Here is a 72089-nt window from a genome sequence, read left to right on the forward strand (position 1 = left end):
CTTGATGGACGTGAGTCTGAGTGAACTCTGGGAGTTGGTGATGGACAGGGAGGCCTGGCATGCTGCGATTCATGGGGTTGCAAAGAGTCAGACACGACTGAGCGACTGAACTGAACTGAACTGAACTGATACTTTTAAATATTCTTGAAAGAGTGCTCATTTTGCACAATGGAAACCATTTTGCTGTATTTGAAAACAGGTTTTATGAATTAACCAGTTCCCAGTCTGCATTTTCCTACTGTGCTAGATGTGGTCTTTACACAGCTGGCTCCCCTTTAAGTTAGAAGAGGGGGAGTTAAACATTTTTTTAAAGAGGAAATCAAAACTTTTCCTTTTCTAGAGGCAAATCTTTTAAAGAAAGTGCCATGTAAAATTTCTAACCAAAAACGAAAGGAGAGAACAAACCAGAACAAACCCCTGCGTATCTATTACCAGCTTTATGAGTTACCAGTCTTGTACCTAGTGTTGGTCTTTTAGTCGTGTCTGACTCTTTTCGACCCCATGGACTGTAGCTCACCAGGCTCCTCTGTCAGTGGAATTCTCCAGGCAAGAATACTGGAGTGGGTTGTCATTCCTTTCTCTAGGGGATCTTCCTAACCTGGGGATTGAACCCAGGTCTCCTGCATTGCAGGCGGATTCTTTACCAACTGAGCCACCAGGGAAGCCCTTAGGAAACACAAGCATTCCTATAAAGAGGCATATACATTGGGTACTGCAAAGATATTGGGGAATCATCTCATACAAATCATTAAGGAGAATCCATTTGTTAAAGTGAATAATCACCCTCTTATTCCTCTGTTTTATAAATAGAATAAATATCTTCTATCTTCTCTTTCTCCTTCCCTCCTTTCATTTTTTTTAAAGTTATTTATTTTTTTAAGTCATGCTATATGGCATGTGGGATCTTTGTTTCCCAACCAGGGATTGAACCCGTGGCCCCTGTTTCGGAAGCACAGAGTCTTAACCATTGGACCACCAAAGAAGTCCACTCCTTTTCTTTTTGATTCAGTAGGAAGTACTTTTTGTAATATATTGAACCAGGAAGTTGTTCTTTTCCACAGGACTATATAATTTGATGGACTTTCCAGGTGGCTCAGTGGTAAAGAATCCACCTGCCAAGTGGGAGACTCAGGTTCGATCCCTAAGTTGGGAAGATCCTCTGGAGAAGGAAATGGCAACCCACTCCAGTATTCTTTCTAGGGAAACTCCACTGACAGAGGAGATTGGCAGGCTACAGTCATGGAGTCGCAGAGAGTCAGACATGACTTAATGACTAAACTGTCACTACTAGGTAATCTGATAGTTTCAATGAGAAAGTGAAGAGTTTTAGAAAATCGATTAAAAAAAAAATAATGATGTCTTCGGTTTCTGTTTTATGTCAATCCTGTATGAGAAAATCCTGAAGCTACTTGCTTCCAGAATTACTAGTGATTATATTGATATCATAGAGATCATATCCATACTTTGGCCACCTGACGCAAAGAGCCAACTCATTGGAAAACACCCTGATGCTAGGAAAGATAGAAGGCAGGAGGAGAAGGGGACGACAGAGGACGAGATGGTTGGATGGCATCACTGACTCAATGGACATGAGTTTGAGCAAGCTCCGGAAGATGGTGAAGGACAGGGAAACCTGGCATGTTGCAGCCCATGGGGTCGCAGAGTCAGATATGACTGAGAGGCTGAACAGCAATAAATATTGATTCCATAATTGCCCACTTTGTGTGAGTTGTGATATAGCTCAGGATTTCACCCCCTAGAAACTGAGTTCAAAATCCTCTCTCTCAGGAGGTGAATGTCTCTGGTGCTCCTGGAGTCTTGGAAAAGATAGCCTGTCTTGATGAAGTCTGAGTATGGCCTTCCCCTCTGGGTAGAGGTATGTAACTAAGGATGCGCTGTTGTGGGCTCTGCTAGAAACCTTTCCAATAGCTAGTCTTCCCCTTCTACCTTGCTGATAATGTACCAACCCCTAAGGTCCCTGTTTCCACTATGAGATATTAGTAGCAATTCACTGGGGATTTGAGGCAAAGATTTTGCTTTTCTGGTATAGGCAGATGTCACCTTCTTCTCCGCTTTTCTTTCTGCTGGGATGAAGGGCTGGAGGTAGACTGCCATCTCGTGACCTGAGGTAAGAAGCATAAGGATGAACCCAGTAAGACTGGGGCCTGGCTCTTGTTGAAGCTTCTACACTGGCTTAGAGCATCCTCTTGAGAAACTTGTAAAGTTTGAGAAATAAATCATGTTTGATCAAGCGCCTGAAGTCAGTTCTCTGGCCTGCACAGAAATGCGATTTCAAATAGACACATGCACGGTATAAAAGAAAGAGTGTTGTTTTTTAACCCAATTTCAGATAGCAGCTCTTGAATTAGGGAAACTTTCTCAGAGAAATGTGAGACCAGGACTCAGACCTCCAAGTAGTGAACGTCTTTCTTGAAAATAGCCTGTATTTCCTTTGGAAGGCACGGTTGAAACATTCCCCGCAGAAGAAAAAAATAAATAAATAAAGATTCCCATTTCCAGTCTATGCTCACCAAGTGGAGCAGAGAACTAAGGAAATTGCCTGCCTTCCTGAATCCTTCACAGGAACTCCTCATATAACTGAGTCACAGATGATTTTTCAGTACATGAGGGGATCACTTTCCTGGGCTGGTGTAGATTTGCCTTGACTGTTTACGTGTGCTGCGCTAAGTAACGTCAAGAAAGTCAGATGTCCGTAGGTCTATATTTAAAAGGGCTTTTGTTGTTTAGCTGAGAAGGTGCCAAATGATGGTGGCTTATTTTGAGATGAATAAGTTGGACCTGGGCTCCTGCCACCAAAATGCCTTCAAATGTTCAAAGAGCAGTATATGTGGAAAGGACATTAAAGCTGGGTGTTTTTGAGAAGTGACAGATTACCTAACACAATAATCCATGCTATCAGACAAATTGGTTTGAAAAGGAAGACAGCTGGCTTTGTTCCAACACCAATAATGCTATTAACGGCAGCTACAGAATGATGCCAGGAGGGCAGCGAGGCTCCCTGGCAGATCTGGCTCTGGGCCAACTGAGGGGAACATCTCAAAGAATTTTTTTTTCTTGTCTTTCTGTTTATATTTGGCATTCAGCAACCACATGAGAGTTGTAACATTGGCTGTTGTGTAAACCTAAGCAGGTAAAGAACAGGACTGACTTTTAAGATGGAGAATTTTCCAGCAATTCATCTTGAACACAGAACTCCAGCATTCCTCATTCTCTGAGAGGCCTCCTGTTCCACCAAATAATTTATGACTCCCAGATCTTGGCATTTCGTTAAAACCCAACACATTTGACGAACTATATTTTAGAAAAGTTTTTCCGTAAGTGGGTTTCTCACAGAAGGAATTTATGATGAGTTGACTTAATCCATGCCTTTTGGAGATGTTGAAAAAAAGTTCTTTCTACAAACAATGGGATTGTGTGTAGGGCATCATGCACCAAGCAACGGGTAAGGTGCCAGTGCTGCCTTGTGAGAGAAATCTCACCAAATGACCTCTTAAAGGCCCCTGTGTGCAGCCCAGCACTGGCATCTGCTCCTGGAGCTAACTGCGCTGTCTGGGAATTGGTGGGTTTCCAGTTTTACCTGGACCAGCTTTGCTCCTGGGCCCAGGGTGCCTGTGTATTCACTTATTGCAACTAACCACCGTGAAATCATTCACAGACCTTGGAAATAACATATGTAAGGTGATTTATTTACATATTTTGACTAATAATCTTAACTTGTCATTTAGTTTTTAAAATTTGATAAACGGACTGGGAATTTAAAGAGGGAGCTGTTTGTGTTAAATTTATAACCCTGCTTCCTGGCATTTTGGGATTGGTTACTGCTTTTGGATTCCTTTTTTTTTTTTTTTTTTTTGGTTAGAGGTGTGTGTGCGTGTGCGTGTGTGTGTGTGTGTGTGTGTGTAAGAGGTCTCTTGCTCACTCCCTTCTGGTTTTTCCCACTATGTCAGTGTGATGTTACACAGAAAATTTTTGAGAGGTATAGCCTTCACAGGATGCATGGTGTTTTCCAAATTTTGATGCACCAACAAAGAAGAAAACTGAAAAATGTGGGTAGAGTGTCTTATTACTGCCATTTTCTCTTTTTATTGCTATATTACCCAATTAAAAAATCAAGTGACATTTCAGTAATGATTTGGTTATTCAACAAAATAGGAAATTTTACCCCCAACTAGATTTCCTTTTGTGTGTGTGTGTGTGTTGGATATAACCATCTATGAGGAACTCAGTGATGTTCACAGTTTCACTTCACCTTGGCCGGAATAGAGATGGAATCTTCTTAAAAACTTTCTTATCTATTGACAAGAAATAAATGAGTGGAGAGATGCGAGATGGAGTTTGAACATTTCATATTACAGCTACAATTGCTGGAGAGAAAACATGAGTCATAGTAGGCTACTTATTTTGACTAAAGGCAATTGATAAATTCCCTGCTAGTCTCCGCCTCTGTAGATATAGGTCCATGTAGCTTGGGTAAACAGCAATAGTACTAGCCAAGAAACTAGGGTTGTGGCAAAAAACTACTTACTTGGAAGTATTTCGAGGGAAAAATGGATTTGTGAGGACTTAGAGCATCAGGGTCTGAAACTACTGTAAAGGGTCAGACAGTGAATACTTCAGATGTTATAGACCGCATAGACTCTTGTAACCACTCAGCTTTGCTTTGAAGATGGAAGCAGACATAGAAAATACCTAACAGGGTAGGCATTGCTGTGTGCCAATAAAACTTTATTTTTCTATTTAAAAAGTTTTAATTCAGTTTTTATTTTATATTATAGCTTTAAAATAATTTATGTATTTATTTATTTTTGGCTGTGCTGGGGTTTCGTTACTACGTGGACTTTTTCTCTAGTTTCAGTGAGTGGGGGCTTCCCTCCAGTTACGGTACGCAGGCTTCTCATTCCAGTGTTTTTTTTTAATCTCATCATAAGTCAGTTCAGTCAGTCAGTTCAGTCCCTCAGTCGTGTCTGACTCTTGGCAACCCCATGAATCACAGCACACTAGGCCTCCCTGTCCATCACCAACTCCTGGAGTCCACCCAAACCCATGTCCATTGAGTCAGTGATGCCATCCAACCATCTCATCCTCTGTCGTCCCCTTCTCCTCCTGCCTTCAATCTTTCCCAGCATCAGGGTCTTTTCAAATGAGTCAGCTCTTTGCATCAGGTGGCCAAAGTCTTGGAGTTGCAGTCCTTCCAATGAACACCCAGGACTGATCTCCTTTAGGATGGACTGGTTGGATCTCCTTGCAGTCCATGGGACTCTCAAGAGTCTTCTTCAATAGCACAGTTCAAAAGCATCAATTCTTCGATGTTCAGCTTTCTTTATAGTCCAACTCTCACATCCACACATGACCACTGGAAAAACCATAGCCTTGGCTAGACTGACCTTTGTTGACAAAGTAATGTCTCTGGTTTTTAATATGCTGTCTAGGTTGGTCATAACTTTCCTTCCAAGGAGTAAGTGTCTTTTAATTTCATGGCTGTATTCACCATCTGCAGTGATTTTGAAGCCCCCCCAAAATAAAGTCAGCCACTGTTTCCACTGTTTCCCATCTATTTCCCATGAAGTGATGGGACCAGATGCCATGATCTTTGTTTTCCGAATGTTGAGCTTTAAGCCAAATTTTTCACTCTCCTCTTTCACTTTCACTAAGAAGTTCTTTAGTTCTTCTTCACTTTCTGCCATAAGGGTGGTGTCATCTGCATATCTGAGGTTACTGATATTTCTCCCAGCAATCTTGATTCCAGCTTGTGCTTTCTCCAGCCCAGCGTTTCTCATGATGTACTCTGCATATCGGTAAAAGTGTCTGTCTTCAAATGTCAAGTTGCATATACAATTACATTTTCCTAGAAAATCTGTTTCTTTTAGACAAAACTGATGCTGCTATAGTCCTCTTACATTCATTATGTTCCTAAGAGAAGTAAAAGATACCTTTCAACGTCTTTTTAGGAAGAAATGTATACATATATACAGAACTTTATGAATTTATATATACACACTCATGGGGCACACATATACAATTACACCTACACCTCTCTCTTTCTCTGCAGGAAAGGTTTCTATTTTGTGTGTGTGTGTGTGTGTGTGTGTGTGTGTGTGTGTAAAAGCTACCTTTCACAAAAAGAACAAACAATAAAATTTCACAGAGGTTTAAGCCATTCTAGAAAAATCCAGCCATTTTTTAAAAGATTGTTTTCATTGTTTCAAGTAATTCCTTAAACTTTGAATTCAGAAATTTAGTTGCCACAGAAAGCCTGCTGAGGTTTTGATATGGTTTGCATCAATTTTACAAGTTAATTAGGGAGAATAACCATTCTAACAATATTGAGCCTTCTAATCCATGAAAACTGTCTATCTCTTAATCTAAGTCTTTCAAAATTTTCCCTTTGCAGTGTTTTGTCATTTTGGTGTACAGAAATACTGCAAATTTTTTGTTATACTTATTCCTAGGTATTTTATGATTTTTGGTGCTATTGTACTTGACATTAAAATTTTTTCAATATTACATAACTATATAATCATTTTTTATATCCAACAATCTTGCTAAATTAATAAACTGGTTTCATTTGATTCTTTTTGTACACTTAATCATGTCCTCCATGAACACTGATATTTTACTTTTTTCTTTCTAGTCTTCACTTTTCTTTCTCTCACCTTATTGTGTTTTTACATTCTTGTTTAGTAGCTCAACTGTGTCCGACTCTTTTGTAACCCCATGGACTGTAGCCCACCAGGCTCCTCTGTCCATGGAATTCTCCAGGCAAGAATACTGGAGTGGGTTGCCATGCCTTCCTCCAGGGGATCTTCCCAACCCAGAGATTGAACTCATGTCTCCTGCATTGGCAGGTGGATTCTTTATCACTTTTATGTGCTCTAGCATAAAAATGAATAGAAAATGAATAGAAAGGCTAGTCTTACATGTAGAGTTTTGTTTATATCCTTTATCAGATTAAGGACTTTCTCTGCTATTCCTTGTTTGCTGATAGTTTTCTTCTTAAGGATCATGAACAATTGAACTTGTCAAGGTCCTTTTTTGTGTGTGTGTTTTTTTTGTGTGTGTGTGTGAAATGCTTTGTTTGTGAGCATACTTGAGATATAGAGTGTATTTGAGATGCACATATTTCTTTCTCCTTTATTCTGTTAATATGATGAATTGCTTGATTTTAGAATAAGCCAATTTTACATTCCTGAAGAAAATCCCACTTGGTCATGATATATTTTCTTTTTGCTCTATTATTAGATTTGATTCATTAATATCTTGCTTAGGAGTTTTGCATCTGTAATACTCTTACACCAGGTTCTGATGTCAATGTTAAGGTCTTCATAGAAAATTTGAAAAAAGAATTTCTTCTTTTTCTACTCTCTGAAAATGTTTGTGTAAGAAATCATGATTGAAATCATGTATGTGATTTTCATTGTGGGAAGTTTTTAAATTTTAGATTGAATGGACATAAGAGTACTCAGATTTTCTATTCTTTGTCAGTTTTGGTAAATCTTTTTTCCCTCTGGAGTTTATTTCACTAAATTTTCAAATTTATTGTCACGCAATAAATATAGTCATTATTTTGTTAATATCTGTAGAATTTGTAGTGATGTTCTCTTTTTAATGCTTGGAATGGGTTACTTGTGTTTCATCTCTTTTTTTTATAAATCAGTTTTGTTAAGTGCTTATGAATCTTATTAATCCTTTCAAATTGCCACCTTTTGGATTTGTTGATTTTTCTCCATTGTACATCTATTTTTTATGTCACTGTTTTCTGTGTTGATCATTAATATAGCTTTCTTTTTATTTTTCTTGGGCTTGTTTTTTTCTCAAGCTTCTTGAGATGGAAACATATCATTGATTTTCAACCTTTCTGTTCTTGAAATATGTGTCATTACTTTCATATTCATTTATATTTTAATATGTGCATTTAGTTCCACAGCTATCCCTTTTAGCATTGCTGTAGCTGCATTCTACAAAGTTTGATGCATTGTATTTTCATTTGGTTCAAAATATTTAGTTTCCATTTTGATTTTTTCTATGATCTGTGGGTTATTTAAACATGTGCTACTTAATTTCCAAACATTTGATGGTTTCTATTTATGTTCCTGGCATTTGTTTCTCATTTAATACCTCTGATCAAAGAAACTATTTTGATTTTGGTCTTTTAAAAGTTGTTGAGAGCTTCCATGATGGCTCAGTGATAAAGAATTTGACTGCCAATGTGGGAGAAAAAGGTTCAATCCCTGCTCTGGGAAGATCCCACATGCCGTGGAGTAACTAAGCCCATATGCCCCAACTATTGAGCCTGTGCTCTGGAGCCCAGGGGCCACAATCACTGAGCCCACGTATGGCAACTCCTAAAGCCCTCGTGCCCTAGAGCCAGTGCTCCACAACGAGAGAAGTGAAACATCCATCACAGTCAGAAGTCTGTGCACCCAACTAGAGTAGCCTCTTCTTGCCGCAAGTAGAGAAAAGCCCAAGCAGCAATGAAGACCCAGCACAGCCAAAAACAAAACAACACAAAAAGTTGAGACTTAGTTCATGGTTGAGTTTATAGTTTATTTCGGTAAATGCTTCGCATTCACTTAGAAAGAATGTATATTCTACAGATATGGGGTAAAGCATTGTAAATATGAGAATTAAGTCAGGTTGGTCACTCATGTTGTTTCAGATTTTTTTTTTTTTATTGATCTTTCTATCTGCATGCTCTGTCAGTTCCTGGGAGAGGTTTGTCACAGCTGGTACTAGTCTGGCTGGAGAATATGGGCAGGGCTTCCCTGTACAGCTGCAGAGGCCAGTCCTGTTATTTCAGAATGTGTGAATGGCACTCTCTGGAGTAGGAACTTATGCTGAAAGTGAATGACAACCCTAGGTGTATTCGTGCTCAGTGGCGTCCAACTCTTCGTGACCCTTTCGACGGTAGCCTACCAGGTTCCTCTGTGTGTGGTATTTTTTAGGCAAGAATGTTGGAGAGGGTTGCTATCTTCTCTTCCAGGGGATCTTCCTGACCCAGAGATTGAACCCATGTCTCCTGCATTGCAGGCAGGTTCTTTACCGCCGAGCCATCAGGGAAGCCAGTCAACCCTAAGACTTGGGCCTAAATAGACTAGGCAATGGTAAGATGAGCCCGAGGGCTGTGTTGAAAACTTAGCACCATATTTGATTGAAAAAATCAGGCTGTCAGTTGTATAATTGATTTCTGGTACAAATTTACATTTCTCTGATCTGCTAGTTCTTCTTCTTTAAGTGAGATCATAAAAATGCTCTCTTTTCCCAGACTATACAGCATACCCTAAGGTCTCAGCCAAGCCCTCTGTGAAAACTCTGAGGAATTTGGATGTGAAAAAGGATAACACAAGAGCTGGGGGTGGGGGGTGGTGCATGGTAAGTACCCTTTATCTCTAAGATTTGCCTTCTCAGCAATTTCTGAGGAGTCCTTTTGACACCGCCAGATATATAGGTTCAAACATCCCCTCAAACCCATATCTAAGTAGCAAACTTTTTCCAGATGGCAATATGCACTGACTCTAAATTATCTATGGATCTGGGCTTGGCACTAGTGAGGGGTTTATAGATGAGCATCAACTTCTTACGAGCATTGGATTGGGGAACAAATGTTTTTGAATTCAGAAACCTAGAATAGAATCCTATTCTTGCACTTTGAAGCTATGTGGCAAGGGCAAAATCACAACCTGTCTGAGCCTCAGAGTTTTTATTTGTAAAACCTGATTCACAGAATTTGTGGTTTGGATGAAATAGGTAGGAAGCTCCTGGCACTGTGCCTGGCTCTAGAGACAATCAACACATGCTAATCCCTCCTTTTTCTTTCCCAGTCTCTCAAGTGAAAGAATCAAACTCTCCTTTTGGGTTTAGTGTCAGAGACTGAGAGCGGGGTTGGCTGAGGAGCTCAGCACTGGGATAAGACTGGGAATAGGGAGAACTGGGGTCTGCAGTCCCAGGGTCTACTGAACAACAGCCAAGTTTTCTCGCACAAGGAATGAGGACCAGTTCATAGCTGTATTCTGACACAGTTACGCATCCCAGGAGAATTGCAAACCAGTCAGGAAAGCCATGACAGGCATTTCAACTTCTGTCCAAACGTGGGAAAGCCTATCACACATCCGAAGCTGACCCAAATACAATGCTAACATGTTCATTTTGCATAGGACTGGGATCTGTTAGTAGTCACCGTTTTCTGAGATTTGAGTTAAAGCACATCATAGGAAAATATTACTGCCAGCCACTGAAGGAGGGTTGTTAGTCTGGGTTCAGCAGGGAATCCACCAGAAGGGGAAGCATCGGCCAGGCTGGCAGAGGGCGGGTCAGGAGAGATGACCTAACTCCTAGGCCCCCGTGGGAGGTTCTGGGAGGGTATTCAGGTTGACCTGGAATAATGGAAGACCTGCATCTGGGCAGAGCCTGTCTAAACTGTGAGAACAAGTCAGAGATTTTCTCCCAGGATGGGCTTCATCTCCGGCAGGCTGTCTTGAGGATCCAGAGGCTCCTTCTGGATCAGTGGGAGATCACACTGAAGCTGATTAGTAATGCCTGCCATGGAGCTGAGAAGGATTGGTTGACCAATAGGCTCTTTCTTTTCTGACTTCTTTTAAAATTTAATTTTAATTTTTCCTCAAAGAAATATATTTACATAATGGGAAAAAGCAGTGATACTACAGCGCTTTCATGAAAATAGCAACTCTTGGTCTCACCTCTCCCAATACCCAAAAGGCAAGCTCTCTCCATTTTTAAAAGCTATAGACTCCTATGTTCATAGTTCTCTTTTTCTTTTATGAATGATGATGTCAAACCTACACAGAAGTTTGGAGAACAGTGTGAGAAACACCATACTCCGTCACCTGCCTTCACTCACAACCCTCACCCAGCCAGTCTTGTGTCATTTCTCTCACCACTCTCAGACTGCGGTGTACTGACCTGCTCCAGTCATGGCTGACTCTCTGCGACCCCGTGGACTGTAGCCTGCAAGGCTCCTCTGTCCATGGGATTCTCCAGGCAAGAATACTGGAGTGGATTGCCATGTCCTCCTCCAGGGCATGTTCCTGACCCAGGGATCAACCCCTCATCTCCTGCATCTCCTGCATTCCAGTCAGATTATTTATCCACTGACCCACCTGGGAAGGTCCTATTCTCAGATTATTTCAAAGCAAATTCAAGTCCCTGAAACACTTTACCTGTAAATAATGTAGTGTGACTCTCCAAATATATAAGGAATCTTGTTTTTAACATAACCACATACCATGGTCTCCTTAGTATCATCATATATCCATGTTCCAAATTATCAATTATCTTGTCATTAAAAAATATTTTACCTTAATATTTCTTAGATCTGAGTGCTTAGATCTGAGTTATTTATGTTCAGATCCAATAGAACAATCACTTTATTCCAGGCATCCCCATTTATTTTATAGCAAGTCTGTAAGTCACCTGGAGGCAGAGAGGATCCTGTAGGTGAGATGTGATGGTCTTCCAACTGGGGTCCCTTTGCAGATGCTGACCTTCTAAGCGGCTGCATCTTCTGATTTGGTGATGTGGGACCTTTTGTGGATGTGAGCACAGTGTTGGAGATACTTGTTCCATACAAATGTACCTGGAATGCACTTATTCAATCACTCTTGGATTCATTCCTGACACTGGGAAAACGGATGACAGTGCCAATTGTTTCTAAGGTAGCCAGTGTGGCATAATGGAAAGACATGGCAGCTGTTGAAACGAGAGAGCTCAGATTTTAATCCAGGCTCTGCCACTGGCAGCTGTGTGACCTTGGGAATATTACATAACCTCTTTGGGTCTGTTTTCATGCAGTGCAGAAATAACCATGCTTACCTGGAAGGGAAGTTTGCTGTAAAGACTCAATGCAATAACATGCAAGCAGAACACACTGGAACACCTGGCACATAGCAGGGACACAGTAAATTCACACGATCTTTCTCAGTTATGCATATATACACACTGTATTTGTATATGTATGTGTGTGCATGTGTGATAAGTTGCTTCAGTCATGTCTGACTCTTTGCCACCCCATGGACTGTAGCCTGTCAGGATCCTCCGTCCATGGGATTCTGGAGTGAGTTGGCAAGCCGTCCTCCAGGGGATCTGCCTGACCCAGGGGTCGAACCTGGGTCTCTTCTGTCTCCTGCATTGGGAGGCAGGTTCTTCACCGCTGAGCCACCAGGGAAGCCCATGTATTTGTGTACATATGTCCAAATAAAATATTTTACATTTTATTGATAAATGGACAATAAATTGACTTCCATTTGGCATATTCACTACTGTGTTTATCTAAAAATTATTTAGCCTTTCTACTTAAACTGCTACTCATAACTACCTAAAATTAAAATTCAAAACAGTAAAAACAATTCCTTTTAGTAAAATTTCCTTCCAAATTAAAAACCCAAATTATAGAATTTTCTTAAAAAAAAAAAGCCCTTTTCTTAGTTTCATATAATGCTAATTGAAAGTAAATTCTTCTCTCGTGGTTGGATTTGCCTTAAGAGACACATGACTGACACAATAAGAAGTGTTTCGCTCTGGGCTTCTCTAGTCGCAAGGGATGGAAAGATAGCACAAACTAGCAGCGAGGAATTTTTAGGCATAGAGGGATTTTACTGGCTCACAGAAGTTGAGTTGTCTCCACAAAGTTATGATCCAGGACCTTATAAAATATTGTTAGATTTTTCTCTTTCTCTTGCCATCACTCAGCTCTGCGTGGACTTCAGTCTGTAGTTTCTTCCAATTTTCAAAGGTGTTCAAAATAGCCACCTAGCATCTCTAGCTTGTGTTGTCCTTACAGCTCTCGATCCCCAGGGAAGAGGAGCTTTTCTTTCCCAGGATCCATAAATCACATCTCAGGGAAGGCTCTGATTGAGTCACTTTGGTCATATACTCACACATACGGTGAGAACACAGCACAGGGATGAGGTGGTTGCTGAGACAGGCAGTCTTACCATGGCCATAAGGAAGGAAAGGGGTGATTCTCTAGAAAGTCAAGAGTTGATATCAAAAAAGAGTACTGTTTAGGAAAAAACAATTGTATCATTTACATAACTTATTTGATAAATGATTATTGGCTATATTTTTATCAATTTTTTCAGTTAAGAGTGAACATTCTTCTCTGAAAATGTCTTTATTCTAATTAATTTCATACCAAGATAGTTCAGTTACAGATAACAATAAATAAAAATGTTCTTAAGCAATTATCTAAGCACTAGTCTAAGCACACAACATACCTTAACCCATTTAATCTTCACCCAAAGCATATGAGATAGAAACTCTTACTATCTCCATTTTACAGAGGTATAACCTGAGGCTGGGAAAGGTAAGTAACTTTCTCCAACCACATAGCTAGTAATTAGAAGAACTCAGATCAAACCTGGACAGACTGGCTTCAGAGCTTACACCCTGAGTATCTAATGACAAAAGGAAATTTCAACTCCGTTTGTGTCACAGTGCCACAGATGACCGCTCAGTGAAGTCCATGTTACCTGTAACACATGTGACACTCTTTATTCTGAAATAAAGTTGATTCATCAAAGATTAAGATGTCTCTGTGTAGTCAGTGTTGTGGTAGGTGTCTTAAGGTTGGCTGGGTTGTCGGCAACATAGGAAGACCTGGTTCTTTCTTGAGAGGAATTTATAATTCTATTTGAGGAGATAAAACATGCAAACGGGAAGCAAAAAACAGTAAAATCAAAGCCCCCTGAAAGCCTTATTCATACTTGCTGGGAAACAGGGCTGAAGTCATGCCTGGGGCTGTCTGGGTTTAGCTAGGGAAGCCTTGTGACTAGGTGAGTTAAGCTGAGCTGTCAGGGAGGAAACATTCATGGATTAGCAAAAACTCAAGGGAAACCCTTAATAATGATAAACAATAGGCATGATGGCTGATATGTCTGTGTGTGACCCCATACCAGGACATTGGCTAACCCTGTCATGTGACCTCTCCTATAGCATTTGTGCATGACAGCTCTGTGACCTAGGTATTATCATTCTCCTCATTTTTAAAATATGAGGAAATTGAGTTACAGAGGTTAAGAAATGCATTCAAGTTCACACAGCTACTAAGTAGAACTAGATTCCTGCTGAAGTTGACTGACTCCAGAGTCCATATATATATAATTCCAACCACTATACACTTAGACATAATCCCATTAAAAAAAGATTCCATTTAAAAAATGTTGAACGATATTATGTCTCCAGTACACTGGTAGGGCCGACAAAACGTTCATTGGATTTTAGATTGTGATACCCTCAGGGATCCCAGTGCACGCGTGGATATACTGTCCATCACCTTACACTAGGGCCTTGCAGTTGACCTCTCGAGTTGCATTTACAGACATAAGGAGCAAGTATGAAACCAGGAAATGCCCGGGCTCCATTTCACCCAAGGTGGTCATTACAAAATTTTCACAGGTGTCCTTCCTAAAGCCATCAATTATCAAGGCTCTGCTAAGATAGTGAAGGTTTGACTATAAAGCATCAGTCTAACCTTAAACCAGTGAAACTGCAAGGCAAAATTATTCACCGGGTTTGCTCACATCAGCATAATCTGAGTGAACCATCCCCAAGGACAAGCCATAACGAGCAGGAGAGGCATGTGGATGAAATATAATCAGAGGCAGGGGAAAAGATGAGAGAAATAGCAAAGCTTATTGAAGGACAGTGTCTTACTGACTTTTCAGCATCCTTTTGGATACAAGGTCAACAGGCACACCCACATCTCAAAGTCCTTGAAGCTGATAAGGAAGAAACTGGCTGTGTGTGTCCATTTTGTGTACACGCAGGAGTGTGTGTGTGTCTTTAAATTCATGGCCAGAAACTCTGTTGTAAATGGCTGAAAAATTAGGAGAGTGCCAGGCTTTGCTTTAATTGGATTTTCTAAAGTATAAATAAAAAGAGGGAAGGGAAATGCACTCTTTGATGGATGCCTTCCTTCAGAGTGTGATAGCTGGTCGAGAGTCTCTTTGCTAAATAAGGGGCCTTATTCCGCTCTCATTCAGAGCTGCTGCCTGTGTGCTGGTCTGCAAGCTGACATCAAACCCATGTGGCCGGAAATCCCTTGAGAGGTGGAGTGGGCACAGAAGGCTCAACCCCTGGGGTGTCACAGAATCTATATAGAAACAGATGGTGATATAATGGACAACAGAGGAGCATGATGCCCAGCTCTGGTCTGGAGAAATGATCCCTAGAAACATGGCTTCAACTGAGACTTGAAAGTACACCCAAGGGGTTACCTTAGGAAGTTTAATGGAAGTAAACTCCCTATAGTTTTTGAAGACCAGCCTTTGTTGGGTTGGGAGGTAGGGTAGAAGTGGGTTAGCCCAGGCTGAGAGAAGAGAGAGATAGGCCCACAGTCTTACCTCTGTTGTCCATTTTCCTCACTGGGATCAGGACTACAGGGAGGCAGATGAAGAACTTAGGGGGCAAAATTTAAGGAGATTCACTGTTTGATACTTGCAGTTCTACAGCGAACGGAATCTGCTAGTTATGCGCATGTAAGTGGCCTAAAGATGGAATCCAAAGGTCTTCATAAGACTTCCAGCAGTGCTTCCCCTACTTCCATGTGCCTGCAAACCACCCGGGGAGCTCTCGAGCATTGGATGTGGACTCTAGGTATAGTACCTCATAGATGGGTCCCGAAATTCTGCATTTCTAACAAACTCCCCAGTGATGCAGGGACTACTGATCTGGGAGCCATACTTAGAACAGTGAGGGTTCAGGTTCCAGGAAAGCAAGGCTGTGAGCCATATCTGACCTGCCACCTGTCCTTCTGTTCTTGTAAATGGAGTCGGGTTTTTAAAAACCATTTTCATATATATTTTTGGCTGCTCTGGGTCTTCATTGCTGCAGGTTTTCTCTGGTTGCGGCAAGCAGGGACTTCTTTTCATCATGGTGCACAGGCTTCTCACTGTGGTGGCTTCTCTTGTTGTGGAACACCGGCTGTAGGGCACATGGGCTTCAGCAGCTGTGGCTGTCAGACTCTAGAACGTGGGCTCAATAATTGAGGCACATGAGCTTAGCTGTCCTGCAGCATGTGGGATCTTCTCAGACCAGGGATCGAACTCACGTGCCCTGCATTGGCAGGCGGATTCCTAACCACTGGACCACCAGGGAAGCCCCATAAACAGAGTTTTATTACAACACATTCATTTATATATTGTCTGCAGGCACTTTCCTGGATGCAGTGGAAGAGTTGAACAGCTTTGACAAAGATTGTATGGACCGCAAAGCCTAAGATATTTACTATCTGTCCTTTATAGAAAAGTTTGGTGAGACCTGGTTTATAGAATCCTGTTTCTGTTTCTCATCACTCACATTTCAGCCAAATGCCACAGACTTAAATTTCTAGGGCTTTGCAAATGATGTGAGCTCCCCTTTGATGCTCTATCCCTTCTCTTCATTATCTCTTACCTTGTCATCTCATCTCAGCTCAGATGTCATTTCTTCTGTTAGGCCTTGCTTGACCTTCCCAAACTGAGCTAGGTGACTCTCATTTCACCCAGAGAGTCTGAAACTTCCCATTGGAACACTAATTACTCTGAAGTGTAATTGCCTATTTTTTTCATCTGGATCTCCCATTCCATCATAGATTTCTAAAAAAAATTATGTTATTGAAATGTAGTTGATGTACAGTTGTGCGATAATTTCTCCTATATGGCAAAGTCATCCAGTTATACATACATATATTCTTTTTCATCTTCTTCTCCATGATGGTTTATCATAGAATAGTGAATATAGTTCCCTGCGCTATACAGTAGGACCTTGTTGCTTATTCCTTTGTATATAATCATTTGCATCTGCTAATCCCAAGTCCCAATCTTTCCCTTCCCCACCTCCTTTCTGCCTTGGCAACCACAAGTCTGTTCTGACTTCTTAGGGTAGGGATTATATATGTTGACTATTGAATTCCAAGCACTAGGCATATAACATTCAATTTTAAATGTGATAATTTCATGACAACTTTAGACATTTTATTTTTAAGCACCCAGGATAGAAAGAGGTTTTGCCATTCCAGAGAAATTCAGCCTAATCTGTTTCCCTGCACTGATCCCCTTGAAGAGGGTGAGATCCTCGGTGGTTGTCCACCCCAGTGAGACAGTGCCACCTCACCTACGCAACACCACCCATGCATACATGTATACACAGCAGTTCTCAGGTCTGATTCTTGGGTTGGGCAGAGGACCTACATTTCTTTTGAGATTAAAATATTTGAGAATTTAAGGATCGCCTAGTTTTCCTGGAATCTTCTGTACTCAGACTCTTAAGAGTGGTGGTAAAGGTTTTGGCAGGAGAGAGAGTGAAACTCCTGTATGACAATTCTTGGATTGTATTTATCCTTGTTCTCCTTGAACAGGGAGAATGGGAATCCAGTTCAACAGGTCATTTCAAGAAAGTAATCAACCATTAGGTCAATTGCCTCTTTCAAGAGGCCAAGCGGTGGTTTTCAAAGCTCACTTCACTCAACAGGGCTGGTAGAACCTTGGGTAAAGAGCCAGAGTCTGCCCAGCATGGGGTCTGGTCAATGGAGACAAGCCCTTGGGTTCCCTTGGATTCTTCCTTGAAGGCATGGTGTATGCTTCCAAGGTGGCCCTTGTGTGGTAGGACTGAGGTGTCAAAGCAAGACTTAAACACTTTAAGCCAACAATTGATAAAAGGTTGGTAAAATTATCTGGGCGAAATGTGCCGAGTTAACTAGATACACCTCAAGCCACCAATTCTCAAATTCTTTCCGGAGGTGTTCAAATCATCACTCCAGTGCTCACACACCACGAGGCATTTGCCCCTTTTCCTCACATTCTTTATTTCGACTCGTTTCTGGTCAGTTCCCCCAGGACCTGTTCCCTCAAGTTCTTAGTTAACACTCAGAATCTATGGATGCCCAGTGCCACTGCCTTTTCGTTATCACAGATGAGTACTTATGACTTTTTAATATCACAGGCATTTCCTTTGCAATCTTTCTAATTCCTTTTTTGAAGCCAAAAAAAAAAAAAAACCACAACACTCCTTAGGAGAAATTATGTAACTCTAGAAAGAACAGCCAACATTTGAGATATCCTGTGACAGTGAAAAGGCAAATTCCAGATGTTGGGTTTTGAGTCTCCAAAGCAGTGTGTGCAAGGCAGGGAGGCTGGCAGCAGGATCGGGAATCCATCAGAGATTTGCTGACTTCCCTCCCAGGGCAATTAAGAGTTCAAGGCAGGCAGCTGAGGAGGGCTTTGGGGAACTGGTGGGCACCTTCAGCACTATCTACTGAGCAAGCAACCATTCTCCATCCTTCTGATGCCTGGACTATTTTTTCTCCTAATGCTGTCAATAGATGACCACCAATAACCAGCCGTCTGAGGAAGGACAAACAGGAGCCTGCCTTTAAAGAAGGCCATTTATTTACCTGTTTATTTGCTGTCTGAATATGCTGAATGAGGAACATCAGGATTTTTTGAAGTTTGACTTTCTTTTCCCCCTCCTCTTAAAAATATGAAGTAGTTGCTCATTTCTCTGTTTTGGTTTTATCATAGTTTGGATTTTTTAGGCCACACACAGGCATACTTTTTAGTTTTGGCAAGAAGTAAACATTCAAGGCTCATAAATTACATTCATAAATATTTAGCGTACTTCGATGTATTAAGAGGTTTTAAAGGAAAGGAAAGAAAATCAAGACTGGGTAAAAACTAGCATTTATCCAGAGGAAAATGAAATCCTTTATTTCATTGTTTGAAGACTTGAAAGCAGTCACCAAGAAACAAAAATGAACTGCTGAAGTTTTCAAAGGAATCATATTCTGCTTCCAACACAAGAGCAAGGAAAATATCTCTTGATTTTAATAAAATTTTGGATTAAGTGTCCCACGATGACAGGGCGAAGAAATAGTTGCATTTAAGAGTTGATGAATCATGGAAAGAAAGAAACTGAGGACCTGGAACCAATCAGTGATCTAATATGGAGTTGCTTTGGGGTCAGACAGTGGGCAAGAGTCAGGGACCTGGCTTCTCATCTTTGACTTCTCATCTTCCATTTCTTGGGATGGGGAGCCTACATTGCCCTCCTGTATCTGGAAGAGAAAATCAGATTAAGAAACTTGAAAGCACTACTATTTGTATATATCAGAATGGATGCTGGGTAAGAATGATGCTTGCATTAGGAAAGAAATTCTTCACTTTAGAAGAGTATTCATCTCTGGATTTAATTTACTAAGTTGCTTCAGTACATTTACAATAGGATTTAATTTCTGAAACATTGATTGCTGCAAAGTTGTTTTTAGGAATCTCTCTCTTGCACAAAGTGAGATATCCTTGTGCTGGTTGACTTCCTCTCAGGTGTATGAAGCATCTGCACCAACATTAGTTTGTCACGTCCCTGCTCAAAAATCCCCAGTGTCTCCTGCAAGGTTTCTCAACCTCGTATTCTGATACAAGGATAATCCTTTGTTGTGGAATGCTATCCTGGGCATTAGAGGATGTTTAACAGCATCTGTGGCCTCTACCCACTAGCAGCCACTCTCAGCATGACCATCAAAAATGTGTCCAGACTTTGCCAAAAGTTGTTTCCTGGGGTGCACGGGTCTATCAAATAAAGGGTGTAGGTCTTAGCTTCTCCAGCACCAAAGGTTCGGTCCCTGCCCCTCTTACCCTCATCTTGAAGCACTCGATTTCCTACTTCCCATGCTACACACTCTGCTCATTATTACCCTCTGTCCGTGTCTTCCCCCCCTTGCAATGCCTTTCTCCTTGCTTGTTCTCCTTGGAATCCTTCCCTGTCTTCAGCTCAGCCCCACCTCCTTTAGAGCTCCCAACCCATGTAACTTTCTGCTTCCTAATACAAGCGGTATCTATTGTCCTCCTTGCTCTTTGGGGGACAACAGGAAGTCCAGACCAGGTTAGGGTGACCTGAGAGCAGGGGGACCTTGCTTCTGGGGCAAGCCTTGGCGAGGAATCAAGAACTCAGTAGAAATGACTGCCTGGGGGTGGCCCCCGAGCTCCTGTTACTCAGAGGGGACCAGATGTTGCTGGGAGAGGACCAGCTTTATTGGCCACGAGAAAACTGATACAAGAGCCTTTAGGCTAACAGGTTAAAAAAGGTGATTTATTAGTTTCCTAGCATTGCTGTAACAGAGTACCGTAAGTTAGTGGCTCTGAACAACAGAAATTTGTTTTCTGCCTTTTCTGTAAGTCTGAAATCAAGGTTTTGGCAGCGCCGTGCTCCCTCTGAAGGTGCAAGGGAGGTGTTCCCTGCCTCTCCCTAGGCTTTTGGTGGGTAGCCTTAGGCATTTGTAAGCTTGTAGCTGCCCCGCTTCACTGCCTTGTCCTAACATGGTGTTCTCCTGGTGTCTTCACATCGTCTTCCTTCTGTGTGTGTCTCTATCTATGTCCCAATTTGCCCTTTTTATAAGGGCACCGGTCGTATTGGATTAGGGCCCCATCCTAATGGCTTCATTTCAACTTTATTATATCCCTAAAGACCTTGTTTCCAAATAAGGTCACATTCTGACATACTGAGGGTTAGGATTTCAACGTATCTTTTTTGGGGGATGGGAGGGGCACACAATTCAGCCAGAACAGGTGGGAAAATCATCTCAAGTTACCACTGAAAGGCATGAGAGTCATTTATCTGGTGTGACTTATTGGCAGCCTTTTAATACATCTCCTTCCCAAATCTCTCCTCCTAACCCACTTGTATTATTCCTATGGTCTGTCATTTTCCCACAGGGGAAAACAATCCCCTTATAAATGTCCCCTTGGGATGTTGAGGCCAGGATATAAATTATTATTAGCTAATATCTTTGTTAAAAGCTAAAGTAAAGAAAAAGATGACTGAGCCATAAGAGGGGGGAAGAAGAGAGGGAAATCTGCAGGGAGGGAGGGGTCAAAGACCACCTCTGCCCACTCAGCTGTTGTCCCTGAGCCTGGACTTAGTGGCAGCACTGGCATTCCTGGGGGCCAGTTGGAAGGGGTGTGGTCCCAAGAAGGAAGGCTCAGATTCCTGGGAGGCACTCCTGTACTTCCCAGGGGTCCTGTCCCTAAGTTCCATCCTCTGTCCAATGATTTTTTTTTGGCCTGAACTACAAAGATAAACACTCATCTAATTCTGTTTGTTAATTAAACATGTATAAAACGGGTCTAAATGTTTTCAAGTCAATACACCACAAAAACACCAAAGTTTTGATACTTAAAGCAAACAAACACAGGCATACTGCCTCTTGCTGCTTCAGCTTCAGATTTCTTTGTGTTTTCAGATTTTCTCAGCCAACACGCAGAGAAATTTTGCAAATATATTATCAGCTAGTACTATCAGCTTTCCTGAATTACCTGCTATAGAAAATGCTCTGCCCTGCTCTGGCTACAAATTTTCCTGCCATCTTGGTGAGATTTATTGGCTCTCAACACAAGCCTCCAGTATCTCATGTCAAACCATAGGTCATGTGCAAATGAACCATTTCATTCCGGATTTTCCCAAGTTTTAAAAATTAAACCTTCTCTCTAAGAGAATTCCAATTTGAGAGGGCTTGGGAAGAAAATGAATAGAATAAATAGAAAAAACATTGGCTATTCACTGAAAATGATTTGGAACCTACAGTCAGAAAGATTTATGCAGAATGTGATTGCCTTACATACATTCTATAAAATCTATAAATGCACCTTTTGGCTCCACCTATTTCTGTACCTACAGAAACTTTCTTTTCCTGAAAGAAGCAGTACTTGGTTTAGACAAACACCTTATCTGTCTGTATCCTGGACAATTTGTTAATAGCTAGGCAGTTTTTGGTTTTGAAGCGGTTGTAGGCAGTTGTGAGTATGTGAAATGACAGACTAGTGGTTCTCCACCCTGGCTACACAGTGGAATTAACTGTGGGGCTTTAAAATGACCTGTGATGGTTAATTTTATGTGTCAGCTTGACTGGGCCATTATGCCCAGCCATTTGGTTAAATTTTATTCTGAATGTTTCTGTGAAGGCCTTTCTGGATGAGTTTGATATTTAAATCGGTAGATTTTAAGAGTAAAGCAGACTGCCCTCCATAATGTGTGTGGACCTCATCAAATCAGCTGAAGGCCCCTAGAGAACACAAGACTGACCTTCCCACTAGCAAGAGGAAACTCTGCCAGCAGATGGCCTTTGAACATCAAATGCAACACTGGCTGTTCCTGGGTCTCCTGTCTGATGGCTGTAGATATTGCAATTGCCAGTCTCCATAATGACATGAACTGTTTCCTTAAACTTAATTTTTTCTCTTTATATGTACACATCCTGATGGCTCAACTGCTCTGAAGGACCCTCACTAGTACAACTCCCACTTCTGAGTCCTTTTCCCCAGTCGTCCTGATGCAGTAGGTCTGCATTTTAGAAGGATCTCCAGGTGATTCTCAGGTGATCAGCACTGAGGGCTACTGCCAAAACCACTCTCTTCCCCTCCTAGATAACACAGGCTCTGGTCCAATCACATCAGTGTCATTGGAGTCCTAACTTTGCCATTAATTGGTGAATAACCTTAGTCACATAACTCAAACTTTAGGCTCAGGATTCTTCGCTATAAAGAAGAGAAAATAACACCAGGGCCATCAGGTTGTTGTGAAGATGGTGAGATATCAAGTGAAATGAGACATGAAAAGGTACAATATTTTCCTTTTCATTAGCTAGGAGTGAATGAGGGTATTGTATGCCTGTGACTTTTGTAATTACTATATTGAACCAAATACGTGCCTCTGTAAGTTGGGTGGGTTTTTTTTTTTTTTTTTCTTTTACATTCTCAGACACTAACCTTTGGCCCATTTCCTTGACAGTTTGCTCAGCCTTTGCAGTTTGCCTAGTGTGGCTGAGAGCCCTGTATCTGGCCTGTATCTGGCCATACAGCAGGGGCTAAGTCAGGATGGGTAGGAACCTGGATGTTCAAGGTTCAGCAGTCCTCATTGACTTGGGCTCTCTGTGTGGGGGCTGCACACACGGAGACGATCTGGGACTTTGGATGAAGTCATAGGTCACTTTGCAAGTGTTGGTGAAACAAATTAGAAATACTGTGGTCAAATCAGACCCTGTGGAAGAGTCTAGGAAACATATGTGAGCGATTTTCATGGTTAGCTGAGAGGCCCACTGTTAACCTGGAGTGAGAGGCTTCAGCTCATGCACTGGTGAAAATGATCCCCCTCCACCTCTGGCGCAGCGGGCAGCTAGCAGTCAACAGCTCGCGATGAAGGTGCTGTTTCCGGTGGCCATGCACCCCTTCGGATGGGAAGCATGCCCTCCTGTCTGCATGTGTTTCATACCGCGACATTCGAGAGGGTTATGGGAAACCACTTTTCTCTTACTCCATCATCCTGAGTGAAATGGATTCAGAACATGTAAAAAGCGTGTCCTTTAATTTATGGCAACATAAACAAACCTGAGCTGCTTGGACCAAAACTACAAAGAGGAGGGTGATGGGAGAGAAGCATGGGCGTGGATAATGTGGTTAACATCCCTTCCCTTCAGGTGGAGTGAGCCTGGGCAGCATGACTTCACTGTTTGCTTCATTAGCGACATGCTTTGCTGACATTAAAATTGTGAAAAAAGCGTTGGCTTTGTTTATAGCATGCATTGTAAGAGGGCATTTTTAATAGCTTAAGGAAAGTGCTTCATTGGACAAGGTAAGAACAGGAAACAAGCCTTCAGGAAGGCTTATACCAGAAATGCAAGTAGTGTTTCATCCAGGAAAATAAAACTTCAATGGCTGCCAGTGGAAACCACCTGCAAGATCATGAAACTCTTGATGGTTTCAGATGGAATCATTCATTTTCATTGTATACTTATTGCTGATCTCTGGGTTAGGACTCTGCTAAACTCCAACCAGGTTTAAAGATGTGTTTATCTAATGTCAACCTTAAAAGGGTTTGTTTTAAAGTGCTGTACACGGCAGTGATTAATTCAGTAAACAAGTTCCACGTGTTACTAGTTTACTATGCACAAATTACTTTAAGCCTCTGTTTCCTCATCTGTAAAATGGGTCTGATGAAGATGATCATAATGGTGATGATGTTGTGATGACAGACATGTATTGAGCACTTGCCACATGCCCAGCTCCCAGTGAGCTCATTGGTTAGCGCTTTTCGTGTGTTCCTTACCCAGTGTTCACAATAACATGATAATAAGGTAGGTAGCTATTATCTCTGTGATCTGCACTTCTACTTCCTTCATAGGATATGTTGTGTTGAGTCGTGTCCAGCTCCTTTGTGATCCAATGGACTGTAGCCCGCCATGGAATTTCCCAGGCAAGAACACTGGAGTGGGCTGCCATTTCCTTGAGGAGTAAATGAATATAAAGCCCTTAACACAATGTCTGACAATTGGAGACCTCAGTAAATGTTAGCAGCAATTGTAATAAATATTACATTTTAATTGGTTGCTAGAAGCCAGTTCCCCAAGTGAGTTTAATAGCTGCTCTAAGAGAGATATAAGCAAAAGATATGAGGGTTCAGAAAGGGGAGAGAGTACATTTAGAAGCTGGGCCTTCCAGAGAGGACATGTGGCTTAAATGTATGCAGCAAGGATGGGACCAGGACAGGGGCCAGGACGTGGGAGCAGGAGAGTGTGAGGCATGCTGGGGACAACTGTGATGAGGTCAGTTGGCTAAGGGTGGAGGAAACATCTCAGTCAAGACTGAGAATGAAGTGGGTCATATTGGGTAGCACCTCAAATGTCTTCAAAGAGTTCAGGCTGCATCCGGTAGGCAAGGAAACCACCAGAGGAGTGTAAGTGGTGAACGCCATGGTTAATGCTGTTTGTTTCTTGAATGTAGTGGTGCTCCAAGAGTTACCCGGGGAACACATAAAATATTGGCAAGGCCCTCGGTCCTGGGATTTAAAATGAACTCAGAGCCAGGACACAGTCCAAAGTGGATGTGAATTTGGCGTAAAGAATGAGGATTAGATCAGACCTAAAAACTCACAGGGGCCAGATTTAGCTGGTCTGGTCCCTGCATCAAGGGCAGTGCCAATATTTTATCTGTTTTTAAAGTGATCCCACCTGTCCTGCTCTTGTCTTTTTGTCTGTGTGATGGAGACAAAGGAGCTCCTGCACACAGCACACAGCTGAGACAGAACCATGCTGGGTGACGTCTGTATAAAACTCACCACTAAATGTTGCGGCATTTCCCACCACCCCACCCCCCAACTCCCACTCCACCCAGTAACTTCTAAGTGGGACAAAAAGTGATTCAAGGACAATCAATGCCTTTGTGTATTTCTTATGTGCTTTCTGTGCAAGACACAGAGCTGGAAAACCATGTCACATGGCCCCATCCTCTAAGAGCTTAGAATCTAGCAGAGAACCTAGGAGGAGTGTAAATAACTCATGATGACTCATAAATAACCAAGATACAGTGAAAAGAGGATAAGAGTACTTGTGCTTGGGTGGGGGAAGGGGTGTCGTGCTAGTGAAGGCTTTTCATTAGAGGACAGCAGGACAGCATAAACGGCCCCCGCTCCTCTTTGCCCTTTATCATTTAAGACATCATCTACTGTGGGCTCTTCGGTATAGAGAAGAAGTCAGAGAGACCTCAGTCTGAATCTTGGCTTCACCTTTTACTGGCTAGGATTCCTCTGGCAAATTTTCTGAGCTTGTTGATCTACAAATGGCGATTATATTGCTTCCCTCACTTAATTGTTATTGGGTACAAAAGGGCAGCAGCCAGGATATGCAGATACTTTTGCGTACAAGTAACAGAAAACCCAAACCAAACTGGCCAAACAGGGAACTTGCTAGCTTGTGAAAGGGCACTTAAGAGTGGAGTGGCTTCAGGGTAGAACCATCCTGTGGAGGAGCTGCTCTACCCTTCTCTATTCTACTGTCCACAGTGGGAGCTTTCCCAGACCTATTCCACTCAGGTTTGTAGCATCATGTCAGGGTCCATATGTCCTCATTCATTTCCACTTTAGTTGGGCTAACATAGGCCAGTGCCTGCTGCTGAGTCAGGGACAATTATCCTGGGTTCCTGTATGAGCAGCTAAAAAGCTGTGTGATCTTTTATAAGTAGCTTAACTGCTCTGTGTCTAAGTTTCCTTATCTGTCATGGACTTCATGGTGGTACCTACTTAATAGAGATGGTGTTGGGATTTAATAAATGATGATTACTTGAGATCAGTATATATATTTTCAGACCATCCATAGCAACCTATTGGTAAATTATGAAATAAATTTAGTGAACTGTGGCTACCTTGAAAACACAAAGGAAAGAAACAAGATAGAACCTTAGTGAATCAAGAATCCCAGAGCACGTTGCTATGGTAGAGGTGAATAATGTTTCGTGAAACTTTTGTTTAAATTTTGTATGTATTTGTGAATGTACTTGGTTGTGATAAAAAGAAACTTATTTCATGAACTTGGTTCATGAACATAAAAAAGTTGGGGAATATTAGCTTGGGCTAATCAGGGTAAATATTGGAGATGGGCCACTCCTTTAACTAGGGCTTTGGGAGAGAGGAGGCATCAATGTTGAGGAGAAATACAGATTGCAAGCCCTTCTATAGGGTTTACCAGGGGCCAAGCATTGGTTTATAAACTTTACATATATTAACACCTGGTGACTTTCACAGTAACTGTATGAGTTAGACATCTTTACTATTAACCCCATTGTCTAGAAGAGAAAACTGTGGTAGAGAAGTTAAGTAACTTAGACAAGGTCACACAGCAGAGGTGGAGTTCACACAGTTCACACAGTTCAAGCTCATGGAGCCTGGTTCTGGATGGAACCCATGTTTTTACTATGTGACATAGGGAGTCAGTGATCAACATTCACTCCCTGGATATAAGTGCTTAGCACAGTGCCAGGCACACAGAGCAAGCACTCCATAAACTGTAGCTGTCAGAGAGAATATTACCTCGGAAAGATTGATTTGCAATCATAAAAAGCCCCTCCTTGATGTTCTCTGCAGCCTGAGGACTTGTAGCAAGTCTGAGGAAGGGAAGGAAGCTTTGTGACTTTATTCTAAGTCACATGCTTAAGAAATGGGGTACCATAGTGTCCTGAGAAGAACTTTTAGAGCACAGCCCTGTTTTTCAAAGTTTGTGTGTATATCTGGGGTGGCATTGGTCAGGGGCAAAGGCAATTTCCTCTAAAACAGGTCACTTCTGTCATCCTGAGGTGTGTTAAGTAGCGCTTTCATGACACGTTTGAAAGTACACAGAGCTAGCCACTGAGAGCTTGTAGTAGATGGAGGATCAGTTTGAATCTGGTGTTTAGAAGATGTGCTGAGCTCTTCCTGGTGTGTTTGGAAGGGAAACTAAAGACAACAAAGTGACCTTCATGTGCCCTGGTGTAGGTAGGAGTGACAAGGAAATACCCCCAAAGAGCCTGACCTTATTTTATAAACAGGGCAATCATGGGGGGAGGGGAGCGCTAAGGTAATTTGGCAGAGAAAAAAATTTTTTTAAGAGTCCCAAGAGGACTAATAAAATGGCTTTGAATTACATTATATTTGAGATGGAGGCATTAATATAAATAGCCACAAAAGGAGAATTTTCCTACCCCTTCTGTTAGAAGCAGTTCTGAAGACAGACTTGCACCCTAGGAAATGCCTGGGGTGCCTTTGGATCCCATCTTCCTCCTGAAGAAAGACAGTGCTGGTCAAATGGCAGGCTGGCTTCTGAGCCTTTACTTCTCCCCTCTGGAAAATTATTGGGAGTGCGAATGGCATCCGGAATCGAAGTGTAGAGCTTTTAGTCTGCTTAATGTCTCTTCTCTTGGTTTCAGATCTCAGCTCTGCCATTCTAATGGGTATGTAACCTTGAGCAAGTCACTTAATCTTTATGAGCCTCAGTTTCCTCATCTCTAAAGTGGGGACAATGAAAGTAGCATCATAGTCATGAGACTCTTATGAGTATTAACTTAGTTAATATATAGTAAAGCATTTAGAGGGCTTCCGTGATGGCTCAGATGGTAAAGAATCTGCGTACAATGCAGGAGACTCAGGTTTGATCCCTGGGTTGGGAAGATTCTCTGGAGGAGAAAATGCAACCCACTCTAGTATTCTTGCTTGGAAAATTCTATGGACAGAGAAGCCTGGCAAGCTACAGTCCACGGGACTGCAAAGGATCAGACACAACTGAGCAACTAACACACATATACACACAGCATTTAGAAGTGTGCCTGGGACAATCTATCAAAAGTGAAAGTGAAAGTGAAGTTGCTCAGTTGTGTCCAACTCTTTGCGACCCTGTGGACTGTAGGCCACCAGGCTCCTGCGTCCATGGGATTTCCCAGGCAAGAATACTGGAGTGGGTTGCCATTTCCTTCTCCAGGGGATCTTCCTGACCCAGGGATCGAACCTGGGTCTCCTGCATTGCAGGCAGATGCTTTAACCTCTGAGCCACCAGGGAAGCCCCAATCTATCAAAAGGTTGCTGTTATTATTGCTGTGTATGTGACCCCATATGTGGAGCTGAAGCTATAGGGGTGATCAGGGGAGATTTCTACTCCTCAAGACTTAGGATCTGTAGACATGTCACAGAAGAGAGTCAGCACACAAGTGGTCAGTGCTCTGACATGGCCTACTGAGGAAGAAGCCTTTTCTTCTGGAAGATAAAGGGAGGGCTTCACATAGGAGGTGAACCTGGATTTTGATAGATAAATAGCAGGCTACATAACAAGTGAATGGAGAAGACATGCCAGACAGGAATAGCATGTTCAAACCAGCTCTTACAAGGCTGTAGGGTGTCCAGGGATTTGTGGGCATTTACCGGGCCATGAGGCCAAGGGTTCATGTGATGGACTGGTGATGTCTGAGGCTGGAAGGTCACTAGGGGCAGGCAGTGAGCAGGACCATTCACTTTGGGGAGACAAGATGGTTCTGTTAAATTAGCACTTCTGTGAGCTTTATAGAATTCAGTAATCTTGTCCAGGTTTTTCCATGTACAGAGGACTTCAGGCATTTTTGGAGCAAGCTTATTCCATAGCTAAATAGTTAATCTTGGAGTTGACATTGGGTCTTTCATTGGTGGCTACTCTGTTTATCCTACCTCCCAACCCCACCAATGAGGGATTTACTGTTCTGTTTAACAGAATACTTTGTGAAGATGAGAAAGAGAATAACTGCAGTTTGTTAGTCCTAAACTTGCTAAATAGTTAAAATCACGGTTTGGTATGTCCGTGGGGTATATGGTTTTTGACTTTGGCAGAATGTTCCATTTTGGTGTTGGAATGATTCTCATAAGTATTTTCATATATCAGCTTCACTATCCTATTTGCTGCATACCCCTATTTGTAAATGCATCATGTTCTAGAAATTCATTTTTAAGTCAGTTGTTTGGATCACAGATTGTATAATTCCCTGGAAATAACAATCTAATTGGGTTGTTATTGAATCTCTAGGCCAGTCCTCCAAGACTTAGTTAACACAAACTGTAGCTGAATACAGCTAATATTTATTAAGTTAGCAATGCAATTATAATACTCGTTTGAAAATACTGGTTTGAAAAATAGGAAAACAGTAACATTGACTGGAAAGTTTAAATTTTGACTCCATTTAGAACTTGTATCAGCCTTGCTAGATTCCTGGTCTCTCACAGCCTTGACAGTTTATCAGGCATTTTGGGACCCATTATCTGATTGGAGCCTCAAAACCATCCTGTGAGGTCAGTGCCCATGAGGAAACTATAGCTCAGAGAAGCAAACTGACTTGCCCGAGAACACACAGTGCTTGTCAAAACTTTGTTTTTGTCTTTGTTTTTTTTTAAATAAAGGTACAATATAAATGAATGGATTATTGATAAACTAGAGTTATCTTTACAATGTCAAAAGCATAGAAATGTTGCCACATTTTGACAGAGTTTTGGGAGGAGAGGTAGGTTATAAGGTGACAGGATCTTGCAAGCACTTGTCTAAACCATTAAACATTCACTGAACTCTTACTATTCATACCTGTGTTTTCTTGGGGTGGGGAGCATAGAGAATCATAGCGATTTAAAGCATGGCTGCTGGTCTTTATTAGTTGTTGAAGTGGTAAAAATTATAGAGTAGAAGGTCCCTTATTTAATGCAGCTGGGCCTGGAAATCTATTGATTAATCCAATATCATGGTTTAATGTAATAACTAGAACAACAAAAAAATGCATGTCTTAAATATCAAATATCACAATGTCTAAGTAAACTAATTTAACCAAAATAAGTCAGTGCCTTTGAGAAATAGGAGAAAAAGCAAGTTGTTTTATAGTAGGCTAAATATATATCTTACTATTTTCAGAAGACATTGGACAAAAAATGAGGAATTGCTAGACTGAGGTGACAATGAAACAATCATCTGCTAAAACTGAGCACCTTCTGTGATAGCAACTTCTGGAGGATTTATTTTCCTCTAATTTTTAATTTGCATGAATAGGGCCTTGCTGGTGGCTCAGTGGTAAAGAATCCGCTTGCCAATGCAGGAGACACAGGTTTGATCCTTGGTCTGGGAAGATCCCACTTGCCGTGAAGCACCTAAGCCAGTGCTCCACACCTGCTGAACCTGTGCTCTAGAGCCTGGTAATGGCACCTCCTTCAGCCCCCGCACTCTAGAGTCCATGCTCCACGAGAGAAGCCACCTCAATGAGAAGCCCGTGCAGCACAATGAAGAATAGCCCCCACTTGCCGCAACTAGTGCATTTAAGATATATACTATATATATAACATTATAGAAAAGCCCAGGGGCCCTGCCTTATTTTTTGTACTCCCTGGCAGCTAATCCTGCGCTGAGTACATAGTGCTGGATAAATGTTTGACAAATGAATGAAAGGATAATTCAACACAGTTTTAGTGATGCTAGCTGAATAATAACCTAAATCTGAGACCTGAAGATTCAGCTCTCCTTTCTACATGTTTAACTATCTCCCAGAGACAGCCCTAGGCCTTGGGAGATGAGAGATTCTGCATGGGCTGAATTTCCAAATGATGTGGCCAGCTTTCTTAAAAATGTATTTCTGGTCCATTCCATTACGCACTTTGTTATGATCCTTGGCTGTCTCTCTGCACCTTGTGACAAATCCTCTTGGAGCAAATACCTTCTACACAGGGACAGGGGCCAAGAAGAAGAGAGACAGAGTTCTACCCTCTACCTTTCTTTCTTTCTTTTTTTTTTCCAGGAATTTTGAAGATTCGGAAAGGGAGTGCAGAATGCTTTCATCCTATCTCCAGGTTTTTCCTGGAATTTATCTTTCCCTTCGGTGGTGCATTTAAACTCTATTGTTCCCAGTGTATTTATTTGTAAAATGGATTTAATTCCATCCTTGTAAAGCCTTTAGAAAGGAATGTCAGGGGCACACGGGGGCACACCATGCTGAAGAATGATGGTAAAGTTTTAAAAGAGATTTATTTGACCCTGAGACCAAATGGCACAGGCTGCAAATGTGATAAATCTAGCAAATAAATAAACAAATAAATAAATAAACATACATGCCTTTGAGGAGGCAGCTGGCCAATAGGCAGTTCCGCCATTGGCATTTACTTTTACAAGAGCACTTGTTAATCCCACAAGCTCCGGACAGTTATAAAGGTTTCATTTCCTCCCCAGACCTTGCTTCCCCCCCGGGCATGTGGAGTGGAGCACTTTATTTGAGACTGGAGTCGTGAATGTACTCCCTGCAAGGTGATGACTTCATGTATATTGATATTGCCAGTAGGGGTTTATTTTCTTTCTTGTGAGGCTGTGATCCTTTGAAGTCAGGAACCACGATTTACATAGCTCTTTGCACAGAGGTTTATAGGTAGAAAGTGTTGGGCAAACATTTGTTACATGAAATGAGGACTGTCCCTCTCACTGCGTCTCTCCAGCTCTGAGCCTTGTGCCAACACGTGGGAAGTACTCAGTACATGCTAGTGGGACGAATAAATAAATGAATGAGGGGTGCAGATCACAGTTTCCCCAGGTGTTGCCATCTTCAGTACTCCTCGCCTGGCTACCAGAAGCCAGGCTTCATTGGAATCTTTTTGGTTGCTAGAGTGGCATATTGTCGTTGTTTGAAAAATCAGTATCTTAACTTAATGAGATAAGCTTCTGGACTATAGACAAGAGAGGGGAGATGGATGAGTAGAGTGAGGAGAGAATACAAAATACAGACGTCAAACATATCCATCTGTCCATCTACTTATCTATCTATCATCTATCCATCCATCTGTCTGATCTATTCATATCTATCTATACACACATAAAACTAGCTGTTGAAATTTATTAATCAATGTGGAAAACTTTAAAAATTTGTATTTCTTTCTATCTACTATCTATTTGGGCTTCCCAGGTGGTGCTAGTGGTAAAGAACCCGCCTGCTGATGCAGGAGATGTAAGACACATGGGTTCCATCCCTGGGTTGGGAAGATGGCATGGCAACCCACTCCAGTATTCTTGCCTGGAGAATCCCATGGACTGAGGAGCTTGGCCAGCTACCACCCATGGGTTCGTAAAGTCAGACACAACTGAAGCGACTTAGCATGCACTGTCTATCTATTATCTATCTGCTTTTCACCTTTCTCCCAGGTTTAGACCACAATTCACCTGCTGTTGGACATTTCTCTTGTATATCCACTTATAGCCTAAACTCTGCCGTTTGCTCTTGAGGGCTGGTCCATCATTGATCCATCATTGAAGCTGACTGTCTCCATCTCCAGATCCACCACTTTAGCTGAAGTCTTGTCTATCTCAACGATTCTCTCCCATGGTTACATGAAGAAATTTTCTGTGGGATCCTCCACTGACATGTTGCACACCAGCTCCTGCTCAACAGGTTTCAGTGGCCTCATTATTTCTAGGTTAAAATTAAAATACCTTAGTTTCTTGTCAAGGAACTTCGCAACCTGCCCAAAGATCTCTCTCTTACTACTCTATAAGACCCTCTGCTCTAGCCAGGCTTGTACTCACTTACTTGGGACAGACTGCTGTTTGTCTCCATTTCCCCTTAGTGACCTTCACCGAACACCCTGCTAAGTTCTGAGCCCTAGATAAGGTTTCATCTGTTTCTTCACCTGTTTACCAGACAGAGGAATGTGCCCTTCCTCCTCCAGGCTGAGCTCGATCTTATGCTCAGTCACTCAGTCATGGGCACCTCCTTTCGATCTCATGTCCTATAGCCCTCCAGGCTCTTCTGTCCATAGAATTCTCCAGGCAAGAATAGTGGAGTGGGTTGCCATTTATCTTAATCAGCCTTTAAGGCCCATCTCAACCCCTTCTTTCTCCAAATCACCTGCTTTGACAACCCCAGTCATAGTTCTTTCCACCCCCCCAATTTGAGCTAATCATCTATGATTTTGTATTGATTTAATTTTATTTTTTATTGAAGTATAGTTGATTTATAATGCTGTGTTAATTTCTGCTGTATAGCAAAGTGACTCAGTTACATTGTACATATATATGTATGAAAGAGAAGTGAAATCACTCAGTCGTGCCTGCCTCTTCGCGACCCCGTGGACTGCAGCCTACCAGGCTCCTCCGTCCATGGGATTTTCCAGGCAGGAGTACTGGAGTGGGGTGCCATCGCCTTCTCCGGAATAAACTTCAAAGATTGACCAGGAGAGGATGCTCCAGACCCTGCATGATCTGGAGTTCCCGGAAGACATTGCGCACCTCGTCGCTCTAGAGGCACTTCTGCTTGGTCATGCACTTCATCGCATACATTTTCTTGGTCTCGCTTTTGCACGATGCAAACCTTTCCAGAACTGTCTTTACCAATGGCCCGCAGAATCTGAAAATGGTCAAAGTTGACTTCCTCATTCTCGTCAAACACTGGGGGCTTGTGGGAGTGGTTCCGGCCCATATTCCGCGGCAGCGGCTGCTGCTGCTACATGCCCGGCGGCCGGGATGTGGGGCCCGGTATATTATTTTTAATATTTTTTTCTATTATGGTTTATTCCTGGATAGTGAATCTAATTCCCTGTGCTATTCAGTATTGATATATTTTAAAATGTTGACCTCATCCCCTAATTCCATTATGATTGCGTCGTCTGTTCCCAGGAGGAAGAAATCCGTCACAGTCTTTCTGTTCATGTGTGCAGGCTGATTGCTTGCTGAAGGCGCTCGTCAACGTGGGGCTAATTGGTGGTGCGAATACTTTCAAAGTTTTGGACTTATTATTATTTTTTAAATTTATATCACTTTAACAATTAGAAAAATGTGCCTTTGAGGCGCAAATTACCATATTAAATTCCAATGATCAATATTAATGTAAACATCATTTTAAACACCATGACTTAAAACAGGCATTTGCCCCTTTTCACTGTCTTTACTAACAATTTTTTTTCTGGAATGTTGGTAAAAAATAGATTTATCATGATCATTATTCTACTTCTTGAGTTTGAAAGGGTTGAAGAAAGGTCTTCCTATGGCTAAATCTTCCCCGTCCCCTCATGGAATAGGTTAAATGTCATAGGAAAGATCATGTCTCAGGAATCTAGTCATTTCTCTACCATTCACTGTGCAACCTCAGGGAAGGCACCCAGGTGTGCGCTTCAATGTCGTCACCTATAAAGACAGACAACAGTACTGGCAGGGTCTGAGATTATGTGATATTTGAAGACGGTGTATATAGAACGCTGTTCTGAACGCTGTATAGTTCTATCTAAATGTTAGGTCTCGTCATTGTCACCATCATTTTATCATCTCCATCACTTTACCACCTTTGCCACCATCTGCTCTCAAACCTTTGCCACCATCTGCTCTCAAGATGAGAGCAGGATCCTCTTCACTAGGTGGGGTGGGGTGGGGGTGCCCACCCTTTCTTCCCAAGTGAGCATCTCTACCTTCCTTCTGTCTTAACAAACTGTCTTTGTGCCCTCCCACTTGTTTTTCTGTGTCTCTAATAATAAACTTTGCACCTGTTTTTTTGCACTCCCCCCACCCACCCCGCAAAAAGATGAGAAGCACCACATGGAGCTGGGGGCTTCTTATAGCAGGCAGCAGTATGCCATTTGCCAAATGTGTATAGTTCACAGGTCATCCTTCTTTTGTATGTTGTAACTTCTGAGGAACTGGATGTCTAGATCATTTCTCTCTCTTGCTGTATTGGGAACACTTTTTGTGATTCCTGTTCCCACTGCTGCAATGGACTGTAAAATGTCTTTGGGGAATGGGCAGGAAGTCTTAGTTTACATGGTGAGTAGGTGGTCCTGATATACAACATTTTCTTTTTTTTATGGCTGCACCGTGCTGTTTGCAGAATCTTAGTTCCCTGACCATGGATAGAACCTGGGCCCCTAGCATTGAGAGTGTTGGGTCCTAACCACTGGACCACCAGGGAATTCCTCATACAGCATTTTATTGAACCTAAAACACCATCAATTATAAAATATACCATTATTTCAAAAATCATCAAGAAAGGAAAAAGTGACACCCATTTTAAAGTATGACACATCACTGATTATACGATGCACCCCTACTTTAGTGTCGTGCAAATGTGAAACGTGAGTGTCTGGGAATTAGTCAGATACAGTGGGGCTGTTGCAGCAAGAGGGAGCTTGGAGTCTCTGAGCCTCAGCCACGGTGGGTCCAGAGGTCTGCCTGCACCCTCCCCTGCCACAGCCTCCTTTGCAGACCTCCACTGCAAAGTTCCCCTGTGTGAGTTACAAGTGGCTGGCCTTCTGCTTCTCCTCCAGCAGTGGGAGGAGGAGCCTGCGGAGGCTAAGGAAAGGTGAGTGCAAAGCCCAGGATCCTGGGAAGCTTCTTGCTTAGACTTGGCAGTGCCATCTCCTCAAATCTCTTGCTGCTATTTTAAATCAGCATGATAAGGAAATGCCCCAGAGGCGGACCCTCCTAGTTCTGAGGAAGGACGTTGCTGGGCTTGTATGTTCTCTTAGCCAGAGGCTTAGAAGATCAAGTGCCCACTTGGGGTTTTTCCCCAGCCCGGAGTAGCTCCTATTTGGTGAAGGTTCATCTTGTGATGTGGACCTGCCAAACATCACTTATTGGGGACAAGAAGCTGTAGGCCTAGACCCAAGAACAAAGTAGCTTTCTTCTTTTTCCAAGAGAGAAGTCAGTGCTGGAGGTGAGAAGAAGGTTCAGAGCTATTTACAGAAAAGTCATGATCCCTGTGCTCATACGTGGAGTGGGGGTGGGTGGGCACCACTTTCTCAGATGTCACTGCCAACTGCAGATATTTCAGCACCTCTTTTCCTTCAGACGTCTTGGGTTTCAGACAGAGAGGTAACCAGACGCTTCACATTTGCTACACTAATGCTGTTTCAGGCCCTATTTCTTGACCTTACAATCACCTGTTCCCTTTGAGATATTGTTACCCTGTGGGCTAAGATAGCTACTATCCAGATTTACTAATAATATTGACGAAAATGTATAGTTCAAACTTATGTCATCAGTTAGCGTGGATCCTTGGATCACTCTGGATAGCAAAGTTTATCACCCTGTTATGGTTGTAGTATTGGTTTCACTTCTTCCATTCCCATAGTGAATTAGAAGGGTCTGTGGATTATTGCCCCTGACTCCTGAAAGATTATTTACTCCCTCCACAGTCTTTTTTTTTAAAAAAATTATTTATTTATTTGGCTGTTCTGGGTCTTTGTTTCTTTGAGGGCTTTTCCCTATTTGCAGTGCATGGGATTCTCACTGTGGTGGCCTCTCTTACTGCGCAGCACAAGCTCTAAAATGTTCATGCTTCAGCAGTTTCGGCATGTGGGCTCAGTAGTTGGGGCTCCTGGGCTCTAGAGTACAGGCTCGGTACTTGTGGAACACGGGCTTAGTTTCCTCATAGTATGTGGGATCTTCGTGGTCTAGGGATCAAACCTGTGTCTTCTGCATTGTCAGGCAGATTCTTTACCGCTAAGCCACCAGGGAAGCCCTCTCCACAGTCTTACACTGTAGTGCAAGTCTCTATTCTCCAAGCATTTAAAAGTAGAGGTTTTCAGTGGTTCTCCTATCTCAATAAACTCAAACTCTTTAGCATGGCACTCACAGCTGTACTAGTCAGGACTCTTAAACTAACTCAAGCAAAAAGGGACATTAGAGTCAGATAACTGAGCAGCTCATTCAGACAGAGATCTAGAGCCTCAGGCATGGGTGAATCCAGATGCTCAATCAGTGCCTTGTCAGCTCTGTCTCCCTCTATCACCTCCTTGCTCCAGGTCTCTCATTATTGCGGCTTCCTTTTACAGACACTCTCTTTCCACGTAATGGGGAAATTGGCTGCCCACATCCAGGAATGGAGGAGACAGGCATTTCTTTCTTCTGATGTAGTTACATGAATCCTGCTGGGATCTTGGGCTCACCCCCAGGTCAGTCATTACTGCTGGCCTGACTAGCTCCTCCTGAACGCTGTGCCCACCCCCATGAACGTGTGTGCCTGAACTCAGTGATGACAACCTCACCAGGACCACACGCAGGGAAGGAGAAGCAGCTGTCTAAAGGCGGCAGAGGGGCGGACAGAAACAAACACCAGGTGTCCTCTCTGAGGTCTTCTATGGTTTGGTGCTTCCACCTGTCAGCTCTTCCTTCCTAAGAGTGTTCTATAGGCTTTTACCTCTTATCTACTAATCACATTGGACTATCACCTTTGTGAAAACTTGCCTTTGCCCTAACACCCTGTTTTCTTTATGTTCACCATTCCTGGAATTTTCTTCTTCCCCTGCAGTCGTCAACATTCTTCTTAATCTCCAAGTCTTAATTAAAATGCTACTTCCTTTCAAACTCTTTCCTATACTTGTGATTCTTCCACTTCACACTCAAAGGATGTGGCTGATAGTACTGGCATAGAAATTTTGTTTATTCTCCCCTCTGTTTGGAGTCACTTGTTAATGTTTCTGCCCAAGTAATGCAAAGATTAACCTAACCATTTATTATTCTTCCAGTATCATGTAGGAGATATGCAAGAAACATTTGTTGGACAGGTAAATGTTCTCTCAAGGCTTTTTTTTTTTTTTTGAGATGATGGTATGTATGGGGATTTACCCCAATATACACAGTCATGTACTCTCAGAGCGTGAGTTCATGTATGTAATGTCTGCTAAAAATAGACATACAAGACTTTTGTAAATTTCCAACAACACTTTGGGAATGATATTGTTAGCTTAGTTACAAGCACCTTGTGTGTGTTATCTGATGACCTGAAGAAAAATCTGTCAAGCAAAAGAAATTGGGTGGACTGTGGGACTGAATTGCCTCCTGTCTGGGAAAAGAACAAAAGCTGGGGGAGGTAGTCGAGCATAATGGGCAAGAATACAGCCTCCACATTTGAAGTCAGGTTCCACTGCTTCTTAGGTGTGTGATCTCGGGCAGGTTAACAAATGTCTCTGAGCCTCAGTTCCCTTGCAAAACAGAGAAAACAGTTTTCTCATGGTAGGATGGTCATGGAAACAAAACACAATGGATGCAGAGAACCTAACATAGTACTAACTTCTAATAGGTATACCCCATCCTCCCAGCCAGCCAGCCACCCACTTTGCCATCTCTCAACACAGTCACAGAGGCTGTGACATAAATAAGGGCATGTTTTTTCCTTCAGGATGGCCAGTCGTTGAGTGAGTCAATACTGGGATGTACTAAAGAATGTTTTATTCAGTTTGTAGTTCCCTGGCTAATATCTATCTATTGTCACTATCTGATATTCAGTTCAGTTCAGTTCAGTCGCTTAGTCATGTCTGACTCTGCGACCCCATGAACTGCAGCACACTGGACCTCCGTGTCCATCACCAGCTCCCAGAGTTTACCCAAACTCATGTCCATTGAGTCGGTGACACCATCCAGCCATCTCATCCTCTGTCATCACCTTCTCCTCCTGCCCTCAATCTTTCCCAGCATTAGGGTCTTTTCCAATGAGTCAGCTCTTTGCATCAGGTGGCCAAAGTATTGGAGTTTCAGCTTCAACATCAGTCCTTCCAATGAACACCCAGGACTGATCTCCTTCAGGATGGACTGGTTGGATCTTGCAGTCCAAGGGATTCTCAGGAGTCTTTTCCAACACCACAGTTCAAAAGCATCTGAAGTGAAGTGAATTCACTCGGTCGTGTCCGACTCTTCGTGATCCCATGGACTGTAGCCAACCAGGCTCCTCCGTCCATGGGATTCTCCAGGCAAGAGTACTGGAGTGGGTTGCCATTTCCTTCTCCAGGGGATCTTCCTGACCCAGGGATCGAACCCAGATCTTCTGCATTCCAGGCAGATGCTTTACCCTCTGAGCCACCAGGGAAGCCCAAAAGCATCGAGTGACAGTAATATTACACACACTATCTAATACGAGTGACGGTGCACTGAAGGACAGAATATATGGATGGTGAGAAGCCAGTTATTTCTGTTGAGATGGCACTGGCTTCAGGACCATCAGCAATGGATGACATGTTTTTATTTCCACTGCATCTAAAATGTACAGTTGGCCTGGAGAGAGGGAGGAAGGAATAGCCTCTTTTGTCCAGATGTATGGAGGGCCCCGCATACTTCTCTGGCTGAAGGATCTGTGTGTTGAGGGAAGAAGACTAAGCCATTTTCTGGGTTCATTCAGTATCTATATGTAATGACCTAATTGTCGGCACTACAGGAAGGGAAACTCATACTGTCATCTACTGTTAGAATGATGAAAATACCTGGAACTTTCTCTGATTCTTATTCCCCTTCCTATGATACCCATACCAGCACATATTCAAATGCTTTTCATATTTACATAGAACAGCTATGATGCTTCACCCAGATCAATGTACATCTCATCGGGGAGGAAGACACATGTGTGATTCATTTTCTGAAGCCTCAAATCTAAGGATTAACTTAAGGACCCAGGGATGTCCTGAGGTAAGTTTTGGAAGTGTCTCAGGTGGTGTGATTATAGATTGGCAGGCTCACTTCCTCTTCCACTAACTGGCTACAGGTTTGCATTTCCAAATTATGACCCACCATGTTAATCATCTGATGGAATCATTAAGTAGGCAGAGAAAGGTAACAGGGCTTTCCCAGTGACCAGATGGCCGTGAGCACACCAATGCCCGGTGGGGCCATCATGGACAATGGGAGAGATGCCCTAAGGAACCGACATGTCCCTGAATCATAGAACATGGGGGTGGAGTCCAGGTGGAGGCTCTTTAAAGACTACTATGCAGACCTAGTCATTTTACCCATAGAGTCCCCAAAAGAAGCAGTACTGTCTGTCCAGTGCTTCCTAAGCGCTTCGTTTTCTTCTTCACCTGAAGATTTATCACATTGCATTGTGATTACGTACATTATCTGTCTGTCTCCCTTTATCAGTTCAGACAGGAGACTCAAACTACTTTAAGCAAAAAAGACTTTATTGGCTCAGTAAATCCCACCTGGGATTCCCAGGTGGTGCTAGTGGTAAAGAACATGCCTGCCAATGTACTACATAAGAGATGTGTGTTTGATCCCTGGGTGGGCAAGATCCCCCCGGAGGAGGGCATGGCAACCTCCTCCAGTATTCTTGCCTGGAGAATCTCATGGACAGAGGAGCCCGTCGGGGCTACAGTCCATAGGGTTGCAAAGAGTTGGACACGACTGAAATGACTGAGCACATTGGCTTAGTGACCAAAGAGATCAGCTGTGTTGTACCAGGGATCCTACTCTATTTCAGATATTGTTGAAGCACCACCTAAGTACTGATGCTCAGAATGCAACTGATTAACCATGTTACCGTTTTCAGATACCACAATGTACATTCATCTAGAAAAGGCAGTGCATCAGTCTAGTATGAAAGCCATTTCTGCACATTAGAAGCCTGAATTGTAAATGTCAAATCAATGTTAACAGCACAGTAGTGTTTTCTGACACCTATTCAAAAGTACATGAGTGTGACTGTTGTTGAAAAATGGCCAATTATAAAAGCATTTCAACGATGTAAAGTAGAAGAAACTCAGTTTTAATGAAAATGTACATCTAAAAGAATTGAAGAAAAGTTTTAATTTGCTTGATGTTCATAAACTTGTCCAATTGAAGAAGTTGGTTTTAAATTCTTGGTTGGCTCTCAGCTTGGATTTTGATTTTCCTGGTGGCCTGTGTCATGGAAGAAACCAGGAGATAAATCAAAACCAAAGATGGAAGATCTTTATCAGGAATTTACAGAAAGGCCACAAGTATATTCTGTCACGGCATGACTGATATGAAATATTACTTGTGTTGTGTATTTAAGAATCAGAGAGAGACAGTGGCTTAACCATGTCGTCCTTGGTGAGAGAGACCCTTAAAAAGAAAAGAATGACATCTTTTAGCATCATTATTTTTGTCTGTGGCTTATACCAGTCTCACTTAACCTTTTGGTTGAGTTCCATGTTCTCTCTTCTATGAAATAGATCAGATCCAATTCTTTTGGAAAAGTGGGCATTTAAAATATTCTGAACAAGTGTATTGAACAAATGAAAACCAAGATGAATCAGATTCTTTTGATTCTTTCATCTTCACAGTCTTAGAAGAAAAAGTTCTCCTTTCCCTGGAAAGATAAAAAGGTTCCAGCAAGGAATAAGAATTGGCTGCTTCACACTGTGAATTTGTCAATGCCATCAGAGAGAAACAAATGGGGAAGGGCAAGAAAACTGAGTTTTGGCTCCTGGAACCACATTTTAAAACAAACATCTTCTGCCAAAACTTCTTTAATATTACTCCCTATAAAATTATAATAAAAAAGTGTGAAATGGAATGGAATACATTCATTTTCAACATACAAACAATGCTAGACTTTTGGTTCCAATTAAAGGCACGCTTTCCCAGGACAGCAGAAGGCATTGTGCTTTGTGAGAATTTGCTTTCTTTTCTTTTTACAAATGATTAAACAGCATTTTAGTACAAAGCGCTTCAGTTTCTAAACACATAAAAAGCAATAAAGGGTAAAAGTTAGAAAAAAATATGATGGGACAGGAGTTGTTTGGTGACAAGTTCCTTCAGGCAACGGAGCACCATGATGCCCAACTACACTTTGGAACAAGATCAACCTTTTCTCGTTACTTAGTTCAAATGTTAATCAAATGTCAACAGGTTGAAGAAAGTCATCTGTGACTGGCTTGCTTTCCTAGAGCTCCCATTCATCTTTTGGGCTCTGTGGCTTTCTTAACGCAGCTGATGAATGGACATTTCAGGGGTAAGTCGTTATTAAGCTTAGTAACACGTTTAACCATCTTTCTTTCCTACCTCTTGCTTTGTTCTGTCCTATTTTTTTTCCATTCCTTCTCCTTCTGTCTCTAAGAAAAAACAGGTGTTGAAAGTTAAAGGGCATACTTTTTAAAAAAGTGGTCTATCATACAAAAGAAACAAGACAAACCCTAAATATTTTGATTAAATTTATAGTCCATGCAATACTCAGTTCTCTCAACTTGGGTTAATTTTACCTTTAGATTGACTTTTCTTAGCTAAGTTCCTTTTTTTAAAAAGAACAGTTTTCTCCTAGATAATGGTTATTCTAGTTAAGTCATTTTATATTATAATCCAGAGGGTCTAGGAGAGTAAAAAAAAAAAAAAACAAAACAATAAGTGTGTCTGTGTATCTTTAATCCTTAGTCTAAGATCACTGCTGAGGAGTGAGAGGGTAACAAGCAGGAAGGCTACAGGGTCTCCAAATGGAGGAGATAGGCTGCAGGTGTTAGAAGATTTTTCCCTTCTCTATACAAATTTTGGCTTCCTTGGTGGCTCAGATGGTAAAGTGTCTGCCTACATTGTGGGAGACCCAGGTTCAATCCCTGGGTTGGGAAGATCCCCTGGAGAAGGAAATGGCAACCCACTCCAGTATTTTTGCCTGGAGAATCCCATGGACAGAGGAGCCTGGTTGGCTACTGTCCATGGGGTCGCAGAGTTGGACACGACTGAGCAACTCCACTATCTATCTATCTATCTATACAAATTTTAAAGATTTCTCTTAAAATTCTGTGTTGCCATGACGACACCTGGTTCCACCAGAACTTAACTTTTCTCAAATCTTGAGCTAACCAGTGCGGTTTTTCTTATGGAAATGCTTTTCTTAAGCTATGTTAATGGACTGTGTATTTACCCTAGACTTTTTTTTTTCAAGTCCATTCAACTTAAGACTCAGAACCCAGAAAGGCTCAACAAACCAGTATGTTTTACTCATATATTGTTCTCCTAATCTGTGTTAATGAAACTATATCTTTACTTGGAAAACTGCCTTACTTCAAGATTCATGTCAATTGTTTTATGGCCCCAGATAACTCACCTTGTGCCAATGTTATCTCGAAATGCATGTTGTGGGTGAGGGGCCTGATGCCACTCTGAGTTTTAAGACACCTTCTTTCTCTAACTAACAGCTTGCGTATAGGTATATAACATACTGCTAAAAGCTAGCAGGGGAACACTCTTTCTGCCCCCTTCTGATGTCTATGTCAGCTTTCTCTATCTCTTTTATACTTTAATAAAACTTTATTACACAAAAGCTCTGAGTGATCAAGCGTCATCACTGGCCCTGGATTGAATTCCTCTCCTCCGGATGCCAAGAATCCCGGCATCTTTCACAACCCAGCAACAACCTTTCAGGACCAAGTTCTCAACTTGGAAAAATTTAGCCTTATTACTATTTTGGGATCTGACAGCTGTCTCTGTACTTTTAATAGAGAAGTTCTATTCATTTTTTTCAAATGAACTTTTCCAAAATGCTTCTTTGAAGTGCTAAGAATACACTTCTCGTATGTAAGTTTGTTACTTAAAGCTGATATATTGGATTTTTTCAATCAATTATTTTTGGTTATTCTGACACTTTTGTATCCTAATTCCTTCAAAGTTTTCTATTGTATCAGGAGAGCTGGATGTGTAGCTGAGAAAGTGGTAGATAATTTTCACAATAATGGAGTTTTATGTACCTTTGAATATGGGTCTATGTGATCTTTTAGAACTTTGCGACATCCCAGGCAATGTTTTGGAGCTATGCTCACCAGCTTGGTATCAGTGAAGATTATGGGTGGTCATTCAAATCCCCACTTCCTATTCACTTCTGGAGAGAGACTAAAAGAAGTAACCATCAGCACAAGGTGACATGCTATGCATTTATTTATTTCTTGTTTTAGAATTTTCCCAAGTTGGGGTGTGGGAAAGGAGTTAGATATTTTTCATGTCAAGTGCTTCTTACATAAAGATATGTCAAGGGCCTCCTATATATAACGCCTCATGGTTTCATGAAAGTGAAAATGAAAGATGGATGAGTGGCATTTGTCATGGATTTGATTGTTCTTTTACGTCCATAAAAGGAGTACTAATTCATAATTGGGGCAGTCCCCTCCTATTGGTGAGAATGAATTGTCTGAACTTACAGATAAAGACTAAATAGGCTTTGGATTCCAAATATTTATTCCATTGAAATTGAATTGTGCCAGGTTTGGTTTAAGGTTATCCCCAGTATAACTAATCACGGGAAAATATAAGAATAAACAATTCAAAGATGGTACTAGTCAATGGATATCATATGCAGGGAAGGCAGCCTCACTGCTGTTGAGGGCCCAAAGGATCGTTTAGTTTTTGCTAGCACAACGTAAAGAAAATCAAGAAGTGCACAGTGGCTAATATAATAGACGTTGGAGCATGAGGCCAGAGAGTACTATGTAGAATCCAGGGTGGGTGCAAATAGTCAGGAATTCCTTGAGGTGGTGAACAAAGACAGCTGTCTTTCCAGCACAGACAATTCCATATTCAGATCTTATGCAATGTTTGGAAACCACTGTCTATGGTAAAGCCAAAAATGTGAGCATCTTACAATATTGGATCTGAGGTCCTTGCGAAAAATCATGAAGAGAAGGAATTGGTTTTCAGGACATTGGATTGTGAGGTGGAGCCCCTGGATGGGAATCCATACTACCATCCAGCACCCAGGAGCTCTAGGCGTTCGCCCCCTGGAGGCTGCTCCAAGTGGTATTTTCAAGATAATTCATCCTGAGCAAAATGCTCCAACATCTTTGGACCCAATAGCTGAAGCTGCTTTTGGGGGATGCTTGCAGGATGTGTGTATCTCTACCTCCCCATCCAATCCCTTAGCTTGGTTTCCTGTCTTCTTCAGTAATGAAAATGTGCAGCAGCCACAATGAAGGGCATGCAAAGCAATTTGGAAATATTCACCCCCAGTGAACTGTTAGTGCTCCCCTTTGCTGCTGCTCTTCTATTGCTGCAGATGGCAAAGGGCTGGCTCCTGAATGTGTCTTCTTGAGGCTGTCGAGCAGGAAGATTATGATCAAGTTAGTCTCCTTCTCTCTCTCATTATCCTGTCCATTTGCTCCTCTGCAAATATGCTTGGTGACAAAAGTCTGGCTAATTCTGAATTTCCCTAGGCATGGTCCTCATGGAGGTGGCAGATTACCTGAGGTCTAGCATCAAGATGCCAGAGACCAGTGTATTGCTGTGTGAACAGGTTTTAGCCACCCTAGTGGAGTTTACGATCAGGAAGTGCAGGACCCCAGTGGAGCTTTCAGAATGACAGGAGAAGCAACAGAAAAGAGACATCACAGCCCTGGGAGCACGGAGACAGCTTTATGTACATGTTCTTACAGGGTTTGGCTAAACATTTTGTACGGTTCATGTGGAACCCGTGAAGTACTGTCGTCTCCTTCCTGACGTGAAGCAGAAGTATTGCAACACAATGGCCCGGCTGTGACACTTGGCAGCCATGCTTGGTACGAAGTGCTGTCCTGTTCTTACTCTTTGGAAGTAGCTCCCGGTGATGTGAAAAGGCTCCCAGGGAAACAGCAGCTATCCCAAGCCACAGAAAGGCCACCAGGCATCTTTGCAGGTCACCAGTGAGGCTCTGATTCACTTCCTGCTCTCATGCAGAATTGGAAGAGGGGAGAACAGGGAGAGAGTCAGAGGGAGGAGGGAGATTTTTTCCCAGTCAAGCCACAAAGCTTGGGGACCCCCCTTTCATAGTCTTGGGTCTTCAGAGTGATCAACTGTGGCCAGGAGTCTTTGGGGCCAGTCCAAGTCAGCCTATGGGTCTGGCCTTGGGGGAAAGCAACGAATGAGGCAGAAAAACAGACAAGTGGGAAGTGGTTGCTTGGTGCTGAGTTTGGCTTAGAGTTTAGAGCTCCACTGAAGCTTTCAGCCTCCAAGCAGAACTCACAGGGGAATGAAACCCACAGGAACCCAAACAAGGTTAAAGCTTGGCAGGAAACCACTGGGGAGGCCACATGGCTTTTCACACAGCTCGGCCCGAGGTCTTTCAGGGGCTTGAGCCACCTTTCACCAGTTTCTTTGGACTCATTTGAACCAGAGTCATTGAATGTATTCAGTCAGGACTTCAGTCTTCCCAGAAACAGAACCCCGTTCTCACACCCAAGCCCATGTCCTCAGCTGGTGAGTTATTATTTACCCCGTTGCCCAGCCAGGCAAGGAAATCTGGCGGTGTTTTTGTGAAGAAATTCACCCTGGGATGGAGGCAATGTGGGGTTGGAAAAGGAAAATATGAGCTTTGGAGCCGAGACTCTCAGGCTCTGTTGGGTGAGCCCCCACCCCGACCCCCCCTTCTCTATAATAGACATAGAAAAACTGAGGTGATGTCGTCATAGCAGCTGCTGATGGCCTGACAGACAGTTTCCGCAGCGCTACATGAGGCCCTTTGGTGTCCCTGTCAGGAGATTGGCAGCTGAATGACACCAATGAGGCCAGGCCCGTATTCCCTCTGGGAATGCAGCCCTAATTGATAGACAGAGGCAAAGAGAAGGATTGTTTTTGAACCTGAAAAGAATCCCCTTTTTCTCTCCCTAAAGCTCATGCCCCTACTCTCCACAGCTCTATTTTTCCCCTCTCCCCCAACACTTTTTTTTAAAGGTGTTTTGTTCCAGAGCAGTTACAGAGCTTAATGGAACTGAATGACTTTTACCCTTCACAATCTGTCACTCAAAAGCCCGACTCCAGGACGGTTAAATAAAGTCCTTTCAGAGGCAGACAGGAGAGGAATGTGTCAGTCAGGCAACAGACCCCGTTGTGTTTTCATCTGTCAGAGGGGTGACGGGGAGACCGGTGGGCCCCAGGCGGGGCGAATTCCCAGCAGCCGCTAAGAGGCCTCGACAAACCCAGGTGTGGAGCCAAAATGTCACCCAATCACCAGCATTCTTGAGGTGTGGGCTCACAGCCCCCAGGCACTCGGGTTTGCAATCAACTATGAGATGTTTGGGCAAACTTTCAGCACAGGTTTCATACTAAGCATTTTTAACATAAAACCAACCACTAAGTGCTTGGTATCCGTACAAGGCATGGCTTTCAAATTAATACACAGCTTAGCTGCGAGCACCACCGACAGTAATCCTCTGGCTGAAAGGTCTTCAGGTAGACTCCAATTCCAAACCAATTTTGTAGAGCCACTTGGTTTTTTTTTTTTTCCCTAATACTTTCCCTTCATATTATATGACAATCCATTAATCTTGCCCATTAACTTAAAATTACTGGGCAATTTTTTAATTTTTTTGGAGGGTTCTGAACAGTTGCTTTTGTTCGCTGTTGATTCAGAGCTTCACATGGAAAATGTCCACCATTAGACACCCTATTGATCTACTGATCTTTTATGTTTTGGTGATGTTTCCTGTAAGGGGTAAAAAAAAAAAAAAATGAGAAGGATGAGAATGGGATGAAATGAGATGGATGCCATGGAGACGTTGATTTAAACAAGCAGGGCTTGTTCTCATCAGAGCCCTACAATAGATTGTTTTACCTGGGGCTGACCTTCTAGGTGTCCAGGTGGGAGAGTCACCCACTGACCTGGATGAGTGGCCTGCTAACAGCCCTGGGGCTGACAGGAGAGGAATTCTGTGGGGTCTCAACTCTGAGGGTTGTTCTGGCTCCAGGTTAAACTTGGGCATGTTATTTATTACTTACTTGCTTTCTTTCCTTTCTTTGGGATATTTTGCATAAAATGAAGGGATTTCTGCCTCCTCCCCAGTATTTTTTGTTGTTGTTTGTTTGTTTTTCTTTGATGGGCTACCTTCCACCTCCTAACACACTATTCCCAAGACAGGTAGAGATTAGCACTGATTCTGTCTTCCTCTTTTCCCCCTTTTCACCCCAAGGTCAGATTGAGATATTGGAGTGTCCATTTCCTAACTGTTCCTGGGACCACTCATGACACTTAGTGTCTGTACACCGGTACTTTAGTTAATAAGAAAGTCCCCCCTCTTCTCTCCTTCCTTCTCTCTGTAGCCAAAATGTAGACAGCTGTTTTCTCCTATCTGTGTCCTGGGTTGGGAAGATCTCATGAAGGAGGAAATGGCTACCCACTCCAGTATTCTTGCCTGGAGAATCCCTTAGACAGAGGAGACGGGCAGGCTACAGTGCATGGGGTCACAGGGTCGAACGTGACTAAGCAACTAACACTTTCACTTTCAGACACTGTTTTCTCTTATCTGTGCGTTGGGCCTCTAGGGCTAAGCTGGTTTTAGACAAACAGGGCTTCCCATGTGGCACTAGTGGTAAAGAACCTGCCTGCCAGTGCAGGAGATGTAAAGAGACGTGTGTTGGGTCCCTGGGTCGGGAACCCTGGAGGAGGAAATGGCAAGCCACTTCAGCATTCTTGCCTGGACAATCCCATGGACAGAGGAGCTTGGTGGGCTACAGTCCATAGGGTTACAAGGAGTCGGACACAACTGAAGCGGCTTAGCATGCGTGCATGCCGACAAACTGAACTGAAATTCAGAAGGCCTTCGGACAGACTGATATACTCTGTCAAGCTGAAGAAGTTCAGAATGTGGTTAAGATTAACTGGCACAATTCTGTGTTCACAAAGCTAAACATTTTCCAAAGAAATAGATTTTTAGCATTTTGCCACAATATGGGAGATTAGCGAGTCAAGGAGACCCAAACAGAACCAGTTAGCAGCGACCAAGCCAAACAGCTCATTCCTACCTTGGGGCAGAGAACACAGTTCTCTTATCTTCACTCATCAGGCACCTGAGCTGCCTGAGAGCTCACTGCTCCTCCTGTTGCCAACAGGGGACTTTGGGTGAGATTTTCGGCCCTTAGAAAACTTCGTGGGAACAATATTCCACTAGAATACTAATGAAGTCTTCAACTTCAGTCCTAGAAATATGTGCTTGGAGGCTTCCTGAGTCCATCCTTCACTGATTATTAATGATCTGCCACTCTTAGAAAAAAAGCCACTTCTCAGCTCACTTTCTGCCTGGCTTCCCTTCCCTCAGCCTAAGACAAACATCACGTCTGGGGTACTGCTGGGAACACAGGAGGCATCTACACAAGGGAAACAATTTTTTCTTTATGCCTGAGACTGAAAAAAGAGGCAATGGCTTCTGTTTTAAAAATTAATGGCTACATGAAAACTTGTAAGCAAAGGCTTACTGTTTTTGAAAATTTTTTAGGGAAGACTCCATTCCTCCAAATTCTCCATAGGTGGCACTCAGAAAGTTGCTCTTCCTTAGTGGTCCAGTGATTAAGGCTATGCACTTCCAGTGAAGGGGGTTTGGGTTCAATTCTTGGTTGGGGAACTAGGATCCTGCATGCCAAAAAAAAGCAAATAAACACATACACAAACCTCAAACCAAAAATGAACCAAATCCTACTTGTTGCTCCAGTAGCCCCCAAATTTAGTCTATTAAAGCACAATTAGGAGCAAACAGTTTTTATCTTTCCTGCACATTTTTTAGTTGGTGGGTGATGAGAGGGAGAGAGCAGCTTGTTGATAAGTCCTGGTCCTGTCACCCAGTGCTGACACCTCAGAGTTGGTTTGCTTGTGCCCACATCTAACCAAAACCTCATGTCCACTCAGTTCCAATTGCAGTCAGTCCTGTGGTTTGATGGTGGGTGGATACGACATTCACATATTGGTCGTAATACATCTCTCAGCCTTCATACTCAAATGCTGCTTGTTAAACATATATCCAGCTGGGTTTTCATTCAGACGACTGCTAAACTTTTTATCTTGGATGGATGCTATAAGGGACACAATTTCCTTCGTAGAGTTGTATATGGAAGCAACCAAAAGCCACATTTGAAAGTCTGGTTAATAATGCTAAATTCATTTCTATTTATTTATTTATTTTTACTGATTTAAGTTCGAAATTCCTTTGAAAAAGTTCTACTGTTTTAACATTCGGCAACTTTAGTGCCAATTTTGCAATAAAGCACTCTTGGAGCTTCATTTGAAGATCTCAAAACAAGATTACCAAAAAGCCAGAAGAGTTGTCTGTACAGGCAGGGCTGGGGGAAACAAGGGATGAGTTTGTGAATCAGTCCATCAGTGACTCAAGGCTGGAAGCAGGCTCAGAACCTTGGCAACCTTCAGGTCCAATTCCTTTGTCATTAGTTCTTATATGATTTTTATTCAAATCAGATCAGCTTTCCCATTAATGATTTGAAATTATAATCCCAGTAATGATAATGATTAATTATAGTATGCTGATTAGACATTTTATTATTGGTATAACAAGAATCGTATATGCTCGGTGCATTTCACATACCTTCTATATACATTGTTGTTTAGTTGCTAAGTCAAGTCCAACTCTTTGCGACCCATGGATTATAGCCAACCAGGCTCCTCTATTCATGGGATTTCCCAGGTGAGAATACTGGATTGGATTACCATTTCCTTCTCCAGGGGATCTTCCAGACACAGGGATCAAACCCACCTCTCCTGAATTGGCAGGTGGATTTTCTACCACTGAGCCACCTGGGAAGCCCTTCCTATGCATACGCTTGTTTAAAAAGACAAAAATGCCCTGAATGGGGTAGCGGTTATAGCAATTAAGAGTACGGCCTCTGGTGATGAACTACCTGTTTTCAAAAGTTGGTCCTGCCACTTACTAGGTGTGATCCTTGTCTATAAAATAGGGGTGATAATAGTACCCACTTCATAGGGTGAAGTTCATGTACAGAAAGCCCTTAGAACTGCATCTGGCACATCATAAGTCCCATGTAAGGTTATGACTTATTATTATTTTGTTCTGCTGTGTGCAGCCTATGTTAATAATTCAAGGGATAAGTTTCAGCTGGTTAGGAAGAGCATTCTTCATCAATAACAGTAGCATCCTGCATTTCCTCCCACCACCATTCATCTTCCAATTCGTTGTTCTGTTGGTATGTAAAGTGGCCCAAGGCTATGGTTTTTCCAGTAGTCATGTATGAATGTGAGATAAAGAAGACTGAGGGTCAAAGAATTGATGCTTTTGAATTGTGGTGCTGGAGAAGACTCTGGAGAGTGCCTTGGAGAGCAAGGTGATCAAACCAGTCAATCCTAAAGGAAATCAACCCTGAATATTCATTGGAAGGACTGATGCTGAAGCTGAGGCTCCAATATTTTGGCCATCTGATGCAAAGAACCAACTCATTGGAAAAGACCCCGATGCTGGGAAAGATTGAAGGCAGGAGGAGAAGGGGACAACAGAGGATAAGATAGTTGGATGGCATCACTGACTCAATGGACATGAGTTTGAGTAAACTCCAGGAGATAGTGAAGGACAGAGAAGCCTGGCGTGCTATAGTCCATGGGGTCACAAGAGTTGGGCACAACTTAGTGACTGATTAGCAACAACAAGGCTGGCAGCCGTGAATTTCTGGTAAGTGAGTGGGTTTTTAAAACCTTTCAGAAAAAGCTCTCTGGTGAGCAACTCACCTGGAAGGGAAGGATTCCTGAGGATTCCAGGATGGCACCTTGTCCTCTGAATCCCTGAGCATTCTTCTTCTTTTTTAAAATTTTTATTTATTATTTATTTGGCTGCATCAGGTCTTCATTGTGTCATGCAGGGTCTTTCATTGAAGTGCACAGACTCTGTGGTTGTGGCTTGTGGGCTCTTAGATCCCTGACCAGGGATTGAACTAGAGTATTCTCAACCACTGGACCACCAGGGAAGGTCCCTTGTGGATTCTTCTTGCTCTGCAGTCTCCAAAGTGCTGGGCCTGAACCTTGAGGATTGTATTCTTTCAAGATGTTTGACACTGGTCTCATTAAACCTGTCTTGGGTCTCCCCCAGGCTGCTCTTGATCTTCACTGCTAAGTGCCATGGCAGGATATTAAAGTGGCCTCATCTGTTAAGAAAATAGTCTTGAAACAGGAGAAGGGCTCTGAGCAGGGCACTGAAGAGTATGACTGCTCAGTGAGGGCATTCTTGAAACCCAGACCCCCTCCCGCGGCCCAGCCTGGGGCGCTCTCAGGCCATCTCATATGGTGGATGCAGTCATAGCCTCAGGGTATCAACCACGGTCATATTCTGCTGCGATGCTGTGCCCACTGCTTCCTAATTGCTGCCAGATCTGCCATTTTTCTTTCGGCAAGGTCCACCAGCTCTGCATACCAGCCAATTTAGTGATAGGTCAGATAACCCTCAATTTAATTCAGTTTAACTGAGTTACTATTCATTAATCATCTATCTATGCCTTTAATCATTGGTCTTCTTTCCTATAAAGAATCTCCTGTGTACCTATTAATGTGAAACAAGAAAACCAGCAGAATCAAACTATTTTAACTTCAATTTCTGATAACTTTTGTCCTCCACAAGTCAATTTTGAAGCATCTATCATTTTTGACTTCTTTTAGAAATCAGCCCAGCCTGCTGTCTGGCTCTCACCTCTTGTAGGTTTGCCTGGGTGTGGTGGGTTTGCATGGATGTTCCCCTCCCCACCTTTGTTTGGCAAATGTGAAATAAGGAATGCCTGATTTTGAACCTTGACTGTGTTTGACCTGGCCGCAGAGTAGTCCACAGGCACGATGCAGGTCAGAGCTAACTGGCTCATGTGGAGACCAAAGCCATTTGGCACAGCCATAGGATACACTAACTCTCGTAGCACTAACATCCACCCCTGCCAGGAAGCACTCTGCCCAAACAACCTGTTGCTGGGGGTGGGGGAGGGTGGGGTTCAAATTAGAGTAAGTAGTGGTGTGGTCTTTCAGTCTCATGAATATCAATTTTGTAGTGAGGACATAGTTGTAAATCAGCAAATGAATTGTTTTAGTGTTCTCAGATAGGATGGTGGGCACATGGGGATGAACTGGAAAGGTAATGTTAGGCGTCAGTGGTCTTGTCTGCCCCCTTTCTCTTTCCGTTGGGAAATTGCTTCTTTATCCTCGATGCCTCTGGTGGATTGTTAAGCATTGAACCTCATCCTTGGCTATCTCAGTCTCTTCAGGCTACTGTAATAAAGGAGCACAGAACTGGGTGACTTATAAACAGCAGAATTTTTTTTCTCACAGTTCTGAAGCAGGGGAGTCTGAGATCAGGTCGCCAGCACAGTGAGAGTGCGGGCTGCAGGCTGCGGGCTGCTGGCTTACTTCTCCTTGTGTCTTCACACTGGAGAACGGAAAGAGGAAGCTGTCTTCTGACTCTTTCAGAGCACTAATCCCAATCGTGAGGGCTCCACCCCCATGACCTCATCTAATCCTAATTATCTCCCCAAGGCCCACCTGCTAACAGTGTCAGATTGGGGTAGGGTTTCAACACATGTATTTTGAAAGGACATGGATATTCAGCCTATAATATAGGACCTGAGAGGTAAGCCCATGACCTAAACCTGGCTGAATCTAGTCTTCCTTTCCACTGGGATTGGGCCAAGGCTTGAGCAGGTGACCTAACTAATGTCAACCATGTCTTTCCAAGAAAGTTTGCGGGCCCTGGGACAGATTTAGGGCCTCTTGCTTTTGTATATAAAGGTATCCTATGATAAGAAAGAATGAGGGCAACGTATTAAAAGAGAGAGACAGGTAGAGAGATGGGGAGGGGGGAGAAGAAGGAGGAGGAGGAAGAGGAAGAAGAAGGAGAAGAAGGGAAGGGGAAGAAAGTAGAGGAGGGTGGGGGTAGGGAAGGAAGGAGAGATACAGACAAAAAGACAGAATGTTGCTATTACTTCCCTCTTTATCTTCCCAGCTTGCGAGCTACATTATGCTTCTGGTTGTTTATGCTGGGTTTCTTTCTCTAACAGTGGAGTGGTGACTGACTAATGGACCAAGTTTAGCTATTCTTCAACTAACTACTTGGCTTTGGCAATCTCTTTAATGCACGCAGTTCTTCCCTCATTTTTAAGTAAAGTTTAGCTACGTGGTGGGTACACAGTGCCTCTTAGGAAATGTTCGTGGAATAAATGAAGTAGCTAATACTACAGGGTAGTAAGTATTGGGCTTAGCTCTGAAATTGCCAGCGTGTGATCATTTTGACCTATGAAAAAAGTGATTTCATGTGATTAAGCCAATAGCATCTTCAGCTACTGAGAAGGAGAGCTGGACTGTCAGTTACCATTTATTGAGACTCTGCTCTATGCAAGTATGAGGGTGCTGTGAAGAAGTTAAGATAGAGGAAACAGGAGGCTTCTTGGGGAGACTAGAGACTCATGAGGGACTTAGAGCTTACAGAGAAAACATTGCTAGAGTGTGGGCCTCACTCCACAAACTAGTGAAGAGATTAGTCATTTGCAGGGAAGATTTCATCTTCATCAATGAAGCGCACCATGTACAATCTACGAATAACCTGGATTTAGTGTCACATTCAGAGAAAAGCTCTGTCACTACGGTTCCTAGAATCCCTCCCTTGGCAAACTTTCTCAGAACCCTTGTGGAACTGTCATATTTCAGCCCAAAGAGTCAAAGGTCAAGGAAAATATTGAACACGGTATGCCTTTTCAATATCTTATGCCAATTCACCCTGTCCGCAGGAGAAATTTCTCTTTTCATCCCCTTTGTTTGGAAAACAACCAACTTAAAATTTTATCTGTGTTTCATCAAATCTGAACTCATATTAAGCAGAGGCTGAAGAATAAGTAATGGGACACAGCCAAAGAATAAGGAAAGTTTTGCTATGACTTCTAACTCCCTGTAACTGGGCTCTCCCATTAGGTGGCATTTGAAATGACCGTTCATGCTTCTGTCCATTCGTCTTGATTTAGATTTCTCGATGTGGTGCAGCAGTCTGGTGTGGAGATTTTTCCTAAATATCTTAACTTTGGGGTATTTGCTCACCAGTTCTCCTCCACGTAACGTGCACTTAAAACAACAGAGCCAGAGCCTGGCAGTTTGCCAAAATCAGGCTGTCAGCTGATCTCTTGTAGAAAAAGGATTCCTTGTTGAGAGAGCATGGTTCTTCACCTTCTTGGAGCGGTCATGAGGTTCACCTGCCTTTGGCTACTCGCTGGAGCCTAATGACTTCGGAAGTGCTCCGGAAAGGGAGCACTTCCCAGGTCTGAGCAAACAGCATTTACCTTCTTTTCTTATTTATTTAAGGTGAGGCATTGTTTTTGTCCTGCTCCCTCCTTTTACTTAAAAGAAAAAAATCACCTTTCAGAGTGACTATTTTGCCAAACCTGCCCATCAACATAAAGAACTTTGGGGATGTCTTAGTGGACCTATAGAATATGTGCTCTAATTTATGTCTGACGGACTTAAGAGTAAAAATACACGTGGTAGAGGCCATGGTCACCAGCGTGCAACACTGATGTTTTAACTTATCTTCTTCAAACAGGAGAGGTGTTTTTCTTCCGGGCTTACATAAATACAGCAGTTGAATGCAGTCTAAATCATGGTATGCGGCTGTGGAGCCCTTCGGCTTTGCCAAACCCTCTTGCTTGTGCTCTCACATTTTACAAGGGGGCAGTCCCGTTGCTAAAGGAACTCTAGTCACTTTTTCATGAATGTCCTGTGATTGGCAGGAATGCTGGCTGTTGTTAAGTATCATATTGTTCCGTTGTGGAGAATATTTTTTATTGTTAGTTCAATAGCTTTTCACAGTTATTAAACCAGAGCCATTGTCCCTGGAGGCTCCCAAAGGCTCAGTGACTTTGGAGCCTGGAGGGAAAAAGTACACATGCACAAAAACCTGTCAGTTATCCTCATTGTTTCAATGTGGCTGTCATACTTTGACTGTGGCACTTAAGGTGTTTTGGAGGAAATGTTGAGAAAGTGGCTTTTCAAGTATTTTATAGCTGACTTCTTTTCATAAATAAGAGCTCATGGGACCAAATTCAATCACAAATATTTTTTTGAAATGCTTAACTTTAAGGAATAGTAGACCAATACTTGGAGAAGGAAATGGCAACCCACTCCAGAATTCTTGCCTAGAGAATCCTGTGAACAGAGGAGCCTGGTGGGCTGCGGTCCATAGGGTCGCACAGAGTCAGACACAACTGAAGTTACTTAGCATGCATGCATTCATTGGAGAAGGAAATGGCAACCCACTCCAGTATTCTTGCCTCTGGAGGATCCCAGGGACAGAGGAGCCTGGTGGGCTGCTGTCTATTGGGTTGCACAGAGTTGGACATGACTGAAGCAACTTAGCAGCAGCAGCAGCAGCAGCAGCAGACCAATACTATTATAATGATACATTAAAGCATATAGATTAAAAAATGTTTTCTATGTTAGTAGATCTGGCCAAATATCCCATAATTCCAAGAGAAATGCCTGCCTGAAATCATTGCTACATCTAAGTAAAATGGTCCAAGAAGGAGATGAATAGATGTTATCAATAAGGGAGGCATGTACATGTCTCTGCTAGGAAGATCCCCCAGCTTACTTAGTGGAAAATGAAAATATCCCATATTCCCATAAGTGAGCTTGGTGGATGGCCTTGTACTGCAGTTCTTAGTAACAACTGAGAACTTGCCAGGAGAATAAGACAGCCCTTGACACACCTAAGTGTTAGTGTGAGGAGAGAGTGCAGGGCCTGGGGCTGTTTCCTCAGGGTCAGTATGAGATCCTAACAGGAGCACATTGTCTTATGGGAGTCACCCTGGGGAGGAAACACTTAAGATCTTTCAAGAACACTCAAGTTTCTGGGTACTGACAAATGTTTCATTGTATCTCCTGACCACACGGAGCTGGTTCCTGCAGATTTCACTCTGCTCAGCTCTTTGTGCACTTTCTGTTTTGTTTTCTTTTTCTTCTTTGGAGCAGAGATGGTGAGGCCCCAAGAACCATACTAACCCTCAAGTCAGTGGATGCACAAGTCAATCTTCTGCTGAAAGAAAAATGGATTCTTATTTCTCTTTTCTCTGGCAACAACTGGGCGTGGGCAGGAGCTCTGTTTATCTAAACAAAACCAGAAGATGTATCACCTACCTAAGCTTTGCTGGCCAGCTCTTTTCTGATCATGCCACTCCAGGGCAGGTTTCTGAAGATCTTTTATTTCTCTAGAAATCACTGCAACTCTATAGGAACATACCCTGATACTGTGGTCGACGAGTGCATGATGATTGCGTTTGTTCTGTTTGAACATGGTTTTCTGCTTCTTTTCGTAAAAGAGTCTCTCCATTCCTGGAAGCTTCCTTTAGATATTGTCTCTTCCTCCCTGCCTGTTCCCCACCCCAATTCCTGCCACTCTTTATTTCCCACCAAGGGAAGTTGCTGCTGCTGCTGCTGCTAAGTCGCTTCAGTCGTGTCCGACTCTGTGCAACCCCATAGACGGCAGCCCATCAGGCTCCCCTGTCCCTGGGATTCTCCAGGCAAGAACACTGGAGTGGGTTGCCATGTCCTTCTCCAATGCATGAAAGTGAAAAGTGAAAGTGAAGTCGCTTAGTCGTGTCTGACTCTTAGCGACCTCAGTTAGGGAGCCCTTTAACAGAGACTTGGAGGGCCTACCCCTCCCTGTGAAAACATTGACGGACCATTGTGCCCTGACTGAATCTTTCCATCACCTATAATGTATATTTTCTACATTTAATTTATGGTTTTAGTCCACATCTTACATTTTGCCTGCAAACATTTTGCCTGCAAACATTTCCTGCATCATTTGAAAGGGGTTTGCTGGGCTCTGCCTTCTGTATTAACAGTTAAAAGAGGGAAGATAAATCTTGAATGTTAACTCAAGACTACGCCGGTAAAACTGGTTTTTGAGAAAGAAACGTAATGGTTAAGTTTACTCATTCACTAAAACAACCCCACTTTACTTGGTGTTGAATCCATCCTTCCTGTTGGTATACACTCAAGGAGGCTTTGTGGGATGATTTCAATAAAATGGACCAGCATCTGATCTTGAAAAAACAACATCTTTTTGTAGAAAAGAGGCTGGAAGGATACATACCCCCAAATGGCAGCATGATTAGCTTTGGGATATTTGCATCATTTTTTCCTATGCTTTTCATACCTTTTTATATAGTGTGAATTTGTGCATATATTTTAAAATAGGATATTTTATTCATAAAAGTGAACGTCACTCAGTCGTGTCCAACTCTTTGGGACAGAATTCTCCAGGCAGGAATACAGGAGTGGGTAGTCATTCCCTTCACCAGGGAAATCTCCCCAATTCAGGGATCGAACCCATGTCTCCCACATTGCAGGCAGAATTCTTTACCATCTAGGCTACAAGGAAAGCCCAGGAATACAGGAGTGGGCAGCCTATCCCTTCTCCAGTGGATAGTCCCAACCCAGGGATTGAACTGGGGTCTCCTGCATTGCAGGTGGATTCTTTACCAGCTGAGCTACCAGGGAAGCCATTTTATTCCTAACCTTTCCCCAGAGCTATTTAGCATTGTGGTGATTTCTTAATGTGTTATTTATGAAGAGATTATGCCTCCAGTGAAGATCTGCGTGTAAGGTCTTAGTCTGCTACCTACATTTGTATGTCACTCAGAATAACTCAGATTTTCTCATGTGCAAAATGAGGACAGTAACCTCATTGTAGAAATTAAGGTGAGACTCTACTGAGATAAGCACAAAGAAAATGTTGATATGTGTGAAGGGCTACCCACATGAGAGGAATAACCACACCTCTCCCACAGGAGGAATCCACGGGGCAAATGTAGATCGAAGATTTGAAACAAGGGTATGTATACCTGGTGACCTGACATTCAGGTTAGCATGAGTGTAGGAGGCTTTCCCAGGAGCCTTTGAACTTGTACAAGTAGCTTAATTTCTCAGTGGTCCCTTCCAGTGCTGTTTTGTGAAGGGAAAGTATATGTGTGTGTGTTGGTAACCAAAGTGCTCAAAATGTAATACGTGAAGACATTCAACTACATGCAAAAGTAATCATTGGAGCACCATATAACCTCACCATCTGACTGATCCAAGTTAAGTTAGTTAAAGTTAAGTCGCTCAGTTGTGTCCGACTCTTTGCAACCCCGTGGACTGTAGCCCACCAGGCTTCTCCATCCATGGGATTCTACAGGCAAGAATACTGGAGTGGGTTGCCATTTCCTTTTCCAGGGGATCTTCCTGACCCAGGGACTGAACCCAGGTCTCCCGCATTGCAGGCAGATGCTTTAACCTCTGAGCCACCAGGGAAACCAAGAGTCTTTTGTTAAAAGACTGGTTGATATGGTGCCAGATGTTTGATAAGTCACAGAAAAGTAAAATGATTAAAAAGCAAAAACCCAAACCAAACAGGGTCTCTCATAGGACACCCAACTAATTCACTAACTATAACTGCTCTCCAGGGGACATGAACCTCAGTGGAGTGTTCCTGGCTCCCTAGGAAGCAGGAGATGGTAGGGTCTGGCTGTGGTGACAATGAAGTGAACTTCTGGAAGCAGAGACAGGTGGTAGAGAGCATTGGAGGGGAGATACCTTGACCATCTGTGGAAGCTCCCGACCCCCTGGGTCCTGGTGATGACACCCTGTCTGAGAGGCTCAAAACCATTTTCAACACCACTCACATGCCAGGAGTGGCTGTTGCTTATGTAGTGGACTGCTCAGCGCTGAAGGGGTTACGTGTAAGAGTGATCAAAGATTTAAACTGTCATGTTGACGGTAAGCTGGGGAACAGGCTGTGCAGGGGTCTTAATAAATCTGCCCTTGACTTATGGCCGAACCTCATTCAGCAGAAAATTATTTCTGTAGCATATTGAGTGCTGTGCTCTGATGGAGACAGAAATAAAAGAAAGGTGGAAATGAGGAGAAGAGAATGGAAATTCAACCCACATGCGGTGGGGAGGATTCTTCAGTACATTCTTTCTCAGATAAAATAAGAAACAGAATGTGTTGGACTCTCAAAGTACGGTGCATTCCTTTGATTACTAATATGTCTTAGGGGAAGAAAATGGACTAGGAGTAATTCTCAGTGAAGACTGATATGGAGTGGAGGGAGGGGGTTAGGAGGGAGAAAACCTTAGTGATTTAGACGTAATTGTCCATTCATTTGTTCACAGAGACCACCAGGTTTTATTGAACGCTCACTATGAATGAGAAGGTGTGGGTATGAGGATGAGCATGGTGTCTTACTGAGTTAGATCTACACAATCATTCAGTTCAGTCGCTCAGTCGTGTCCGACTCTTTGCGACCCCATGAATCGCAGCACGCTAGGCTTCCCTGTCCATCACCAACTCCCGGAGTTCACTCAGATTCACGTTCATCGAGGCAGTGATGCCATCCAGCCATCTCATCCTCTGTCGTCCCCTTCTCCTCCTGCCCCCAATCCCTCCCAGCATCAAAGTCTTTTATACACCTAGAATTGGTTCAGCACCAGCTCAGTTGGGATTCTCTGGTGGCTCAGACAGTCAAGAATTTGCCCACAGTGCAGGAGACCTGGGTTTGATCCCTGGGTTGGGAAGATCCTTTGGAGGAGGACATGGTAATCCACCCCAGTATTCTTGGCTGGAGAACCCCCACGGACAGAGGAGCCTGGCAGGCCCCAGTCCATGGGGTCGCAAAGAGCCGGACATTACTGAGCGACTCAGCACAGCACAACACAGTTCAGTGTAGCACAGTGGCAACCATCTTTGAAGAAAGTGTGAGAGAATATAGTCAGATTTTAGGGATGAGAGAAGGGCCAACACTTTTTCCCCAAACATTTTCCCAACTCAATGTAAAGAACAGAGTTTTCGTTAATTTGAAAGGCTAATTTAAAATAAAACAGCTAATCTCTTTCATAGTTGATATATGATTTAAATCTTCATTTTGTTTTGCTTTATAACATTTCAGAAAGAAAAGAAAGGTTAAGACTGAGAGAGTCTGTGCTTTTCAGGCCAGTTCATAAAAGCACAAAGAACCCTTTCAATCCCAGACCAGAGATAATTTGAATTCAATGGATAATTTAGGAGACAGGACTTCTCTTTCTGCCCGTTTTGAAACTATTGGGAAAACCTCAAGAAAAACTCAAGAAAATAATGAAAGATTTTCCTCTTTTGAATAATTTATTTGCTGCTTGTTTGTTGGTTTTCTCTCCATCCTTTCACTCCCAGAGCTGTAATGAGTTAGGAACATAAGGTGTCAGATATTGGTTTGCTGTTGGTCTTGGGGTCTCTGAATTCATGACCCCTGTGGGCATTCCAGGCACAGATAATATATAATTTACAGAGATCTGCAGCTTTCATTTTCTCTTCCCTCTAGTTTTGAAGCTTTTTGTTCAAAGAGGTGATTTGTTACCCTCTGTTGCTGGAAGCTTTAGCAGAGAACCTGATGCTCTGTGGTATCCAAGCTTTGGGAGAATCTCCCTGACCCATCTATCTATATGCTTCTGTGGGCAGGGATGCTGGACTCTTCCCATCTCAGGGTGTAGCAGGACCAAGACAGAACCAGGTGGCTGTCATAAGGCAAAAGGTTTAAGGCAAAGATTCAAATCACATGTGAAAAGAAAGATTCTTGTCTAAAGTAGTGAGTGTGGTGGTTGGACGAATAGGGGCAAGGAAGTGGCGCGCCAGAAGGAGAACTGTGCTCATGTTAATTTCTCGGCGATTCAGGCGGCAAAGCTATGGCTAGTCCAGGGTTTGTTCCATGAAGGACTGGACTGCCAGTTAACTGAGCTGGGTTCACCCTCAAACATGCAATATTCTAGTACAGTTTATTTGCCCCCTGAGTGTCCAGTAAAGAGTGTCCAGAAGGGTGTAGGTCCCTGGAGATGGAATGAATCCAAAGGATTCTTTGTGATTTTCCCATTTCTACCCCTATCGCTAACCCCATTGGCATCTCCATCTGAGAAGGGAGGGTTGAACTCAGTAGTTTGAAGAGGATGGTGGGGCAGGGGGTGGGGGGTGGGCAGGGAGGTGGTGTGCGGTTAGCTCTCCAGGTAAACTTGGATAGAGCCTTGGGCTTGTAGACTTGGAGAGGCTGATGAAAGCAACCATTGCCAAGAAAACAGGCTGCTATTGATCAAGCTTCTCTCAGTGTGTTAAATATTTAATGATGTATTTCATTATTTGAAGGATGTTACTCATCAGCTCAATTTAGTATGTTTTTATGAACACATTAAAAAAAAAAAAAAACCTTACCACCTATTTATCTATACAAATAAATTTTATCCTAACAGGGACCCTGGTGAAGAATATATTATGTACAGATACTTATATACCTTGCGATGACTTTCGCCACCCTTGGTGGATTATGTCATCAGGCTGTTCCTGGTTACCCCCACATAATTACAAGAAAAGAACACACCTCTTTTACTTTCCTCATGGTGTGTAAAGACTAAAGCGATGCTACTCCCCACCAAGACTCCAAGTTCTCCAGCAAGCTTTTGTAGAAGTGAAAATAATGATGATTTTATTTTGATTATTGTAATTTGGTCACCTTAACTTAGAACCAGAAGTGAAGCAGACATTTGATGGTGTCATGAATATTGTGAGTTATATGATATCTACTTTAATTCACAACCTATGAATAAATTCATGCTGTCTTTTTACAAGGTCATATATCTCTTTTGGTCCCAATCCTGCCATGACACATACCAAATGTGTTCTCTGAGAACCTTTCTCTCTCTGCTTAAGAGATGACTATGAGAAAGCATCTGGTCTAAATGTTCAGAGTGGCTGAAACTCTCTCTCTTCTCCTTTTCCACTGTCCATTCTCTCCTTTTCTTACCTAAACTGAATTCCATTTCTTCACACTTGATTTCGGCGAGATCATGCTGCACAAAGGGACTGCAGAACTCCAAGGGAACTTTTGACAAGTGCTTTGGTGTAAGGGGATAAGAAGGAGGTGGGAGAAACTGAAGGGAAAAAAAAAAGTGAAGCTAAGAATGAAGAGGAGGAGGGAGTACCAGTGATCACAGGAGGAGGGCTTGGTGATCAATTCCCTTTAAAATTCCTGAAACAAAAGAGACTTGAAGCATTTAAAAGAAAGGCAAACCATGGAACTCAATCAAAGTTGGAAAATTACAGGAGAGAGTGTTATATGAGCACTCCACAGTGTCAGGATATTCCATCCTCAGAGGGCATGTGTAAATCCACCGATTGGCTTGATTAAAAACTCAGGAAAAATGAAAAGCAAGGAATGTGCCTGAGTAGAATTTTTCACAATGCAAACTTGTTTTTTAGCTTGGTATATCGCAGATTGAAACTTAGCCAAATAATTGCTGGGAAAATATTTGGTTAGGTTTCGAAAGACTGTTTGGAGAAACTGACTAGTTGTAAAATGGAATATTTGGAATGACTGTCTGGGAAAGATAAACTTAAAAGCTGGAGAGGTGTACTCGGAAGACCAAAGGGAACAAAAGGGCATAGAGGAGGGCACGGTATTTTGTATTCTTGAGGATGAGAGTGAAGGCATCTAAGCAATAGCTAATTTGCCAAATTTTGAACTGTGAATGTTTTTCTTGATATGGTTTCCAAGAAGGATTACGACTTTAGTCTTTTATGCAAAGTGGTGTCTTATTATAGAACAAAAGGCAGTAGGCTTTAGTTGCTGTATCTGAAACTCTGAATTCCGCTTCAGGCATCCATCTCCCATCTAGTTAACTGTAGAAATAAAATTGGAGGGAATTTGGCCTTCAGGTTATAGGGCTGGAAAATGCTTTGAGAGGCCTTCTGGTTGGATTACTTCTAAACCTTCCCTGACAGATGAAAATTTATCTTATTTTTAAATGTTCCCCAGAGGAAGAGTGTCCACAGACTCCCTTAGTAACTCATTCCAGTTTTTAATGATCTCCACATTCAGGAAATTCCTTCTTCTGTCTTACCTAAACCCACTCTGCTACAGCTTAAGTCCATTTTCTTTTGACCTGCCCCAAAAAGAGATGGGAAAAAGAGGTCACTCTTTTGCATCAACATCCTTCCACATAATTAAAGATAAAATTTTAAACTCAAAAATGTCTCTGCCTCCTTTTCTTTATCACATCACATCTCCCCCCTTCCTTCAGCCTTCCTGGAGGGGTTCCATCTTTCGACCTCTCGTTCACCTTTGCTGTAGCCTCAGAAACGCCCTCTGTTGTTGGGAGCCTTGCTCTGGGCTAGGGGAGCAGAGAGACTGGCAATGCATGTCCTAGCATCTTTCCCTGCAACAGAGCTGATGGAAGAGGCTAATGGCAACGACAATGTTTTAAAATTTTCATATTTTTCTTGCCCACATTATATTATATTTTTTGTGTTTAAATCACATATTATATTTCCTTGCCCATATTATATTTGTTTTCAAAGTCGAATTGTGCTCATACAGTAGGTCTGTGGACATTAATAAGGGTATATATCTTTAGGTTTTGGAAGAGCAGAAAAAGAAAAAAAGTAGGACCGTACAATCGTACAATATACTAAGAGTTACTCTGTATAATACAAGGCTAAGTTCAATGGTGGCTCCTAGTGCCAGGCTCCTCTGTCCATGGGATTCTCCTGGCAAGAATACTAGAATGGATAGCCATTCCCTTCTCTAGGGGATCTTCCTGACCCAGGGATCAGACCCAGGGATCAATCCTAAGTCTCCTGCATTGCAGGTGGATTCTTTACCATCTGAGCCACCAGGGAAGCCCAGATAAGCAAAATAGGGGTATTTTTGCTCATGGTTTCCTTCCACTAAATATAAGCATCTCAGAAAATATCCTCTCAACTCTGCCCAACTGATATTTGAAATTTTCCATGAATCCCATTCTGGCTCTTGGGTTGAATCACTGATCTTGCCTTCATTCTTGGGGATGAGACCCTAGATCCTAGCTAGAGACCACTTTTACCAGAACATTATACAACTACTTCCAGGGCAGGCCTTGGCTTGCTTTCTTGGGCATCAAAACTTTTAGCTAAACAAAGTAATATATCTTTTATAATTTATTTTTGTGTTAAGCTAAATTCATTTCTTATTTGTTTGCCCAGTGTCCAACATATTTTGATATTTGGGGATCAGAGACTCACAGAGATGGCTTTATTGTAACTTGCATATGTCCTAATTTCTAAAAGAACTTGAGAAACAATTTGAAGCATTCTTAGATTTCCTTGTAGTTTTCAAAATATGCTTGTGAGGGAGTTAAATGAGAAACAGGTGCTAAAAAAAACTATTGCTATTTTTATGAATCATGTATTTACTCTTGCTTGTGTCTTAGCAACATATCATAGAAGTAATCAAAGTACAAACAGAGTAGCTACTTGTCAACCACCATAAAGAGAGAGTTAATGGCAAAGCAGGGCACAGTGCTGGAAGAGAGGGTCCTTGTGGTCTCTAGGACTCCACAAAGTCACCCATGCTTATTCTTATTCCGTAAAGGACCCCTATCATGGAACAGGCATTAGTCTAAGTACCAGGGTTACTGCCCAAAATAAAGAGACAAAAGTCACTGCCCTCAGAAGAATGTACATTTAGTTTTTGTTTCCTACATTTATGGCCCACAGCACCTAATAGAGTTAGAAATTGTACTTTTAAAATGCATTCCTTATTTGGCAGCCATTAAAAATGAGTATTTATGAGAAATTTATAATCATGTAGAAAATGCTTCCTGGGTTAAAATGTTAAATGAGAATTTGTATATGTAAATTTGTATTTGAATCTGTTCTAAGTTAGAACTGAACACAGCTATTAATCATCCCTTTTAACACACATGCATGTTACAATAAATAGGCATGCAGAAAAGACTGTAAGAAAATACAACACAATGTTAATGGTGCTTGTCCTTGAGTATGGGATGACAGGAAATTCTGCTTTGTATTTTTTGCATCTTTCATTTTTGGGTAGTAATTATATATTATCTTTCAAATGGAAGGACACTTGTCCATTGAAAGAAAATTACTGAATCAGAATTTTAGTAAACTTGAGAGGTATTTTCCTGGGGCTTGTCTTCTAAGAACTGGAGGCTGTAGGATGATCCAACTGGTATTTTATTGTTTCCTTTCTCAATGAAAGGGCTTTGGAGTTCACTAATCACTGCATTGAAGATTCTCTTATTTACCACTTTAGAGGAAGTAGAAGCAAGAAGGTTGAGTCAACTGGTTATGTATGTGCAAACATCCAGAGGTTGTCCAGCATTGGGTGGTTGGTACACTAATGCAATTTCTATTTTGAGAACTCAAATAAGATGACTGTTTAGCACAATCAAGACTGGTCAATCTGAAAGGCAGGACTCTAGGACTCCTTTTAAATTCCTGCTGTCAGGACATCTGAACCCACCACCCAACACATGGATAGTAAGTTATGGAGGAAGCAAAAGCTGCCTGGGTGATTTCTTCTTCTTCTTTTTAATAAGAAGGAAACTCAATCAAACTTTTACATACAAATATGATAAAGTTCTGTTGCTCAGCTTTTAATGATAGCATGGAATTCTAAGTAAACATGGATGAAATACAACTTGTCAGCACAAAAATACCGCCTGTCATAGTCATTTGTGTATAAAATATGACCCGCAGGTTTGAACCATATGGTTACATGAGTTCTAATTTACGTGGCATCTTCTTAAGTCAGCAGAATGTGTCTTGGCCTGCCTGTGGGAGATGGAGTCAGCACCTCACTCAGTGAAGTAGAGAGGGCTCCTGGGGGGGTCCAAGGGTGGGGTGGGGTGAGGGTGGCGGGGGTTAGGCCAGTTTCAGCTACTACAGTGAGGCTGGAAGTGTTGCAAAGTGAATGGCATGTCCCCAACACGATATGGGCACTTCTACCTAGAGACTGGGCTGACCAGCCTGTCTCCATGATTAGATCGAAAAGTCTAACATGCAAAATTGAAAAATATTAAACATCACAGCTTGTGACTTAGGCGTTCCTTCTGTTCCCACTGGGGTGGGGGGAGTAACACAATCCCCTCTCAACTTGCAGAGGAGAGCGGACATTTGGATGCCGTTTTAAAGCAATGTTTAATGAAGTGAGAAAAAGTATTTCCAGCGTTGTGCTCCGTGGCACATATACTCAAGCCCAGAAGTGCACAATGGACACATTTTGTGATTTAGACATGAATTGGAAAAGCCAAGGAAATGCCATTGAAATAAAAATCAGACACGAAAGTCTAAGCTGAGCCAGAAACAGATGGACTTTTTGCTACTCAAGAAAAAAATTCTTCTGCCTTCTCCTCTTTTTCCCCCTCAAGCTGTGCCCTGTCACTATCGTAAGGTGACCTTTCCTCTGGGTCTGCCTGAGATGCTTTCAGTAAACTGGTCAGAGCAAGTGACTCTTGACCTTTCTGCAAATTCTCGGGGAGCCCCAGGGCTCTCTGTCTGCCCTCTGGGTGGTCCCCGAAGACCGGGCTGCAGATGTCTGTGCCTGATAAGTTTGGAGACCAGGGGCGGGAAGGGACCCGTCATGAGTTCTGCTGGAAGGTTAAGTAGCTGCCAGGCCAAGTGCTGGGCCCTGAGCAGCTGCTCATGCTGGGAGACAGGGCTTTGAGCTTCAGTGTTTTGTTTTCATGGCAGGTGTGGGGGAGGTTCCTCTTGCTTTTTGAAGATTCTTTTCTCTTGCCACGGTCAGCTGACAATGAAACCTTCCAGTGTTGACATTCTGCTATAGGATATTACCAGAACTAAGACTTAGATTAAGGCTCAGATATTCATTCTAAGTGGGAAAGATCCCCTGAAGGAGGGCACAGCAACTCACTCCAGTATTCTTGCCTGGAGAATCCCATGGACAGAGGAGCCTGATGGGCTGCAGTCCATGGGGTTGCCAAGAGTCGGACACGACTGAGTGACTTCACTTTCACTTTTCACTTTCATGCATTGGAGAAGGAAATGTCAACCCACTCTGGTGTTCTTGCCTGGAGAATCCCAGGGACTGGGGAGCCTGGTGGGCTGCCGTCTATGGAGTCGCACAGAGTCGGACAGGACTGAAGTGACTTAGCAGCAGAGTCTTTAGGGTCTCACGACTGAAATAACTTAGCATGCATGCATTCATTCTAAGTCTCCAAATGGAGACTGCCATTCACATTGCTTTGGAAGAATAAACAGAGCAGGCTTCTTAGGAAAGAACATTTGTCTAGCAGGTATAAAGGGGGTGTAACTGATCAAGCACAAGAGAGAAAATAAATCCAGAAACCATTGATTTTGCTGCTAACAAATCGTTATCGCTACAGAGAAGCCATCTAATATTTGATTGCCTTCTAAGTACCAGGTGGTCTTCTTAGATGGTGCAGTGGTAAAGAATCCACCAGCCAATGTGGGAGATGCAAGAGACGCGGTTCCATCTCTGGGTCAGGAAGATCCCCTGGAGTAGGAAATGGCAACCTTCTGCAGTATTTTTGCCTGGAAAATGCCACAGACAAAGGAGACTGGCAGGCTATGGTTGGCGAGTCGCAAAGAGTCAGACACAACGGAGATACTGAGCACGCATGCGCACTAAGTGCCAGATACTGGCCGGGCGCTTTTCGATCTCACCACACCTTCACTACACGCTGTGAAGGCGCCATTCAGTTCAGTTCAGTCGCTCAGTCGAGTCCGACTCTTTGCGACCCCATGAATCGCAGCACGCTAGGACTCCCTGTCCATCACCAACTCCCGGAGTTCACTCAGACTCACGTCCATCAAGTCCAAGATGCCATCCAGCCATCTCATCCTCTGTCGTCCCCTTCTCCTCCTGCCCCCAATCCCTCCCAGCATCAGAGTCTTTTCCAATGAGTCAACTCTTCACATGAGGTGGCCAAAGTACTGGAGTTTCAGCTCTAGCATCATTCCCTCCAAAGAAATCTCAGGACTGATCTCCTTCAGAATGGACTGGTTGGATCTCCTTGCAGCCCAAGGGACTCTCAAGAGACTTCTCCAACACCACAGTTCAAAAGCATCAATTCTTTGGCGCTCAGCCTTCTTCACAGTCCAACTCTCACATCCATACACGACCACAGGAAAACCATAGCCTTGACTAGACAGACCTTAGTCGGCAAAGTAATGTCTCTGCTTTTGAATATGCTATCTAAAAGGCACCATTATTGTTCCTCTTTTAAGATGAGGAAACTAGTTCACAGAGATTTGTGCCCACACGTCCTTGGGCATAGAGCTAATAGCCGCTGAGCCAAATGACTCAGTTTTGTCAAATCCTAGTCCTATGCTCTTTTCCTTATACCATCACAGTAATGCTGTTTCAAGGGACTATTAGGCTATTGTTCAAAACTGAGAATATGTTTTCATTTCTTGTAGTAAACTGGAATTCGCCTATGATTTGAGGAGAAGCATCCTACATGGTATTCTCCTGGCAAGAATACTGAAGCGGTTTGCCATTCCCTTCTCCAGTGAACCATGTTTTGTCAGGCCTGATTCGCAGGAATATGCCCTTCAGCTGCTCCATGTAGCTGGATGATATGCCTGGCACCCTGGCTGTCCCACTGCTGGTCCTTGTTGAGCATGTGAACTTTTACCTGCTGCCAGGTGTCGGTCAAGGTGCCGCCTGGGGGCCAGGGCAAATGCCCTGCTGGAGTCAATGGATATCTCCTGCAAACCCCAGGAGATAGTGAAGCAGAGGGAAGCCTGGCATGCTGCAGTTCATGGGGTCACAAAGAATAGGACACAACTTAGTGACTGAACAACAACAATCCTATATGGTAGAGTTTTCTGGACAAAGAAGTTCCTCTTTGGTCCCTTTAAGTTCATCCTGCTTGTCTGCAGAGAACCACGCTCACTTGTGTAAAACCCACCCCAGGAATTTTGTCTTCAGAATTCCTTTAGCTCCTTTTTTGATGGTCTGCTCTGCTCTTTTTGCTCTCAGATTCTTTGTGTTTTTTTTTTTGGTTCTTCAATTTCTCCTTTTGCTTATTTGGATTCCGTGTCTTTACTACTGTTCTTTCTATCCTCATTGCAACAGCCTGGCTTGACCTTCCCCTCCTGGTGCTGCCACTTACCCTGGCATCTGCTCCCAGGTCTCCTGTGTGGCTGTAATGGGCAAGGGGAACTGGAGGCAGCAACCTGGCCTCCTTGGTCAGAAAAAGGCCTGTACTATAGCTAATTTGATTGTTTTTCAAAAGAAATACCCTGATGATGCAATACATCCATGTTGTTGTTTTCTCAACTAATAATTCGAAACATTATTGTAATAAGATGAAGCTGTCAGGCCATTGAGAAAGTCAAAACCAAAGTCTCTTGACAGTTCTGCTGTTTTATTTTTTTGTTTATGTACCTTTGTTTCTGGCTTTTGCAGCAGTTAATGCTGTTTCTTTCTACTATCAACGAGCCTTTTTATGCACAATTGTCTCAGTCAACCCTGAGGTTTTTATCACGCCTATGGGATGAAGGGCACAGGCTTTTGGAAAAGTCTGTTTTTTAAGGAGCTCTCCTTTCCTTGAGTGGGGTGGGGGGTAGGGCTTCCCTGGTGGCTGAGACAGTAAAGAATACACCTACAATGCAGGAGACAAGGGTTCAATCCTGGGTTGGGAAGATCCTTTGGAGAGGGAAACGACTATCCACTCCAGTATTCTTGCCTGGAGAAGTCCATGGACTGAAGAGCCTGACTCAATGGACACGAGCTTAAGCAAAATCCGTAAGATGGTGAAGGACAGGAAAGCCTGGCATACTGCACTCCATGGGGTCACACAGAGTTGGACACGACTTAGCTACTGTACAACAACTCCTTTGCTTACTTGCCTTTGTTAGTCTCTGTCCTACAAGATTAATGTTGCCTGAATGGGGTGGTATTGACAAAGCAAAAGCACTGAAGTAAAATGAAGTGAAGTTGCCCAGTCGTGTCCAACTCTTTGCGACCCCACGGACTGTAGCCTACTAGGCTTCTCTGTCCGTGGAATTTTCCAGGCAAGAGTGCTGGAGCGGGTTGTCATTTCTACTCTGAGGCAAAAAAGGTCTTCACTTTTTCTTTTCTCATAGATCCAGGATTTTGGAAGATTTGATCTGCAAATTCCATTTATTTTTCCCATTATTCTATTAATTCTCCAGGGACACAGTTGTTAAGTAGCAGAGGGAGATTTGAATCCAGGTCTGTCTGCCAACCCTGGAACTCTTGACCCGCATGCTATGGGTCAAACTGAGATAAGCAGTAGGTTGCATTACATGCAGTTGCCAGCATTCTACTGTTTTGACCTACAAAAAAATGGCAGTCATATACAGTTCCACCAAACAACATTATTAGTTTAATTAATATAATTTTTGACTGAACCAATGCTTTATATGTGGCCTAGAAGATTTATTCTGGAAAACACACAAAAGTCTTCCGGGAAGACTTTTATAATAATGGTAATAACTCTAACATCACTTTCCCTCCACATACCCCCTTACCCCATCTGCCCTGCTCTGCCCAAACCTCAGACTTCCATAGGCCCCTTGGAGATGCAGATATTAGCTTGGGAAATGGTAAATAAGTTAGGTGTAAAATATGGATTCTGCCTGGTGTGATTTTTTTTTTTAAGCTTAAGAGTTCAAATAGGATTCGGGGGACTTTTCACTTCTACATGGTTTAATTTTTCATCACCAGTTATGGAGTGAAGAAGAAGCTTTGAAGAAAAAGAGAGTATATGATTGGAGGAAAAGTCTCACAACCTGAGATTGTGTACACTCTGAGTGAAGACTGAGATTGCTATCATTTCTAACTATATGATGGCTTCCTATATAGAAGTCATTCATCAGCATCATCATTATCAAAATAGCTAACATTTATTTGTTTTATATCTTGCAGAGAACTCTCCCAGTTGTATTCTCGGCACCCCACTCCAGTACTCTTGCCTGGAAAATCCCATGGATGGAGGAGCTTGGTGGGCTGCAGTCCATGGGGTTGCTAAGAGTCGGACACAACTGAGCAACTTCACTTTCACTTTTCACTTTCATGCCTTGGAGAAGGAAATGGCAACCCACTCCAGTGTTCTTGCCTGGAGAATCCTAGGGATGGGGGAGCCTGGTGGGCTGCTGTCTATGGGTTCACACAGAGTTGGATACAACTGAAGCGACTTAGCAGCAGCAGCAACATTCTTGTGAGACAGATAGCTTCCTAATAGTGCAGATAAGGAAGTTGAGAGGATTTCAAGTCCATGGGGGCGGGATTGTTGTCTCTAGAGCAGAGCTATCTGATAGATCTTTTTATGATGATGGAAATGGTCTCTACTTGTGCTGTTCAGTGTAGTCACCACCAGCCATATGTGGCCATTGAGCACTCAAAATGGGGCTAACATCACTGAATTTTAAGTGGCTAGGGGCTCCCACATTACACAGAGCATCTCTAAAATCTATCCTGTTCTTTTCTTTGCCATATTTCCTCCATTTAATGCAGAAATTCTGAAGACTGAACGAAGGAGA

General features: G+C 42.7%; 1 non-coding gene and 1 pseudogene across 1 annotated transcript; both read right to left on the minus strand.

Moving 5' to 3' along the window:
• Positions 1-28284: 28284 nt before the first annotated feature.
• On the minus strand, positions 28285-28357 carry TRNAC-GCA (transfer RNA cysteine (anticodon GCA)). The gene has a single exon. It is a non-coding gene; the product is annotated as a tRNA-Cys (tRNA).
• A 5136-nt stretch (positions 28358-33493) lies between these two features.
• LOC101115788 (serine/threonine-protein kinase 32B-like) lies at positions 33494-33901 on the minus strand (annotated as a pseudogene).
• Positions 33902-72089: the final 38188 nt, after the last annotated feature.

Source organism: Ovis aries, chromosome 4 (genome assembly GCF_016772045.2).
Source record: "Ovis aries strain OAR_USU_Benz2616 breed Rambouillet chromosome 4, ARS-UI_Ramb_v3.0, whole genome shotgun sequence".
Lineage (NCBI taxonomy): Eukaryota > Metazoa > Chordata > Mammalia > Artiodactyla > Bovidae > Ovis > Ovis aries.